Source organism: Microchirus variegatus, assembly GCF_963457635.1.
Source record: "Microchirus variegatus genome assembly, chromosome: 10".
Taxonomy (NCBI): domain Eukaryota; kingdom Metazoa; phylum Chordata; class Actinopteri; order Pleuronectiformes; family Soleidae; genus Microchirus; species Microchirus variegatus.
The window spans coordinates 10532585-10596950 of record NC_139811.1 but is presented as its reverse complement, the minus strand read 5'-3'; the positions used below and the strand labels follow the sequence as shown (position 1 = coordinate 10596950).

The following is a 64366-nucleotide window of genomic DNA, read 5'->3' as shown; positions in this document are numbered from 1 at the left end:
GAGGGAGACCACAGGAAGTGGTGGCAACATGTCGAGGTAATCAAATCAAACACTTGTATTTTCTGTCTGATTGAAATGAAACGTATTATACTTATACTTATATACTGTAAATATACAGAGTACTTTCCTGTTAAACTCATGCCAGTGATTTACATTGAATGTACATTGATTTAACCTCCAGCTGAGTGAGTGTGTGAGTGAAACTACTCAAAAGCAGTGTCAAGTTAACCAGGTCCTGACTCATTTACTTTCAAACCAGTTTTCACAGTTTAACACTTTGCCTAAATTCTTCTAGCGCTATAATAAATTAATAAATGACAAATCAAACCACACTTTTAACTCCTGGAGGTCATTTCACTGTACAGTTCCCCTGCATCGGCCTTGGTAGTTGTCGTCTAGTTTATTAGACACGGTAAATCTGCATGTGCTCATCACAGAAAGAGATTAATGAGACTCCTGTTGATGATGATGTGTTCAATATTGGACAAACTTGACAGCCAGCGCAGAATGAATCTCTATTATTATGCACACCTTGACAGGCTGTTCTCAGGCTTTTATTTTTTATATATACACACACACACACACACACACATACAGAAGCCATCTATGTGCACAGCCTGTAAGGCCATGCTTGGCTTCATGTGCCTCTGTGATGAAAATAATAATAATAATAACCAGGCTTCTCATAATGACACCATCAATTTCACAGAGCGCATGCAGTCAGCTGGAGGGGGACAGAAAGAAAGAGGGAGTAAAAAGAAAATACACACAGTTTCTAACCTTAAAGCCAAGACTCTTCCCCTCTCTCTCTGAATGCAGAACAAACCATTTCCATTGAGGAAAATCTGAGTAAATCGTCAATTTCAATCATTAAAATAACACATTAAATTCTACTGGTGGAGGCAGCAGTGGATTAACAGGTCCTGTGTGTGGCACACACAGCTCAAAAGTGACAGTAACCACGAGATAAACTGGCAAATGCACTCTTTAGATTTAATATACTAAAGCTTGCATGGATTTTATTAGGTGAGCCTTGTTGTTCTTTGTGTCTCAGTGTTCAGTGAGATCTTTTTGGTTTTTGGCTGAGCTCACAGTAACTCTTACTGCACTACTACAGCTCAACGTGTCAGAGTGTGGAGGAATCCAAAAGCTTTATGGGCCTGATGTGCCTAGTTACAGTTGCTAAGCTAGAAATGGAGATGTGCTGTCCAGGAGTGGCAAACAGTTAGTTATCAGCCGTCGCCATGTTGATTGGGGCGTAACATAACATGGATTTGGATGAAGGAAAGAAGAGGCTGAAGAGAGTGGAGGGAGTGAGAGATGGAAAAAAAAAAGAATCTCTTATTTATTCCATTCAGCAGATCTTAAACGAGGGGAGCATGACTGAGGAGCTTATTGGCTTTATTTCACACTATATTTTTCTCTCCTTTCACCTCACTGTCATGCTGCCCTACACACATTTTCCAAGCATATCAGACACACTTTCACACCATGTGGCTTCACAATTAAGCTAAATTGTGTGTGTGTGTGTGTCCCCACACTCACCCTGTACATCCCCCCTCTCTCTCTCTCTCTCGTCATCAATCAATCCGTCTGTCAGTCAACTGTTGTCCAACACACACACACACACACATATACCCATTTCCATTCGACAAGCGTATCAGACACATCTTCACACCATCGGACGTGTGCCTTCACAATTAAGATACATCCGTGTACTTCCTCTCTCTCTCTCTCTCTCTCTTCATCAATCAGTAGATCTCTGTCGGTAATTTGTTGTCTAACACATGCACACATACATACATACATACATACATACATGCATGCATGCATGCACATTAGAGACACTTTTTAACGTGATCACTGACTCAATGTCTCCGTAACGCACATTAAAGCCCTACAACCACATGTGTCAAACTCAAGGCCCGGGGACCAGATGTGGCCCGCTACTTCATTTTATGTGGCCCGCGAGTGATTAATTAAAAAAAAAGGTCCATGCTGCTTTAAGGCGTGCGTTGACCATGAACTACATTTCCCACAATGCATGGCTATTGCGTTACCCGCAAAGTGACGGCATTGGATCGCAGCGTAACATTGTATATGCATCATGCGACGAGTGAAACTGAGATTGAGACGACCATCATGGACCGGGTTACATCTATAATGCATCATATTTGTAACTTGAATAAGTCATAATGACACTTCACTCGTGTTTTTACAGTGCAAACATGGTCAGTCACAATCGCATGGTTTGGAATAAACACATAATTAAGACCAGCGTAACTAGCATGAGCAAAGATATACATACCTCCATCGAGAATATATATAAAAATGGCCGTAACATACATAAATTGGGGCGTAATTAGGGCGTAACTTTGCCGTACAGTGACCAAACTGATCGAAACTTCGTGTGTGAAACCAGGGACCCTCCCCGAACACGTTTGCAAGCAGGAAGTCGGCCAACCGAAACAGGAAGTGCACTGTAACTAACAAATTTCATTGACCAATTTGCACAAAATGTGAGATACGACACCGGGCCAGAACACATCAGCACACAGTCAAGAGCTTACTGCACAACGCTGACGCAGCTTTAATTTACAGTTGGTACTGTCCAATAGTTGCCTCGTTGCAGGTGGCATTTTGTTCATTCATTCTTTTTTTCAAAACGTCAATATGGCATAATCTCTTATTGGGTGGTGTCACATCTGTTTGCCACTGAGGCTGAAAGAGCGCCAACCTTCAAGATGATTAGAAGACATCAAATTCTCAATTTGGGAAATGAATCATGGCCAGAAATGATCTGGTGTCTACACACACACACACACACACACACACACACACACACACACACACACATTCTCATAGTGTACGACAGTGTCTGAGTAATAAATCACAGTTTTGACATATTAGCATCTCGCCAGAATCATGCCACATCACCATATGTCCTCTCTCTCTGCCCTGGAGTCACTCCCATCTGGTGAAACACACAAATACACACACACACACAATCAAACAAACACATTCATATACACATACAGGCATAGATCTACATCCGAAGACGGTGTTGACACTCTAAAAAGCATAAAAAAGGCCCATAACAAACACAAACACAGAGTGATGAATGTGTAAGTTAACGCATACACAGACACACAAACATGCTGCTGTCACTCAGATTGCACCTCCTCCTCCTCATCATCATCATCATCATCATAGTTCTTCCTCCAAACATTTTTAGTTTTCACTTAACAATTTCAGTGTGGCTTTTTGGTTTCCTTCTTCCTCCTTGTCTTCCCTCCTCCTCCTCCTCTTCCTCTCCAGTCTCTGAGCACTGGCCAGAGGCATGAGAAGGTTCCAGCTCACTGAGCAGAAACCCTGCAGTCTTCCTCCTCTTCCTCCTCCTCCTCACTTCAAGAACAACCCCCACACTTTCTTCTCCTCATCCTCATTTTGCGCTGCCCAAGTATGAGAGAAGTAAGAGAGGAGAGGAAGACGTGTTTTCTTTGTCTGAGTTTATGATCTCAGGTCTTCTCTAATACAGCGTATTGTAAATGATGGTCCAGTTAAAGGAAAAGCTGAATATTTCTGCTGGTCCTTTCACTCCTCAGTGAGTTCCAGCTCCACCTTCTCATCCAAATATGGTGTCTTCTTCAACATGGTGCTCAAGTATGGCTGAAGTAGCAATGGCAAAGTGAAATTGAGCTTAGATGTAACTTCATAATATTAGTAAACAAGTCTTCTTCAATGGAGTATGATGTTCCCATTTATGAGAAATAGGCAGTTAAGCACAGCACATACGGGTGGACACCTGTGTGATTGACAGCTTGTGTTGTCCATCAGGTGCCTACACGTCATGTATAGATGACATCTGTGCATTTCTGGTTTCAAAAACATGACTTGACACCACTTCAAAATGCAAATCTCGAGGCTTCATATCAGTGGAAGTGGAAGAATTTCTCCGTTTACACATATCTGCAACACTTAGTCCATGAACCAGTGGGTGACATCACCCTGGGTTATGTGTTTAACCTGAACCTGACTCACAGTTCCAGCTGCAGCAGCACGATCACTGGAGAAATAGCTGATTGTTTGAGTTTCATCCACAGGTTATTAAAAAAATACTCATGTTTTAGGATCGTGGCTCTCTGTCCTGAGCTGTTCTCATGAGATGAGGGAGGAGACAGATGCATCAGTTTCATAAGCGAGCGACGACCCCGAGGCAATCTCTCCACGTCCGGGAACTGATGACTCTCATCTGCTGATGTTGACATTAGGTTTATTGTCCGTCTCTCTTTCAGACTCTTTCATTTTATGATATTTCAGGGTGGTCCGGCATTAGAAAGTTTTCGTCTGTACTCGTGTGCAGAGTATGTGTAAGCAGAACTCCTTCTCTGTTTCCACGTTGGCCTTTAAATAGTCGAAACTTCCCGTCGTGCAACAGATTCAGTTGTGAGGGTAAACGGAGCCAAACAGAGATGCAGAAGTGTTCTCTCTCAAACCACTTTATTTATATTACGCTGAGAGATTGTTATTCTCCGCGTGTGTGGGTTTTCTCGGGGTTCTCCAGTTTCCTCCCACAGTCCAAAAACATGCAGTATGGGGATTAGGTAAATATAGTAGGTAGGTGTGAGTGTGAGAGTGGATGGTTGTTTGTCTCCGTGTCCCTGAGTTTGGCACAGCGCCTCCAGTGATCCTCATGCGGAGGATAAAGCGGTAGAAGGTGGATGAATGGATGAAAGATTATTATGGAATTATTGATTGATAATGTACCTTTTAATTTACATCATAGGTTACATCTTCACTCTCTGTATTGATGTGTAAAATGAAAATGCCTCCACACTATTGATTGCCTGACATTTAAAATAGCGTTATGTCACGTCCTCCATGCTTAGTTCAGCTAATGTTACTCGAGTTAGTTTGATGAGTGAACTGCATTGTGGGTCCAGTATATTCTCCTCTTTCCTTCGTGTTACATGCGGTAGAAGTGGAGAATGTTCAAGTTTCCCATCGTCTGCCAATCAAATCACATTATGCAAAGTTTGCAACACAGGCTGCGGCCAATCGAGTCACGTTTAACGATTAACTATAGTATAAAAGCATGAATGAATTAATTGATAAATGGATGGATTAATGTAGAGACTTGAGTGTTGATGTTTTTAGCACAAATGTGCAACATTACAGCCCAAACAGACAGAGCATCCATCCATTTTCATACTATATGTATTCACAGACTACTTTAGCCAGCACAAATGATGTGATATAGCAAAGTTTTCTTGGCATCCATGGCAACATGCATCACTGCTTTCTCCTCCCTCCACTCTTCCTCCGTCTGTCCTTCCCTCATCTGTTGCCTCCTCCCTCCGACTTTACTCCTCACTCTTCCCTTCTTCCTTTCTTCGTCCCGGGCTGTCACTCCTCCTCCTCCTCCCTCCTGTCACCGTGCAGCTTCCCTCCCCTCCTGCCCGTCTCCCACCAGAGGTGAAAAGCTGTACTTCTCTTCCTGAAGTCATTTCTATGTTAATGAGTTTCCAAGGGCCTCGGACAGAAACTCTCACACACACACACACACACACACACACACACACACACACACACACACACACACACACACACACACACACACACACACACACACACACAGATGCATACACACTGTGGCAGAGCAAGTGAGAAGGATGATAGGACCTGTCACCTGCTCTCTCTCTCTCTCTCTCTCTCTCTCTCTCTCTGCTGAGACTTCTTTAATTCCTATACGCTCTCACCTGTTTATTTCACAGTCGGTGCAACAAACCACTAATTCCATAAACTAAGCAGCCACACACTCGGTCTGCAATTTAATCATCAGGCATTCTGATCAATAATCCTGAAATACTGCAGTTTACGCTAAACACTGTCATTTATTTATCTGCCTGTCTGTCATCTTGACAAACATGGGCACGACTGAAGACACAGAGGGAGGCAAATGTTTCATGTGCACACACATAGATTAACACATTCCAATAATGATATTAGACTTGGGCGCAATTGTTCATCTAATCAAATGTATTGGACTCGTGGAGGAAATCAGGATTAAAAACAAAAATGATCTCAGATCAGCTGCCTGTGGCACACACAAACACACTCACACACATAATGCTCATATGTGCCCGTATTTGCTCACAAGAGAGTCACGTGAGCGCAGACCCTAAACGCATACAAACACTCCCTCACACACACACACACACACACGCACGCACGCGCGCGCTCGTTCCCCGGTGTGTGAAGTGAACTGTGAAGCTCAGACCGCCTTGTGTGGAAGCCTCGCTGGAGTGGAATCATTAAAAACGGTCCGTGGCTCTTTAAGTGGCGTCTCTGCTTCTCTCGCGGGCGCGATTCTTCATGCATCGCTTGCCAATCTCTCTCTCTCTCTCTCTCTCCCTCTCCATCCTCCCCTCCTTTCTCTTTCCTTCACTCTCTCTCTCTCTCTCTCTCTCTCTCTCTCTCTCTCTCTCTTAACTAATCAGTGCGGTGCAGGGGCCACTGTAGTCGAGGAAAGAGGGGAGAGACTAATACACCATGATTATATAATACATTACACAATAATACAGTTAACTTCTATATAGTGTCAATGTAATCATAGATTTGGAGTCACTAAAGGGGGCCTCAGCCTCATTCAGCACCATGGACAGCTCCCAGTGAGGCGCAGCATCACACGCGGGTTGTTGTTGTTGTTTTTGTTGTGAACAAATGTGTTAAAAACAAGATAAAACAACACAACTACAGTGTTGCTCTTGTGGTAAAAACAAAAAAACATAAACGTGTACTAAAAGTCTCTGATCCTCTCGTGCGTTTTATACACCGACAGCGCTGCGGTGAAAAGGCGGGACCGCGGAGGATCATTCGCTCCTGAGCGACTCGGTCAGCGCGCGAGCCCCAATCCGAGCCGAGCGGTGCGGCCTCAGGCGGAGTTTGAGGAGCCGCGCGGTTCGTTTTTGGTTTATGTTGGTTGGACCCGGCGGAGGAGGAGGAAGAAGAGGAGGAGGAGGAGAAGGAGGAGGAGGCGGAGGAGGCGACGACGGCTGTCATTTTTTTTTCCTCATTCGCAGCAACGAGCACGTTTCTCGGGAGCAAAAAAAAAAACCCAGGCGGGTGTAACAGTCCTGCAGGCTCCATCAGCGGGCGGGTCATCGACCGGTTTGTCCCGGTTGTGGTTAAACTTCTGCGGTGAGAGAGAGAGAAAGACACACACACACACACACACACACACACACACACACACACACACACACACACACACACACACAGAGAGAGAGAGAGGTGGATGTTTTGGATGACAACAGCAATGAATCCTGTCTTCATTTTTCCGCGCATCCTTGAAGCCTTATAGCTCCACTGCAGATAACAACCAGATTATTCTAATTATTAATATTATTCGTGTCTGTTTGGACGAGTTTCTGCTCCCACTCTGGACATCACCACCATCATCATCATCATCATCCTCGAGGAGGAGGAGGAGGAGGAGGAAACATGTCAGTGAGTCCACAGCTGGACTGGATTTTAACACACGACGGATCAAGAGCAGCGGTCACTCTCTCCTCATAGCCGACGCATGGTCTTTATCCATTCATTCATTCATTCATTCATCCCACTAGTCATTCAGTAATTCAACAGGAACCGAACAGGGGAGAAAACAAAAGGCTTAAATCCAGTTTTCTGCTGCTACAGAAAGAGAGAGAGAGGAGATAAAGAGACAGAGGGAGGACCAGATCCAAACACAGCGGTGAGTTAAAGGCGAGTCTCCTTCACAAATCATGTTTTATTAGACACATTTAACACTGTGAGGTTTTTAACCCTTTGCTGTTGTTGTTGTTTTAAAGATGGAGTCCCTCCACGCAGACAGCTGTTAATGGTAAACAGATTAGTTAAAGGGCTGTTTTGGACGAGGAGAAGTTGAGAAGGGGAAGGAAAGGAAAGGAAAGGAAAGGAAGGAAGGGAAGGACGCAGCTGGCCCTGCGTAACCCGGGGACATACTGATGGAGAGACGGAATGTGGTGTCCACTCTGACTCACTGAGGACAGTGTCGGGTAAACGACACCCGTTCCCAAAAAAAAACCCCAGTGTGTGTGTGTGTGTGTGCACGAGGGTGGTGGTGGTGAAAACCGGTTTTTGATGCGCGAGAAAGTGACGTGCCGCCGCCCCCCCACCTTCCCGCCCTTTGCCACGAGCCTCGTGTCAACTCAACGAACAAGGCAGCCAAGTACTTCATCTGTGGCTGCTCATAAATCCCTCCATCTTTGACGGGGTTTTTTTTTCATATGTTTTTAATAATAGACCCCTAAATATTTGTGGAGTGCTCATCTCATGGAGCTCACCCCCTGACTCTCCAAATCTCGTGGGATTTAAAGGAAATTAACGACCGAATCTAAAGAAGAGAAGGAGGTGTAAGAAGAAGAAGAAGAAGAAGAAAAAAACAGAGGAAGAAGAGACTGACAAACAGGAGCCGCCTTTATGAAGATGCTGATGTGTGACCGCGGCGTCCAGATGCTCGTGACGACGGTGGGCGCGTTCGCCGCCTTCAGCCTTATGACCATCGCCGTGGGTACCGACTACTGGCTGTACTCGCGCGGGGTCTGTCGCGTGAAGAGCAGCGGCGACAACGACACGAGCCGCAAGAACGAGGAGGTGATGACGCACTCCGGCCTCTGGCGAACCTGCTGTCTGGAAGGTACGTGATCAGTCTGACCGACCCTCTCTCTCTCTGTGTGTGCGTGTGCGTGTGCGTGTGTCTTTAAAACAGCTGTCTGTCCGTGTTGATGCATGCATGCGTGTGCACGCGGGCACCATCATGACTTTCTCAGTGTGTGTGTGAGTGTGTGTGTGTGTGTGGCTGGCTGCCGGTTTTTCTATGTCTTTTGCCAATATGATCACATGCGTCTCTGTCACTGCCTACACACACACACACACACACACACACACACACACACACACACACACTTGTCCCTCTATAGTTCTGAGGACATAATGCATCCCCTAACCCCAAATGCCTAACCCTAACTTAAAACCATGTCTTCTTAACTAGGGTTGTGCAGTCCATCCGTCCATCTTGAATCTGCTTTATCCTCCATATGAGGGTCACTGGTGCAAATCCCACAGCTGACATAGGGCGAAAGGTTGGGGTACAACCTGGACAGGTCGCCAGTCCATCACAGGGCCACAACCATCCACTCACACATACGACATACACATCCAATTTGCCTATAATCCCCAAATGTGCATGTTTTTGGACTGTGGGAGCAAACCCACGCACACACCATGATGGAGAGATCATGCAAACTCCATGCAGAAAAGGCCCTTGCTGCAAAGGCAAGAGTGCTAACCACTACTCGACCCATATTATGCATTACCACATGACAAAATTAAATACCATGGCTCAGGTATGCGGCATGTATTAAAACAATCATGTGTTACAGCCTTTGTGATCTACTGATTGTATTACATCTAATTGAAATTGGTTGGTTGTATCTTGAGTATCTAAGACCGGAGGAGCTTTGCTAGGCTCTGAATATGTGTGTGTGTGTGTGTGTGTGTGTGTGTGTGTGTGTGTGTGTGTGTGTGTGTGTGTGTGTGTGTGTGTGTGTGTGTGTGTGTGTGTGTGTGTGTGTGTGTGTGTGTGTGTGTGTGTGCGTGACAGCATCTCATAATCCCCATAACTCAGTTCTTAAGAAGCGGCCCTTGCTTGAATTCACTCTTCCTCGGCTCCGGAATAGAATCAAATAGTTTCCCTGCTCTCGTTCGGCTGTCGTGATATTGCCGCATGGCTGAAGGTACAAATAAAACACTAACAGGCACAAACGCAGGCAGCTGGCAGTGTTATTAGTCTGCCAGGTGCACCACTAACAAGTACCTGGATGTGGCACACGAAGCACTGTTAGGAATTTGGGTTGTGGGTGTTTGGGGGAGTGGGGGGAGGGGGTTTGAAGCCGCCTTGCCGTCTCGTTGTTAGGGAGCCAGTAAAGACAACCCAGTGTGAAGCAACCTGGGCGGTGCTGTGATCAGACACTCATTTGACAACCAGGGACGTGTGAAGAGAACTGTCAATTTATGCAAGTGACTGCTGCACAGTTGCCACTGACAATATGGTGTGTTGGATGTGTTAGAAAGAAACTGTAATTTGTTTGTAACTTTTAACGAATACTAATAAAGTTGAGTTCACACAAGCCTGATCAAACCTATCAGCAGTGTCATTGGGCTCAACGCGGTCGTTTAGCAGTTGTTTTACGGGATAAATGCTTCTTACCCTCGCCCCACTCCTGCACTCTACACTCTACACACAAGTGCTCCCTAAAGCTGGGGCCACACAACAAGATTATTTGTCTGTGATCCCTTGTCAGACGTAGATGTAACATTATGTTCCATTGTTTCTGTTGAAAAGGACCAAACAGAGGCAGAATGATATCAACAAAAAAGACATACTGCACCTTTAAAGATATAATACGTAACTTTCTGCATTCAATCATCAAGGCTATAATTTTGAGTAGTGTATTTACACTTGCCTAAATGTTTCCAGCTTCCTTTAAATCCATAGAAACGTGTAACAGACTGTTTATTTTGATCAGCATTAGTGTTTTAATAATGTCATCTGTGATGAATGATCACGGTCAATGCTTCAAGCTTGTTATATCAGTATTGTATACAATATATAGACACTATCCCTAGTTTGTTGGCAGCTATTTGTGTGTTTATCTTAAATCATAATTCTTGTTGTCGTCTCTGTGGGATCTTATTTTTAAAATGTGTTTTTTTTCTTTTTATACCAGTGGGAGTTTCAACACAAAGGGGAAACCCGCAGAAGTTTGTTGATATTTGGTTTTCTTTGCACTGCGAGTGTTACAAATCGCTCGGAAGCTGGATCCCATATTAGAAGCCGCTGACACTGTAAACAACCAAAATCTGTTTACAGCGACACAACTACCATCTGTCTATCGAGCTAAAGCTGCAGATTCAGTCGGGTTTTTTTAGAGCAAAAAATGTTTGGTTGACATATGTGTGTAATTGTTGGCTGCAGCCAGTGAAGCAACACAGCTAGAGAGCTCATAACAAGCTATTTACTGACCGCGGCAGCTGGACTCATGCAGTGACCACATGCAGCACCTGTTGAGTGTTTAGCCGCTCTGATCCAAACCCAGGTGTATTTCTGGCATGCATGGTTAACTGATCTTACACTCTTAGAAATAAAAGTGCTAAGTAGAACCATATAAGGCTCTTTGGCTTGTCCTCATGGGAGAACCCTTTTTGGCTCCAGGTAGAACCTTTTTATAAAGGTTACACCTGGAACCCTTTTGGATGGTTCCACCAAGAACCCTTGAAAATCCCTTTCTTTTTTCAGAAGTAAATCGTGGTAGAACCTCAGCCCTTTTAGAAGGACCCTTTTGCAACCCTTATTTCTAAGAGTGTGTGAGACAGATTTCGAGGTAGCAGTTTTTCACCTGCTAATGTTGTTGTGCTAAACAAGGCCAAGTACACTGGTAAGCAACTACTGTCCACCCATACAAGACAACAAAGAAGCATAAACTCCACAAAGTTTTTGTTCATTTTCCATAAATTATGGACTCTGTTTTATTGGAAAAGCATTTCTGTAAAGATGAAAGAGATGCTAATGAAGCACGGATGTATATACACTGCAGCCATGGGAGAATATTTCACTGCATAGCTCAACAACACCACCTGATATTCTTATAAAACTGAGGTTTAAATGTACCATATGTAAGAATGTGGCCAAAAACAGTTACTACATTCAAATTCAAAATACAGAGATCTTTTAGGTTTCGTTTTCAGATGTAACTGGCAACCGGTGGTTGCTCGGCAGCTGAGACTCTACTGACTGCAATGATTGGTAGACGGCGGTAGGTGCAGCACATGCCAAAACATGATTTCAAAACATAAACATGATTTGCAGTCTGCAAAATATATTTTTCAATGCAAATATTTTGTCTGTACTGTTGTTGTTGGTGAGTTCAGTTTGTTATATGAACATTATTCCTGAGTCTCTGTGACATATTAGGAGGATTTTATGGCCAGTTGCTTTAGATTTATTACATAATGCACCTTTAAACACATTCACATTGATTTATTCTCATAAATGAATGTAGGTGATATCAGGGTAATCTTGAACTGATTATTAGAGTACTCGATTACTAAATGAATTGTCAGCTGAATTAATAGAAGCTAGTTCAGCTTCTTAAACGTGAATATTTTCTGGTTTCTTTGCTCCATATAACAAAGAAATCATTCAAACAGAATCCTTTTGGTTTGTGGACAAAGGAAGACATTTGAGAACATCATAATTTCCAGGTTTGAGAAACACTGGTCAACATTTTTCACATTTTCTGACCAAGCAAGTATTCGATTCATCGAGAAAATAAGCGACAGATGAATCCATTATGAAAGGAATCGGTGGTTGCAGCCCTTCAAAATAAGGCTTCACAGCTTGACAGTCGGCAATCCCAAACAGCCGAAGATTTTCTACTCGAGAATTCGATTTAATGCTGACTTCCTGTTACTCAAAGTACACGCGGCCTTTTCAACTTATATACAAATACAGACCGACGTGGATACGAGGCATCAGTGTGGTCAGCGTGCTTCACGTCACGCAAGACTGAAAAGTCTCCACATATGAGAGCGAGTGGACCTCTACACGTCTTTAGTGTGCATGTATGTTTGTGTCTGATGCAGCCACACATAACCATCTCACTCTGAAGGGCATCAGAGGCTATTACAGGGACAGATGGTGCATCAGGTATAAGGCTGCGTTTAAACACACATTTACACATTATACACACACGCGCGCACACATAACTGAATGAATAAATTGATAAATTTGAGGATATTCCCAAGCCACCACATAAGAACAGCTGTGGGAGCCGTACACCGAGTTAACACAATGTCAGCACAATGTCAATGGACAGACACACACACACACACATATGTGACACAAAAACATAACCTCACTTTGTCTCTCACACACACACACACACACACACACACACACACAACAACAACTCAGCTGGAGGGAGTACGTTACCATTTATGTCTTTGCTCATTCCGCCCATGTTATCCCCACTTCACTCATTCCCAGTCCCTGCTTGTCACAGTTTCATAATTCATAAACGCCTTATAAACTGACGGCAAATGGATGTCTCCGACTGGCGCACATGTGACTCGCGCTCTGTTCAACATCAGAGACGGAGTGAAGGAGAGATAGAATGAGAAAAGGAAAGTGTGTGGAGGGAGGGAGGGAGGGAGGGGGGTTAGAGAAACATCATGTATGCAGCGTTCGTACAGTAGATTCAGCGCAGTCATGCATACTGTACTGTGCTGCGTGCACAACATGCAGCACGTCCTCCAGTGGTGCAGTTTATGTCATGAAAATATGGGGAGAGCCTTGAAAATCATCCTAACTTTTAAACGTAAAACTGTACAGCTCCACATGACTGTGTCAGGCAAGTCAGAAGAAGCACACGGCGTGAGTAAAGCAAGACAACATCACACAGTTTTTTATCACAACCACAATTTTGGCTTGTCACAAATTCTGTTTTTTTCTCTCTGTATCTGTGCATGTGAGTGGTGAAAAACTAGGTCAGCGACTGCAGTGTTTTGGTCATTACTCAGAAGTCCACAGGGGGCGATAGAGGTTCCGCACAAGAGTTTTATTCCATTATTTAACATAATACAGTTGATGTCAGCAGTAGGCAGTTGCACTTTCACCTCTCACCTCCCACAGGTGAAACATCTCCAGCTTTATTCACGAATGATTCAGTATCTTAAAGTGTACCAAAAACACAAATTAACAGTACTAACTGCAGTGTTCTTTCCCTGCACATAGAATAGCTCTAACTAACCTAAGATTTATATAAAGATCCAGTGCAGACTCACCAACAATTACTTGGTCTTTCCTTACGAAAGATTAAAGTCTTCGTTGCCCTAGGTATACTCCAGAATATAAAACAAAATAGTGAATTTTAGCACAACGGTATTCTTTTTGAATGGATTATTAACTAAATGAATTTATTATTCTAGAAAATCTTTAAACATTGCTATGGCTCATAAAGCCAGATACCTGCAACTGTGATCTCAACTCTATCGCTGAAACACTCAGCTGTAGCTGACACATGTTTTGTTGCATCATTGTCCAACTCTTTTAGACTGTTGTGTGTGTGTATTTCTTACAGCATAGGATGTTTTGTTGGTACTTCAACACAAGGACAAGGACTTGTATGCGGAGTGCAGAAGGTGTGGTGGAACAGTCAGTATGAAATCTCACGCTCTTTGATTAGTCAAAGTCTGCCATCACTCTCTGAAATACACTGTGTACCATCTGATCGGTGAAAACCGTATGTCATACATACTGCAGATGCAGCTGTGAGTGTGTAAACAGAGCCCAGCAGAAAAACCCTAGCCAAACATGGCTACAGTTCCTCAGAAGGAATCATAGACTGTACATTTAAGGTGCATTATGTAATAAATCTAAAGCAACTGGCCATAAAATCCTCCTAATATGTCACAGAGACTCAGGAATAATGTTCATATAACAAACTGAACTCACCAACAACAACAGTACAGACAAAATATTTGCATTAAAAAAAATCATTTGCATACTGCAAATCATGTTTATGTTTTGAAATCATGTTTTGGCATGTGGCGCCACCTACCGCCATCTACCAATCATTGCAGTCAGTAGAGTCTCAGCTGCCGAGCAACCACGGGTTGCCAGTTACGTCAGAAAACGTAACCTAAGAGACCTCTGTATTTTGAATCTGAATATAGTAACCATTTTTGGCCTTTTGTGGTTCAACAGGACGTCCAGCGTTGTATGAGAGTAGACTGTGTGTGTTGAAGAAACACCGTGAGCAAGGGAGTAATGCTTTTCTGTTGCCCTATCAGCAGACGCCGATACCCCCAAGGAATGGGTACAGAAAAATGGAGTGATTAGGGGCGGTACTATTTTGGTACTATTAGTAATACGCCAAAAAATAAGAAGGAACCTCAACATTAAATATTCTATTGAAACTTCTTATAAGGCATATTACTAATCACTGTGATCAAATCAAGGTGATGGATGTAGATACAAATACCATGTTATTTCCATGTGTAATTATGGTCTATGTGTGTAGTGTAATAGGGTTTTTTTTTGTACCATGGCGTTAGCGTGAGCCTCTGCTTACTGACACTTTGTGTGTGGTCAGGCTGAAATTTGTTGCCTGCAGTGAGTGTTTGTGTCTCTGCAGGTGTACTGGAGGGTTAAGTGCCCCTTTGTGATAAATGAGCACGAGAAATCCAGGAAATGAGGAGAGAAGCATGGGAAGGGAGGGAGTCGGCGAGAGGATGGAAACGGAGCATGAATGAGGAGGCACCAGAAAGAAGGTGCATGAATGGAACAGTGGTGGAGAGCGAACGGCAGCGGGTGGAAAGTGATGGATGAGCTGCGTTTGTCCTCGGTTTTTAGGCTGAATCTCTAGGGAGTGAGGAACCATGCCGGGGATCTAAATGATCACCTGGTAATAGAGAGAAGAGCATTTTAAACACAGATGGGGACCAAAATGTTCCCCAGGTGGCTGCAGAGGGAAAGAAAGAATGAATAAATGCGCAGCTTGGGCTAGGGAATGAAGGACAGCTTGAAAAATGAGGTCACTGCATAGAGAGATAGGCATTAATTAAAGATGTGGGGTGTTTGACCGTGTCAGGGATAAAAAAAAAAAAAAAACAATCTGCTGACAGATCAGCACTGAGGTAAAGATAGAGCGGGTTAGAGAGAGAGTGGAGGAGTAACTCACTCGGTACGTTAACATGCACAGTTTAATCAAGCTAAAGCCTTAGTCGGACTAAGACAGGCGAGTCCAAGTTTACCTATAAATTAGTGCATATTTAATCTGTTTCCAGTTGACCTTTTTACGCAAACGGCGAGATGGGCGGTGAGATGGATCGTGCTGTGGTTCTGTAGGTTTCATAGCTGCTGTACATGATAGTCATGAAAAGTCCAATAGTGGGTCTTCTCCATAGCTATTGGCAACAGTACTGCAGTACTTATACATCGTCTCCTTCTACTTCCGGCTCAAAGACTGGGGAGAAAATGTTGGTGCATCACTCAAGTCCGACTAAGCTTATACATGCAAGAGTAATTAGACTAAGAATCGCAGTATCCAGGCATGTTAGTCCGACTAAGACTATCTTGATTCAGACTAATGTGTTAACATGACATTAAGAAAACTGAATTTTTGCCTTAGCCTGACTAAAATCAGACTTTTAAGGGATGATATGTGAAGGTTTGACTAAAGGAAGAGAGACATTAATGAGTTGGGTTATTCTTAAATTTTTGTACTGAATCTATTGTACAGCTTTTTCTGCGTTTAAGGCATTAATGACCAGCTGGCGTAGCTTAGCACAAAGACTGTTAGGAAAGAGCAAGCTTGACTCTAGTCTAGTCCATCGTCAAGCACCATGCTTGATAATTAAGACATGTCGTCTTGTTTGTTAAATCTGATCAAAATCCAAAGTGTAAAAACAACAAATGAACACAGATAGTCTGGCGAACATCCTCCAGTAAAACTAAGGCGTGCTGCTAAGTGCGTTCCTCAGTTCCGACGATGTTTTTCATGTTCTTCAGAGGGAAGAGTCGTGATAGTTCTGTGTAGGAGGTTATGGTTGAAGACAAGGAAGGAAGTAAGAAGGAAAAAAAAATCATCCTTTATAGTCACCGTGTGTGGGGTGTGAACGGTTCCCCGCTAACAAGGAGACACAGACGAGGGAGGATAATGTGCAAGGGATGAATGGAAACTTGAGAAGGAGGTAACGGGAAAAGACGGAAAGACTAAGCATTAGCGAAGGATGAACCGTGTTTTACTGGGGCCTGTGCTGGGACGACAGTGATGAAAGAGGAAGAGGTGTGCACAGGTCGGAGCAGAATCTGAAATCCAGGCTTCAGTAGGAGGGAGGGTGTGCAGTACATCATAGACGGAACTGAGGAACACTCAGCCAAGTTAAAATTGAATAGAAGGAGCGTAGGAGATGAAATGTAACTAGATAAAACAAAAGGGAAAGAATGTTTGACCTGATCTTAAGGCCACATTAAACTTCTCCAACTGTGTAACCATGGAGACCCCTCGAGCCTTCATAGTTCTCTCGTGGTGCCGGATACGCACTGCAGTTTCGCTCCCGATCAGTAGGGGTCGCTACTCAAGGTTGTTGTGCTTCTGGCTACAGTGAGCAATGGCGTCCGAGAGAGAAAGACTGTTGTTGTTGTTGCAGCGGAATAACATTGAAACAGTGGCCATTTCTCACCTGAAGTAAATATTTTTCTGTGTCCCGGAACGCAGTTTGAAGATAATTTGAGGCGAGAAATTGGCCATTTAGAGTCTAAACATGTGGTTTGTGTATTAAGATATGACGTATTTATAGTTTGGTAGCGACGTTATTGGCGGTGATCAGCTCCGCCTCTGTGGACGCTCGGTGCACACTGTGGCCGGCACAGAGCAGCGTTATCTCGGCCTGTCCTGAGGACCAATCGTCTTGCCGTCTCCATTGTCCCTTGACGGTGTGACGGACACTTAAAAAATATTTCATGCACCCGGAGACGACAGAGAGGCTCTCTGACGACGTAGAGGGGTCTCCGTAACCGACGTAGGGCACTTCACGCAGGAGTATAAATTGGGCTTAAGAGGGGTGTGATTTGAGTGGAGATAGGCAATCTTTTGCTTGTGGAAATTGGGAAATCAAAGTGTGGGGTTAAAAAGCTCTACTGTTTCAGTATTAAGTATAGAAGGAGAATGTTCTGGAGGTATGGTCTTGTTTTTGTTGTTGCAAGCCCTAAATGCAAGCCCCAGGACAAATGCAATGAAGAATATTAAAGTCCAAACTTAACAAGAATTGTGACGGGAAGTTTAAACAAGGAAATGCAAACGTTTAAATTTAATAAACAAGGCAGGAGCAGACAAATTAGTACGAGGAATCAAAACTGGAGGTAGCACACAGGATTGAATGACATGACCAAAAACATGAATTACGATGCAACATTTTCTAATCAGTCAATATCAATAATTATGACTATACATCTGTAAATGTATAAATTGTGGTTTTGAAATTCTTTATGGACAGAAAATTGTAAACAATAGCAATAATGTATTAACAGTATATCAATATATATTGAACCTTTGTTGTATTAATATTGAGGATCTAATAACGAGAGGAATTGTGTAAGTGGGGAAAACAGGACAAACACAGGAAGTAAAACCAGAAATTACAAAATAAAACAGGAAATCGCAATGCAAGTAAAACCTTTTAAGTAAAATGTGAAAAACTGAACAAGCAGAGTCATTTGAAAAATAAAAATCAGTAAACAAAATTCTCTTTGATTTCTAATTTCAGGACACTCTGGGATGGTTTCCCACATTTAATCTGGTATCCAGACACGTAAAGGCTGATGTGGACATGGTTTTGTCCACTTACTTTGGGCCATGTCGTGTCTACAACTATGCATAGCGTGGAAAAAGGAAAGGAAGGCTGATGAGAGGATTTAAAACAGGAACAGACAGATGTTTTGGAGGAAGCTGGAAAGAATAAAACATGGGTGGTTTTTAAGGAAGAACAGACTGAGAAAGGGGAGAGAGAAAGAGAAAGAAGGACAGTTGTTCAACCAAGCAAAACCTGTCTGGTTTTCTTTCATCAGCCATCACCGTGGAAACCAGCCTCTCTCTCGTTCTCTCTTTCCCTTTTTTCCCTTCTCTCTTTCGTCTTCTCTTTCCATCGCCTGGAACGAGGTAATAAGAGAGAGAGGGAGAGGGAGTGGAGGCACAGTCACCCTCACTGAGCTGTCAGAGGCGCTCTGAGGAAACAAGCAGTCCAATTTGCTCTGCTTTTCAACTTCCTCTCTGATCCCATGCTCACTCCCCCTTTTTCGGTTTTCTAGTTGACGAAACCCCTCTATATTCTGAGTGCATGTGCATGTGTTTGTGTGGAGACACACCTCGCTCATACACACACACACACACACACACACACACACACAGACACACACACCATCTGATTGCGCCCGGGCTCACCTGGGAACGAGGCTGCAGGCTTCACCACAAACACTGCAGCAGTGGTCGTTTGTTGCAAAGCCTGAAATTACCTCTGTGTTTGTCTAAATTTAACAACACAAAACAATCAGAGTGATCCTTTCTCCATGTGTCTGTCCTTGCTTTGAGGTTTTCCATATAGTTTTAGGATGAACTGGAGCACACGGGGTGGGAATCACGGTACCAATAATAATCACGATACATCGATTCTTTGATCGTTGATATATTGCGAGACGATCACGTAGCGATACCTCACGATATCTGTCTTAACTGAAGACAACAATATGCATACAAAGTGCATAAATTCTATGTATTGCATCTCACCTCATTTTATTTATTAAAGGGGACATATGATACCCTATTTCTCCAAGTTAACCTAGTTCCCTGGTGTCCTAATGAACATGTCTGTGACATTCTTTGGTCAAATTACCATAAGGATGAAGCACCACAGCAGTTCAATCACCCTGCCAAAACAGCCCTGTTCAGAACGCTCTGTTTAGTAGTATCTCTTTTAAAAAAAAAAAAAAAAAAAAACTTAAGGGACAGGTAATGACATCAGCCACTGAGGCTACAGGGAGCTAACAGCAGTTAGCATTTGGAAAAGTGATCATTTTCAGTCATATATAACATGTATCCACTGGACAGATAAATCCTCTGAGAACTCTGTGCTGCATTGTGTAGCCAAGAATAGAACTTTGTGTGGACTTTGCGGACTTCCGGTTTTCGGATGCCGTTGCCCTAGCCAGCATTCTCGAGACAACAGTTCCATGAATTTAGCGCATTGTGACGCCCCAATGAGCGCGGAAGTGAGTGAGTCATATTTTTCACACTTTGCCGACTGATAGGGCCTCCAGAGTCCCAAATAAATAAGGATTTAAATGATTAAAAAGTTGATTTTGCATAATATGTCCCCTTTAAAATATCAACATTTGTATCAATTATTGTACTAGAAAGGATGATGATATATCACCAATTCCATATTTTGACCCACACCTTCTTCAGTTGGATCCTTTTACAGCACACTCTTGTGTGGTGGTTTGGTAGTTTGTAATAGTTTGTATCCAGAATTTAGAACAAGGTTAAATTATTCTGGTTAACATGCAAAGGACACTATTTATTTATATGTTTTGTATTATTCCCATTTGTATCAACCACACGTTATGTGACCTCTCGATCCCCAGTCTGCCCAAAAAAATGTCTCCATGTTTACTCTGCTGTAGAGTGTGTGTGCGTGCGTGTGTGTACAAGGACAAACGGCCAGTATCTGATGACCACCTCATTACATAAATAGGGCCATGTTCAAAAACATGTTTGTGTTTGTGTTTGTGTACTTTATAACCTTGATTTGGGCACTATTTTTGTCTAGTCAAATATTTTCATCTTTTAGTTTGCATAGCGTAGCATTAACCTGTGATTTACCAGTTGAACTCAAAAGAGAAAGTGTGTGTGTATGAAGTAATGTAATTCTCTATATTTGTGCGTGACAGTGCCAGTTAATATATTATTATGATTATTATTTTCTGAGCTCACAACAACAGGTTTTTGTTGTGTGCCCATACACGGTGTGTACACAAGTGACAGTTGCAGCAACGTACTCTGCTCAGCGGGAGAAATAATAAATAAACCCCCTGACACATGAGATAAAACATACAGGCACACACACACACACACACACAGACATTCGTGCACTAGACGTGCACCATCACCACTGGCCGTGTCCCATAATGCCTTTCTGCAGCTGTGGTTGCAGCTACCCTCGGGCCACACTGACCTTTGTTAGTCAAATGTGTGTTCATAGACGGTCATGTTGTGTGTGTGCACAAATATTTGCTATGGTTCTGCTTCCTTGTGTGTGTGTGTGTGTGTACCTGGTATTCCTTATGTTGTGGGGACCTGAATCTGTTTACACAGTCACTTTATAGGGACTTGTCTTTCTTATGGGGACAAAAATCAATGTAAATGACTCTATTTTAAGGCAAAAACATGTTTTAAAGTTAGACAGGTTAGGTTTAGGTTATGGTTATGATCAGTGTTAGGATTATGTCATCTGAAGTCGTGTGTATTCTTTAATTTGAAGGTAATTAGACTGACTCTGTGATTTATGCCACAAATGTCTCTCAATCAAAACGATAACAAAAAGACACGTGGGGATGGGAAGCAGCGTGGGATCATGGGAAAGTTGTTTTGCCACGAAATCTTCAGCACCTTTTTTATAGCGGAGACAGGTGAAGCAGACGGCGTCATTAAAAGGCGACTAAAATAAAATGGCTCGTTACCTTGAATAGAAATACAGCTTTTCATGGATTTAAAGAGTCCTGGAAGCATTTTTGGCTCGTGTAGGTGATCTGCTCGAGAGAATTTCTAACATTAATTGTGTCGTTTTTAGACATTTTGATGCAGAAACTTTACATATTATATCTATAATGATATTTTTAAACTGTGTCTGATCAGGCAGGGCAGTATTGGGACTATAAGGATAATATCCTCCCAGCAAATGATGTTATTTTATTATAATTTTGCATTGAATTTAGCTAAACCGCGTGATTTTCATCGGTCGTTTTGCACATCTACTGTTTCTGTTGCATCTTAATGACGGATATCAATGAAGAAACCGTTTGGAGAGATTTGGGTGAATAATTGCCAAATGCAATTGATTATTAGAGCAATGAAATATGAGAAACAGGAGAGAGAGAGAGTGCAAATCTCTGCCAGAGCCACTCTGTTTCCCACAGTGTCAACACGCACTCCCATAACTCACAAGGTTAACAATCTTTTATTTCATTTTCTTTTAATCCCAAATCCATACCCAGGTCTGGATTACCACTAAAAATCTAATTACCTCTTTCTCGTGCTACACCTTAACCTACATCCACGGGAAAATGTAATTAAAATATGTCCTTTTAATTTTCTGAGTCACAGTCGGACAAAGCAACAGGGAAAAAACGTGGCCAAAAGTGCCGTCTTCCTGGTGGAGGGAGTAAACCTGAGTGATGTTAACATGTGGTCTTGTTAGGGAGGGATCTGTTTACTTAAGGAATGAGACAGGTTTTCTTTCATGGGATGTGTAGGCAATTATTTTAATTATGTAGTATTCTAAGCCCATGTGTAAAGCACTTTGAAGGCTTTCATTTTACCATTCACTCAAGTGCATTTTATTGACATTTTAATGTCGGTGCCTCACGCTCCACTGACTTGTTTTTTCTCTTTTTCCATCTCTCTTGTTTTTTTTTTGTTTTTTTTTTTAAAATGGCAATTGCTGCGTCACCACGTTATTCCCGCTGGAATGTTCACCGTCATTTAGAATCAGATGGAGAAATGTTGTCAGGGCTAAAGTTTAAAGTTTAGTCTGGGCTTGTGGAAAACTATATAGTTGTTTGAGTGCATGCTGTGTTATACTTCATCGTCCACATGTCTGAAGCATACGTGAACACAAAAATGTCTGCAAAAAAACTGAAAAAAAGACTGACAATCTTATATTTTTCTCCTTGTTTTGTTTATAAATCTTTAGAAAATCCTAATTAAGAAAAAATAATCCTCTATAATTCCTTTTCCACCTGCTACAAAAACATGTATTTATGTATTTATTCCAGCTGTCACATGAGCATGGATGACTTATAAGGGCAGACAAAGTAACAAAGGACATTGAAAAACAACTAACTCTGTTTTTTTTTTGTTTTTTTTTTAAATTAGAATACACAAGATATGGAGTTTGCCATGACACTGACTCAGCATAACTTCCACATGGTCGCCACTCTAGGGCACATGACAAATGGGGGTTGTTGTTGTTGTTGTTGTAGAGGACGAGCCGACTGTCAGTCCTTTTGTTAAAAATACCAACATTTTAAAAACACACGGGTCTTGTTTTTGTTCCTCTGCGTGACACGTTTTTGTTAAATTGGAAATATGATCCGTCCAATCGTTCATGTCGCTCGTGTGAGAAGCATTCGGTAAAGGATAAAGCCTCAGTAAAAATGTTCTCATGCAGTTTAGAATAGAGTAGAATTGTGCGAGACAATGACATTTGTGATGATGGGCCTTTGGTGGATCTTCAAATTAGCAGTCAGTGCGTCATTGTTATGTATTTATTCAATTTAATGTTATTTATTTTAAGCAATGTTGTGTATCATTTGTTAATATTAATCTGCTGTATTTTATCAGACTGTAACACTTTATATTAGAGAACATATTCACCATTAACTAGGTGCTTACTAACATGCATATAAGTCACATACTATCCCTTTATTAGTTATTATTAAGCACGTATTAACACCTTATGTAAAAAAAACCTTAATAATAGAGGTAGAATAATATTATGTAGAATACGGTGTTAATAAGCGCTTAATAATTACTAATAAAGGCCTAGTATGCAACTTATATATGTTCGCTAAAATTGCCAACAATAGATTTTGTATTTCTATACAAGTTAAAGCGGACCTAGACCGAAGTTCCAATTAACGCTGTTTTTAGTGTGTATCTGCATCATTACCTTGTTTACGAAGCCATGAAATTTCGAAACAAACATTTCAGCCACTGCTGAGAACGCTGTGTTTTATTGTAATCTCGGGCTCAGCGAGATCTCTGAAAAAAGCTGGTCCGGTCCAGCATTTCTCCTGAACATCCGATCGTCCTGCTCCGGGCACTAGTCCGGGCACATCCGGTTGCGTACATTGAACCGCAGAAGAAGAATAACGTCCGTTGTGGAGGTGTTTCACTAGTGACAGTGTCTTCTGACTCTGGGTCTGACTCCGGGTCAAAGTCATTAAAGGGACTGCGGCGGGGAGTCGTGAAGAAGCTATTTTTAAACACTGTTAAAACAATGTTTTGATAATGAGTAGCAGTGCATCCACCGTTCCAGAGGGGGGAGCTGCGCTTCTGAAAGCGGGGATGCTGATTATGTCACTTCCGGGTATTGGCCTATCACAAGACACTCTGTCTTCTGGGGGTGAGAGTTCAGTCTGAAATATCGCGGCTGAGGACAGCGTCAGTAAGGAGAGATTTCTATCGGCTTGTTTACAGCAACTAGGAGGTTTTTGACCATAAAAATAAGTTAATGTATGTAAGTAGACCTCCATAACTAACATATATGTGCAACAGGACCACTCTATGTGAGCTTTAATGGTTCTGATGGCTAAGAGGGGGATAATTTGTGCATTAGTTTGTTTTTACAGGTTATGATGCTTCTCTTCTGCTTTCCTGAGATCAGCAGAGTGAAAAGAACAGTCGGGGGGGAAAAAAACATTCACAGCCAGGATAGGAAGGGTCTTTTTTTATTATTGTTCTGCCTCTGGCGAAGCACCACGAGCGTTCCAACGTCGTTTTACAAAAGGAGAAGGAGAAGCCGACGATCCTCTCGGCTGTACTCGTGACCTTCTGTCGAGTTCCTGTATCCGTTGCCGAGCGGCTGACGTGTCACACTGCGACGGTTGTGCGGCCAGGAACGCTCCTGATTGTGGAGCGGTGAAAGCCTGGAGCCGCTGCATCTGTGCACGCCACCATCATCATCATCATCATCATCGTCATCATCATCATCATCATCACTGCCAGCTCCTGTGTTAAACCATCCACAGTCGTCATTAAATCCGGAGATCAGTGGAGCGAGCCCAAAACCTCTGCACTCGGAGGTACCAGGCAGGTTTATGTGAAGGTAATGATCAGTCCCCCCCCCCCCCCCCCCCACTCTTCACTCTCTGCAGTGTGAGAGGCACAGAAAATAAACTCCTCGCGTCGATCCTCCTCATCAGCTCTCGCTCGCCGACTGAGGGTCACACATGTCGATGACATTGCTGGGAGAACGTGTCTGCTGTGCCGTTTGGCCCAGGGGTTAGAAATCCACGGTGTAGTGCGGCATAAAGGATCAACGATCGTGTGAAGTGTTGTGTGTCTATTTTTACACCGTTGCCGTCTTTATTTTCAAGACGCTAACGGTGCGATGTGCGCATTCTCATGTACGTAAGAGTTGTGGTGAATAGATACAGCAGCAAATGCTGTGATGGTTAGCTTGAGACGTAAACATCACCTAAGGTTGGAGATGTACAATATTATTGGCACGATATCGGCTTTAAAATGTATCCTCGGATATCGGCAAACATACCAAGATGTTAACCCTTTAACATCTAAGTGCTTTGGCCCATTTTTCCAGAATAACTTTCGATATCTGGCAGTTATTTACAATTTACTGCGTGTTAAAATGGTGTATTGACAATTTAAGTTCTATTTAAAAACAAAACAGACACTGTAGTAGTACTCGAAGACCATCTCAATGTGCACAAACGGACCAAAAAATGGAAACCATCTACAGGTGTTGTACATGTACAACTCTCTGCCAACAGAGTGAGTGAAATTACCGTAATAACCACACGTCGGCTTTGACGTGCAACGTGCTGTCTGCGATATGCGCTCTGTGTCAAAGGGTTACAGTAAAAATTGGTTACTGTACACTGGTATATAACGTTTTGCAGTATGCGCACCGTCAAGACCTCGACTGCACTTTTCCAAACCGAGCTTAACTCGTTGAATGCCCTTGCTGTTAAAGGTCATTATTCAAAAAAACAACAACAACAACAGTGTATTGCTATATCTATTAGACTGTGACCTCTGCACCATGATGCGTATCATATCATGAGGTTGTAGGAAATGCACAGCCCAGTACACAGGCTGTGTGTGTGTGTGTCCACTTTAAACTGTGTTTATTCAGTTGTGATTGAGGCCACCAGGAGAGGAATAAAAGCAGCCATATATCTCGCCGCCGCTATTCTCTGTGTCATTGCGTGAGGCTGTTTGGTGTACTATAAATCAGATAGGTTCGATACAAATCCGTCCATTTAAAAGGCAGGATGGATAATAAATTTCCCCGGCTGGCAAACACAAGGTAGAGCTCTGACTGCTGATGCTTTACATCTTTATGCATCCAAGAGGAACAGCTCTCGGTTACTTTCGGTGACTCTACGACAAATGTTATCCTTCAAGGACACAGTGTGTGCATGTGTTTTTCTGCCTCTTTCTCTTTCTCTTGTATGTGTACATATATATACATATGTGTGTGTATATGTATATGTATGTATATATATATATATATATATATATATATATATATATATATATATATATATATATATATATATATATATATGTGTGTATATATGATTGCGTGTTTATATATGTATATATATATACATGTGTGTGTATATGTATATATATATATATGTGTGTATATATGTTTGCGTTTTTATATATATGTATATATATGTGTGTGTATATGTATGCATATGTGTATGTATGTATATGTGTATATATGTGTGTATATGTATGCATATGTATGTATATGTGTATATATGTATGTATGTATGTATGCGTGTACATGTACATGTGTATGTATACAGTACATGTACATATATATGTATAATATATATATATATATTATAAATATATGTATATATACATATATACCATAGAGATGATGTATCTAGAGTTCGATATTTGAGAGTATGCGTGTATGTATATATGTATGTAAATGTGTGTATATGTGTGTATACATGTGTGTACATGTACATGTGTATGTATACAGTACTACATGTACATATATATATATATACATATAAATGTTCATGTACTGTATACATACATATATATTATCACCATAGAGATGATGTATGTAGAGTTAGAGATTTGAGAGTGTGCGCAGGGTTTCCGCTCCTCCTCGTATACTTGTGTGTATTTGTCGATTTGAAAGTGTTTCCTCGTGTAGATGTTACAAAAAACAATACTGTAACTTCAATCAAGATCTCAAAGACCGTGCCGCACGAGCGCTTTTCCTTTGTCAATCTGCTGCGTCTCAGTCGGAGAGAGGTTACTTTACAATCCCCCGACTGCGTGAGCTGTAGCCGGATCAATGCATGAATGATTTTCTGAGTGTGGATACTGGAACAGAACCTCTTCATATGCAAATAAGCAATTAGGTGGAGTCGTTCATTTGTTCATCACCGGTCTCTATCCGTCCATTTCTCTCTAATCCCCCCCCCCACGCCCCGCGCCCCACGTCCATGCCATTTTACCTCCAAACCTCTATCAACCAGCATTTCTTCCCCGGAACAACACCCCCTCATTCCCCCTGTGATGTTGACCAAGTGCGAATGGGACTGAATGATGGGTGGGAATGAAGCTACATGCAGTGTACACACACACACACACACACACAGACACACTGTAACACACATGCATGGCGAGTTCTCATACAAAGGAGGATGAGTCACTCTGCCTGACACACTGCGCGCTCGTCGGAGACTGCATCCGAGTCAATACTACACAAACACACACACAAACACACACATACACACAAACACACACACAAAGCGACTGACGTCCTCTGATATAAACAATATAGATACAGAGGGCTGAAGGCTTTTACTTACATTCATGATTGATAGTGTCCATGTATCAGTTTAATGAGCTCGGTGTATACTTGTTGATGTCTGTATTTTAGTAGCTGTGTGATTTTTGTATTCAAGAGTGTGTGTGTGTGCTGTGTGTGTGAGTGTGTATGTGCTGGGTGTGATAAGGCTTTTCATTAGTGTTTCTCGCACATAGCCCGAAGGCTACAGCCCTGCATCATCTGTCACCCCTCCACGCCGCCCCCCCACCCTCTGTGGGTTTGTTTCTCTGTGTGTGTGTGTGTGTGTGTGTGTGTGTGTGTTTGTGCTGTTTTCTCTGCCTCTAATGTAAATTCATGTCTGCGCCGAATGTCATCCTCTCTCCCAATGTGATGCGATGCGGTAATCCTCAAAGAAGTTTCCCTTTGACGTTCGCGACCCGGCGATCGTCAAAGCGCTTGTGATTGATTGTCAAATCAAAGATGTCAACCGACGAATTAATCAAACCCAAACTATTATTGTTGCTAACGAACGAGCTCACGCAACAAGCGGCTGCTGCTGCTGCTGCTGCTGCTTTTATAACAAGAGAAAGTGCTTCCAAATTGCATCTTATCTTCATTTTTGTGCCCAACAATAACACATTTAATTCGAACCTCTGTGTTAAAGACACAACCTGATAACACAGGAACTCTTAGTGCCTGATATAATTGCCTGTGTGACAATAAGAGTCTGAACTGAAGTGGTTTTCTGGATTCTTCCGATTCTCTGCAGGAACTTTCAGAGGCGTGTGTAAGAAGATCGACCACTTCCCGGAGGATGCCGACTACGAAGCGGATGCTGCCGAATATCTGCTGCGTAAGTTTTGATGCCTTCCACACGCTTATACTTCACGTCACATTCCAGTAGTTGCATTTATTTTCTCGCCCAGGAAATTGGCTTCATTTTTAGCATACTTGTTGTTCTTTGACAGCTGAGTTGTACGTGTGTATGTGTGTGTGAAGTTTCCATGGTTATCGCACGCCACCAACTGGACCGGGAAGTGTTGTGCTGCAGGGAGCGTGTGAAGTGGTCGCGTATAATAATAAAGTGTGTGACTTCTGCACATACGTGGATGCAGAGAGTGTGTGACTCTGGCCTAAAGGGGAGAGTAAATTAGAAACATGTCCAAGTGTCGGGGGGGAAAACGAGAGAAAGGTGCTATGATGGGACAAATTAGGGCTGAAAAATGTTGAAAACATGTCAAATTGGGATTATTTTTGACTGAAATTACGATTGTGATCGGATTTTTACATAATAATTCTCACTTTCATTCTCATTTCAACATATTTAAAACAATTGATGTGTGATATTTGTGCAGACCTGTGCCAAACAAAGATTCTGGAGAATATGATGTGTGTTGATCAGGACAATGATTTAACTAAAATGGTAATTTGACACACATTTTGGCCCACTTTTTGATCAATTGTTCAGCCCAAGACAAAATCAGATCAGGTCAGAAACTTTATTAACGGGAGATTGCACAACGAAATTAAACAAACATTTACAAAAGATTGAAAGTAATATAACTCAAATACAATAAATATGTAAAAAAAAAAAAAAATCCTAAACTCACTGAGGAAGACAGTCGTATTTCTAGATACATAAAAAAACAATAGGGCAGAAGTAAGAAGGGTTAAACTGCAAAAATAAAGGGGTTTCCTGTGTAAATAAAGAATGACAGCATGAGAAAACGGTAAAAGAAAAAGAGGTTTAGCTTGTGCCTCTATTTTTCATTGCTCCACTGAACACAGAACAACATCCCCACAGGCAGCCAATGAGATCGCCCGACCTCAGAGCTGCTCGGCCAATTGCGGCAGGAACCCAGTGACCAGCATTACACACAGCCCAGGGGTTTGGGCCATAGGGGCGGAGCCTGTACTCTCGACAACCGCATCATGTCACTGGTCACAGCAACTGTCACTCATAATGCAAAGATTTGCAATTATAAGCTCATTATACATTATATATATATATATATATATATATATATATATGTAAATAAAAGTAAACATCCCCCAGTTATGCCGTGACATCACGCACACGCACATATGTCGTGCTGGCAAAGATTTCACTCCAACCGCAGACTCACTGAGTTGCTGTTATACTTATTATTTTTGCCTCAATATGTGTCAGTGCTGCTCTCCATCTGTCCTGGTATTTGTCCATATTCTTGCTCTACATCTCTCTCTCTCTCTCTCCCTCTCCCTCACTTCCACAAAGCCTCTGAATGCTTTAACATGTTCTGGATTCAGACTCAGTCAAGCATGCAGCAGCACACTGGCTCGTGTGTGTGTGCGTGTGTGTGACACATTTTTCACAGTTTTATCTCTGTCCTCCAGCAGCACTGTAACAAATATAACATGTAAGACTGATTCATATTTATATTTACATGGATTCTAGAATATTAAGAGTCCATTTTGAGTGTTTTATGACAGTTTAAACATTCTTTCTTAAAATGCAGAACCTTATTACACAGCAAACCAAACTGAAGCTTTTTTTACTCAAAACTAGGGGTGTGCCCAAAAAATCCATTCGCATAAGAATCGCGATTCTCATTTACTACGATTCAGAATTGATATAAAATGTCCCGGAATCTATTTTTTTTTTTTATAAAGAGTCATTTTTATTGTTTTTTGTTGCTTATGCAATATGTGATATTGCTTTTAATGCAACAGTTCCTACAATTCTATCTAAGTATGGATAAATGTTTAAAACTTAATAAATCTGTCAAAGACACTTTAATGTCTCCATTTGTCATTCAGTCTTGCAAAGCAGACTGGAGTAAATCATCCTTTGCACACCTGAAGCAGAAATCATTATGAATCAAATATTTTGAATCGAAAATCGATTTTGAATCAAATCGTAGCCCCAAAAATCGGAACTCGTGACATGGTTAAAGATTACCACCCCTACTCAAAACATATTATAAACCTCATTTTTTGCTTTTAGGGCTGGCCCATCCACCAATTAATCCATTATCTACCTTCCAGGCTTTATCCTCCACCGGAGGGTCACAGGGGGTGCTGTGCCTATCTCAGCTGACATAGGGCGATAGACGGGGTACATCCTGGACAGTTCGCCAGTCCCTCGCAGGGCCACATATAGAGACAAACTAACCATTCAAATATACAATTATATATCATTAGATATGTCACAAAATCAAATCAAAATCAATATTTCTGTCAAGCTTAAAGGTGCATTATATAATCTAAAGCAACTGGCCATAAAATCCTCCTAATATGTCACAGAGACTCAGGAATAATGTTCATATAACAAACTGAACTCACCAACAACAACAGTACAGACAAAATATTTGCATTAAAAAAAATATTTTGCAGACTGCAAATCATCTTTATGTTTTGAAATCATGTTTTGGCATGTGGCGCCACCTACCGCCGTCTACCAATCATTGCAGTCAGTAGAGTCTCAGCTGCTGAGCAACCACGGGTTGCCAGTTACGTCTGAGCTACAATGGCGGAGAAAACGAAGCCTAAAAAACCTCTGTGTTCTGAATTTGAGTGTAGAAACCTTTTTTTGGCCACATTCTTACATATGGCGCCTTTAACAGTAGGGCAATAACACAGGTTGTTTCTCTTGATTATATCTCTTGATTATATCTAATACAGTACAGCTAGAGGCAATATTGTACATTTTCACACAGAATATGCAGATGTTTGCCCCAAAACATAAATCAGGCGTTAAACAATGTGTCATTTTGTGTTATTTTTGTGTTTTATGTGTGCGTGCACAGGTGCTGTGCGAGCCTCCAGTATCTTCCCCATCATGAGCGTGGGTCTGCTGTTCCTGGGCGGGCTCTGCGTGGCCGCCAGTGAGTTTTACCGGAGCCGACACAACGTCATCCTCAGCGCGGGGATCTTCTTCGTCTCTGCGGGTCAGTGTTGTCTCGTTGTGTTTCGTCTTGCTTGTGTAAAAAAAAAAAATGTGGGTGTCTTTCAAAGAAATCGGAGGAGACCTTCAGAGTTTAATAGATTGATGAAAGAGGAAATAAAGGATTCGATCAATAACAAATTGTTAAAAAAAAAAGGGTGTAAAAGAAATTAATAGTTTTAAGATTATAATAAAATGGTTAAAATAAGAAGAATTGGGGGAAAAAAGTAGAATAGAAGAGTGGTGTAATATAATACAGTTTGAAATCTGCACTGTGAGTGTGTGAGTGTGTGTGGAGCGGCGCTCAAATATTTGCTGAAGGACGTCGTGAAGCATCACAAACGCACAGAGGAGCCGCAGCGTGGAAACTGAACACAGCGACTGATTAATCAATCAGCCAGAGCACTGTGATTCCCTGTCGGCGCGTGCAAACACACACACACACACATACACATACCACACACACACACATAATGCATCACACGGACGCTGACACTTACAGTCTCTCATACACACACACACACACTCACACACTTATGCTCTATAGCCCCTGATACACAAAAGGCTTTAATTGCTGTTCAGTGGGATGTGTAGGGTCCCATTAGGATTTGTCGTAAATTTATGAAGCCAAATTGGTAATTATTTACCACAATAGTGTGGAGCTGATTCTGGTTAATTACAGCTGGCTAATTGTCCCCATTCTGTGCGTTCCACCACACTGCATGAACACTGTATTGTGGACTAATGATATGGAATAAGAGAGCCCAGCTGTGTGCAAAGGCTCTCTCCAGTGTTTCCATCAAACTCCACTCCCACTCTCTGTGTTTCTTTATTTCATTCACGCGTCTTGCCGTCACTCCTCTGCTCTGATAATCTGATAACCTTTCCCTGCGTTTCATTCACGTTCCCTGTCATTATTCTGACACTCTGCAGTCGCTTTTCTGACATGCACTGACGGGCAGACATGTTCCTGAAATTGTGTGTGTGTGAGAAATATTCTCCTTCCGGCTTCCTATATTCAAAGATTTTATCTCTTAATGTCTGAGTGAGCCCCTGTAAGATCACGTTTACCAAGTATTTCTACTTATTTTTATTTTTTAAAAAAAATTTTTTAAATATGGCAAAACTATTGTGACTCAAATCACAATCCAAGTCGTGGTCACAAAATTAGTCGTGGTCATTTTGAATCCGTAAAAGAATCACAATGGCAGAGAAAACAGTCCTAATAGACCTCTGTATTTTGAATTTGAGTGTAGTAACTGTTTTTGGCCACATTCTCGCTAACGTTTACTATGCACAGGGCCGGCCCAAGGCATAAGCCAACTAAGCCGCTGCTTAGGGCCCCGTGACCACAAGAGGGCCCCCAAGAGCAATTAACAAAAAAAATAAAAGTTTGGATTGCTGTAGTTTATTTAGAATTTTTCTCCCCATTTTTACCAAAGCTTTTTCACAGTTTTTACATAGTTGTCAGATGTGATTATTGAACTTTATATTTTATTTATAAACCATTTTAATTACCTTGATTTACATTATTATTTAAGTATTTGTTTGATATTTATGTGTTTATTTTATTTAATGCTGTGTTTTTTACATATAAAAGTCAAATCTTTGTATTACAGGAGTGTATTTTGAACCCTAGCTTTAGTATAGTAGATGTGTGAATGATCAATAATCATTATTATTGGCAGTAACAGAGGGCCCCGAAATCTAATTTTGCTTAGGGCCCCATGGAGGCTTGGGCCGGCCCTGACTATGCAAAGTCAATGAGGAAGCTGAGATCCTTTCTGGTCTGTGAAGGCCACCGTAGTTTGTTTGCTAGTGCTAGCACTTGAGAAAGGAGTCAGTTTGTTACTGTGATCTCACCATTAGACTAATGTCACTAATTCTTTTACGCCAAACCATTCATTTTCTCCATCGTCCTCCCTCGGCCCAAACACTTGGTTAGGTTGAGTATTTGATTGAGCTGTTGTTTGTCTCTGTGCGTCAGCCTCGTGATAAACTGTGCAGCTCGTAGCCGGCCTCTCTTAGAATATCAAATGGAGGATTGGCGACTCGGAGGATAAGTGCTATAGATAATGGATGGATGTTAAAATGTAGCTCGGAGCAGCGGCGTGCCTAAAAGCTTCACATATATAATACTAATAAGCTTTTTTGAATTTGTGTGCACTTCTTAAAAAGTGCTTCACATAATTATAAAAGCAACAATAAAACATTAAATAAAATAAATTCACAGAGTGGAAAGCTTTCTAAGTCACTCTCGCACTTAATTCTCGCCAATCTCCAGAGGTGCAGCTTGTGAACAGGCAAGGCAGGCAACTGCTTGGGGCCCCGAGCCGATAGGGGCCCCCCGACACTTGGAGCCTGAGGGCTGTTTTTACTGAAATGTGCAGTGACCAGCCGTCTCCCCGTCCCCCTTAAACAACCATGGGCGATTTGCAATGACATCTCAGTAGGAAGCCTACCTAAAGGGGCCCCACCTCACATTAACCTGTGTGTTAGCACAGGTTAGCGTGCTAACACAGTTATGGCTCTGCAAGTTGGAAAATTGAGAGGATTATTTGCATATCAATCATATTATTTGCATTAAATATGTGTAATGCATATCTTTTTTACTCAGTTTATATATGTTTTTTTTTCAGTTATTTACAGTATTTTATTGTTCGATATATTTATATTGTTTCATAATGTGGGTTCTTTACAGTGTAATGTATTTATTTTACTAAGTTTATATAGTTTTTAAAAAGCTATTTACAGTATTTTATTGTTCTTTACATTTATATTTTCACATAATTTTGAATTTCAAGGTTTTTCCATGTTATTTCATTCATTTTTCATTGGTGTCAGATTATTTATAACATAATTGTGATGAACACTGGTTGGAAGGGCCCCCTGGGAATTTTTGCTTAGGGCCCCTACAGACTCTAGAATCGCCTCTGCCAATCTCCGCATTGTTTTATGCTTCTTTTTCTTTTCTTCCAGGCTTGAGTAACATCATTGGAATTATTGTTTACATCTCGGCTAACTCGGGCGACCCGGGTCAGAGCGACAGCAAGAAGTCGTACTCCTACGGCTGGTCTTTCTACTTCGGCGCCCTCTCCTTCATCATGGCAGAGATGGTGGGCGTGCTCGCCGTGCACATGTTCATCGAGAAACACCGCAAGCAGCGAGCCAAGTCCCGCACGGAGCTCATCAAGAAGTCCGCTTTCAGCCGCATCCCCTCCTACCGCTACCGCTTCCGGCGCCGCTCCAGCGTGCGCTCCTCCGAGGCCCCCAGCCGCGACGCCTCACCCCTGGGGAAGGGCGGCTACACGGGGCCCGCCGCCTCTGAGATGCCCATGTACACGCTGAACCCACGCGAGCCGGGAAACGCCGGCACCAAACCCGGCAGCGGCATGGGCGGGCTGCTCAACTCGGAGAGGGAGTTCCTCCAGAGCAGCACGCTCACTAAAGACTACAGCAAGGACCCCAACCGCAGGACCACACCCGTCTGAGTGGTGCTGGCTGCAGATTATCACCCAGAGTTATCAAAGTATGGTGATGACGAAAAATATAAGGGGGAAAGTCGCAAGCATAAGCAGGGGCCACGCAGGGTTACGGGGTGGGGAAGGGGTTTGATAAACTTCGACTGTGAACTGTGAACTTTTAGCCTTTGAACTGTGAATTCTGAGCCCTGTGAGAGATTCAGTGAGTGTAGCAGGAGGATTTTTTTTCCAAGGAGAAGTTGTTCCCAACTCCACTTTACCACATATCACTGTAGTTGTAACCCGTAACTCCTTACATGTGAAGGCACATTCAGTTTATGTTCATAAATTGACTTCTCTGGCTTTATCAAAAAAGGGACTCAAAGATTGAAGAGTATATTGTAAGGGTTTTTTTTTTGGTTTTTTTTGCGGTGTAGAGCAACTTCTCCTAAAAATGAAAATAATGTGAATTAAAGGATAAGAGGGAGGAGGTGAGAGACCGTGTGTGATCTTGCTGCTTTCTGACCTCCTTCCTCCTCACCTTTTAAACAGGCTTAAAGCACTGAGCTGCCTCTCTGATTATGGCACCATTAAAACAAAGAGGAACTTAACACCTCGGGAGAGGGATTAATTCATTTTCAGTTCAGCGAGGAATTTGAAAATACGAACTCAAAAGATTCCGTTTGTCCATTTTTGTTGCGGCACATTTGCGACACGACGTCTTGCTGTCTATACATATTGTAAATATACCTTTTTACATGTTTCTTTCGGACTGAACTGAAAGTGAATTGAGCTCGTTCCTGATCTCTCTCTCTCTCTGATCCCAGGTCAGCTGTTAAAACCTGATTTTTATTTTCAGAAAAGGGAAAACAAAACATACGCTGATCGGCTGACGTTGGGGCAGAAAAGACGTGACTAATGACACTAATGACTCTCCTACATGGTAATGTTAGAACATTGGTGCTTCCTTTTCCTCCTGTGTTCAGCCACACCTTAATCTTTAAAGAAACGATCAAACGTTTGTCCGTCCGTCCGTCCGCCTTCACCTACCACGTCTCACCTTACGCATTTTTTTCTACGTAGCTCCATGATTCACGTCACTGCCACCCCGCCGCACACCCCCCCCCTCCCCCTCTCACCCCCCTCTGAAGGACACGAGATTTAGGTCCTGTCTTCCGTCGGTGTGACTCGTAGACGTAGTTTTTCTCCAGCTTGTTGATCGAGGGGACTGTGGAGAGGAGACCGTTGAGCTGTGAATATGCTGTAAGGCAGAGCCAAAAAAAAAGAAAAGAAAAAGACATTTGACAAACAAGAGATGGACTTTTTTTTTTTGTTTGCCCGCTACCTCTTAGTGAATATCTATCAGATTAATTTAATATAAACTTGTCTTTAATTGCCAGATCAATATTGTTAAAACTCCAACTGCCGGAATAAAACACTTGAGAAAATCCTCGCCTCTTTTCTCCAGTGGCAGATCGGTTCGAAAAAAACGAAATAGTACGAGGCGCATCAGCTTACGGAAGAGATAGATGGGGAACCGCGTTATGAAGGGGATTTGATGCCAGTTCATTCAGCCGTCACTCACAGGCTCTCCTCCTTTATCTTCCTCGCGTGTGCACATGCATATACTGCACAAAAGGACACACACACACACACATAAGCCTCATTTTCACATTTCAAACATCCGTGCAACTGAAACAGATCCTATATTTTGCCATTTTATCTCTCTGGAGCATAAACGCACCGCATGGATGGGATCATGAAAGGCATCAAATGATCAAACTACTGCATTTTAACACACACACACACACACACACACAGGGCAGAGGTGAGCTGATGTTTTAGCACACATGCGTAAATCTGATATAGCCCTTGTGATCCAAATCCTGCTCGAAAACAAAGAGTCTATGTGTTAATTTAGTGGATAAAACTAAAGTGAGAGGTTACCAATGTATTTTTTTTTTTTAAAGCACCCAAAAGTGCTCGTAAATGGCGGCGACGTAGCGGAACTCTTGTGAGATTTTGTGTTTGAGAACATGAACATAATATATGTAAAAAAAAAATATATATATATATATATAACGACACACAAATCGAAAATGACGCATTTTCAATCTTTTTATATCGCGTTGTGTTTATACTATAAACTGTATATGTAGCATCGTATCATTTGCACTATAATTTGTCACTCCTTCACTGGTTAATCTATCACTACCTCTCTCTCATCTCCAAAACGATTCATACGCACAGTATAGAACGCAGCCCCTATACAAACGGATCTGTGCGATTGTATAGTGTTGTCCGTCACAGGTGATTGAATTCATCTTTGAATGATCCTGATCGCCACCGAGACTAAGAAAGGAGGAGGCCAAATAGCCATAAAAACGAGAAATTAGACGGAAAAAAGGCTGCAGGAGGAGAGCACAGTCGGCTGGTGTTAATGTTGAGAGCGTTTCTCTCTCTAACCTCTGTTTGCAGCTCAAAGAGGAGAAGGGATGGGGGGGGGACAAAAAAAAGCTTTTATATTTCCTTTGTTACCTCCTTAAAGCCTCCATTGCACTGTATTTTGTACAAAATTAAACGCGAGACTACACCAAGCTGATGCCATCGCGCCACAGCCCTCGACAGTTGTTAGACTGGGCCTCTGTCACGCTGTTTAATTTATGACGCTTTACGCTGCTTTAGTTCCCGTCTTTTTACGCCTCAAAAAAAAAAGGCTGAGAGGGACAAAGCTGCATCACGATGGACCTGTCCTCCACATGTAAATATTAATTTTGCAGGCTAACTACAGCATCAGCAGTTGTCATGGGCTGTGAAAGGGGGAAAAAAAAAATATATATATGCTTTTCTCCAAGCAAGGGCTTTTAATTTTTAAAGGACAGGCACGCGCTCTCACACACACACACACACACACACACACACACACACACACACACACACAAGGGCTTACGCTCAGCTCTGCAGACATGACATTTTAAGGGTGTTATGTCCGAGTGTGGGAAGGGACGGGCAAAGTACATTTGCACAGGAACAAATGTTTTTTTTTTCAAACAGCTGAATAGTTAACTAACGATAGAACATGCTTCACGCATAAGGGAAGCTGGGTAGAAATAAAGCGACAACTGTACTCCTCTGCTTTTCATGCCGTGTTAGCGACAGGTTAGCCTTCTTTCTTTTTTTTTCTCCACTTTGTTTTGAACTCAAAGTTAGAACATAGACTGTGTGTGAAAATGGACGTAGTCTATCGGTCACAAAATGAACTCCCATGTCGCCACCTATTGGACGACACCAGCTGTCAATCACACTGGTTTCCGCTCCTATTTGCCGAACTTAAAGGTGCCATATGTAAGAATGTGGCCAAAAATGGTTACTACATTCAAATTCAAAATACCGAGGTCTTTTAGGTTTAGTTTTCTGACATAACTGGCAACCCGTGGTTGCTCGGCTGCTGAGACTCTACTGATTGCAATGATTGGTAGACGGCAGTAGGTGGCACCACATGCCAAAACATGATTTCAAAACATAAACATGATTTGCAGTCTGCAAAATATTTTTTTTATGCAAATGTTTTGGCTGTACTGTTGTTGTTGGTGAGTTCAGTTTGTTATATGAACATTATTCCTGAGTCTCTTTGACATATTAGGAGAATTTTATGGCCAGTTTAGATTTATAACATTATGCACCTTTAATATAATTCACAAAATTGACATCATGCTCGATTGAAAAAAAAAAAAAAAAAAATGGAAACTAACTATTAACTCCTCAGGAAAGTGTTTGCTAAAATCAAATGAGATATAGGACAATTTTCCCATAGACTTCCATTCAAGTGTGGTTCTTCCAGCTGAGTCGCCCCCTGGTGGCTAACTGCTACTTCCGTCCTACTTCCTCGGCTTTACTTTTCTAATTGGACGACTGGGTCCTTTTTTATATATACAGTCTATGGATTAACTTTCAGAATAATTAGAGATTGTTATTGCCTTAAGCGGAATAACAATACAATTTTTAATCGATGGTTATTTTTTTAACTCAAGGATCAAACGTATATATATATATATATGTATGAGTAAAAACGTATTAATAACCATGGTTTATGCCAAATATTATGAAAGTGTGTGCTGTGTGTTGTGGCCTCCAGGTTAGCTGTAGATCATAGGTTCGGAGCATAGGATTCGCCGCGGTTCGCTGACTCAGCAGTCGTTATGTCACGTACCTCAGCACATCTAGGATCCCGAGGGTCTGTCAGGGGTCAAAGTTCAGAACTGCCATCCATGAGCCATGTCAGCATTGACCTCTCCAATCATGCATGCCATATCCATCCGCCCTCCAGTGCTTTTTCCCCATCCGCCGCTATCTCCAATCAAAGTCTCAAACGGCACCCGATAATCTCGACCCCTGCGCGATTGGGAAACCCGACTGCTACTGTTCAAGTCGCCTTACAAGAGTGCGTGGGCCGTGACGTGAGCCCGTGTGTGTGTTCAACTCCCATGATGTTTACTCCCATAGAGCAGAAGGTGCTTTTTGAGACTACAGAACCGCCATCCATCTCTTATTACTACCATACGTACAGCTTTGATAATCTGATATCAAAAACAAATAATTGTACTATTAGTAAAAAAAAAATAAAAAAAAAAAAAAATAAATTCTATTCTAAAGGTGCCACTGTGCAGAGGATGATAAACTCTGTCACATATTATAGTAATTACTGTATTAACTGGGGCGGGTGGGGGTGTGTGGGGTTGACTGAAGGGAGCAGAGTTGGGAAACAGGGATGGTAATCTTTGTAATATTATATTATTCTAGTTTTCATTTTCTATTTCGATGTGGTTTTTGAGATTGTGTTGTTTTCGATGACATATGACGCCACTGAAGGGACGAGAACAGTGCGGTGGGAGTGCTCGGACGATCTCTTACGGACATTGACCTCACCTCACTGGTGTCGCACACAATACACACAAACGCTATATACACGCCATCCAAAATAATGTTACTATACTACTGAGAACCATGTTCATCAACCCATGACTTCAACACAAGGTGCTGATGGCTCTGTGTGACAAGACACTTGAACCAGTATAGAATTAGCCTTAAAAAAATGTAACTAATAATTAGAAAATGTAGACAAAAAAAAAATTGAATATTAAACAGAGCATATATGTGACATTTATACTATATTTATGGTTTTGTAGATACAAAAAAAACTTGATTGTGTTGTCTGTCTTCTTACTTTCACCTGCCACACTCGTGCCCATCGAACTCAGACAACGTCATCGTTTAAAGAAGGAAAGAAAGAAACACATTTGCAAATTAAAGATATATTATGTAACTTTTCTGCATTAAAACGACAAGAAATGGATGTGGTTAATGTTATATTTATTTATTTATTTTCTGAGTCATGTACTCACAGTACATTTTTAATACGAAAATCTTTCCAACACTATAGAAATCTGGATTTGTAATCCCGGTAACGGACGGATCATACAACCACTCTATAAAACGTGTCAAACTCAAGGCCCGGGGGCCAGATGTGGCCCGCCATGTCATTATATGTGGCCCGCGAGTGATTCATTGGTCTTAAAAATCTGTGTTAAAATAGGTCAATGCTGCTTTAAGGCGTGCGTTGACCCTAGACTACATTTCCCATAAGGCATGGCAATTGCGTTACCCACAAAGTGACAGCATCCCGTATCATTGTATACGTATCACGCGACGAGTGAAGATTGAGATTGAGACTGTGATCGCAGCAGAATGTGTACACAAGTAAGTTATTTAGCAATATGTTACGGAGTAGTTACCTTTAGTTAACATTATATTTGGTTACATTTATTCTGTATGACAGTTACATCTGGCCCTTTGAGGGTAACAATTATGCTGATGTGGCCCTCAGTGAAAAAGAGTTTGACGACCCTGCTATAAAACATCAAAGTGAGGAAGTAATATATGCCGCTGCTGCTTTGCTTCTGTTGTCTTTTGTTTTTTTTTTTTTCATTTTATTTTGTGTATTAAGCCCCTTTTCCACCAACATTTCCAGGAACTTATTTACCTGGTAAATCATTCCCAGTAATGTGTGGCTATTTGCGATTAGTCCCGCTGAACCTCCCCCTTCATCGTCCGTCCATTTGTCGTATGTCCTTTTCTTTTGCTCCATATTTTTTTTTTAAATGACGATTAAAGTCTTGTTTAAAGGTGGGTTGTGAGCCTCGCTGGCTTAAACAGCTGCAAAATGTGTTTGGAGTCGAGGGAAGGTTTTTTTCAAAAACCTGGGTAAATGAGAAAAGTTCCTGTGGCAGAAAAAGGGGCCTTTGTTATGAATAGGATCACAATTCCCATGATCCTATGCTACTTCCCAAAGTCATCAATCTATGTCTTTTATAGAGGCACAATTTATATTTAGTGCATTTATATAATGCAGTGATGGCATCAGCCCAAAACTATCTGGAAAAAATACCCATAAGAAAAATAATAATAATAGCTCAATAGCCTGACATTACTTTAGAGGATATTGTGTATTGGTTGATATTGGTCCTCATAAGTATAGAAACATGATACACAGGCATACACACATGATCACACACACACACACACAGACACACACAGCTCCAGTGTTCCCCTGTGTGAAATGGAAGTCTAGGGAAAAAGAACACTGTGTCATGTTTTGGGGGAAAAAAAATGTGTGTTAATTTTTTTGATGGAGAAAACAAAGAAAAAAAAGAACCTCCGACAAACTGATGCTGATGTTTGACTTCAAGCACACTGAGCCTGCTTAATCCAACACCAGGAGAGCAACGCCAGGCGAAAAAATGGATCGAGAAATGTGAATTTAACGGAACAGTTGTGTGACAAATACATGCTAGAAATACTCTTATACACTTTGCACTTGCTACCGACATAAAAACACACACACACGACACATACAAGGTTACTGTGTGAGGAGGGATTGTGGGTGGAGTCATGTTTGTGTATGTGTGTGTGTGTGTGTGTGTGTGCAGTTAGTCTCTCCTCACCCATGCACCCAGTGCCTGCCTGTCCTGCCTTCAGATACAGATCAGCCATGGGGCTTCTGGCGTTAACCTCCTCTGCATTCCCTCCACCTTTAAACGGTTGAGCTGGGATCAGTTTTAGAGCTAAAGGCCCTGACCATTCCTCAGCAGATGCAGCCATACAAGCTACAAGGACTGTTTTGGATTCTGAGTGTTTGGGTATCGTCTTTTTTTGTTTTTGTTTTTGTTTGTTTTGACACACTGGCTGTTAAGATCTGACTTGTTTGCTGACCTCGTATGAGAGGCTGATTTCGGATTAGCAGATGGGGGCGTCGCGGATAGATGATAATCTATCGCGTCTCTAATGACAGCTGGTCTTGAATCGGTGCAGTCTGCTGTAGCCTGGTGTTCCTCATTTCATCAAACTGAACCACACACACACACACACACACACACACACACACACACACACAAAAAAAACTATAAAATAGATGTAAAAAATAAGAAAACAGAATGCCATTTCCAAGAGGTCGTCCCACTTGTACTGCCAGCAAGAATTAAACTATAAAGCGATATTCTCAACAGACTCCCTAAGACATATTCTAGCCATGAAGCCTGTTAAGCCTTTTTTTTCCCAGACCCATCTGCTCTTCTCTGACTATTCTGTGCAGTCTGTGCCAAACTTTAACCCCTTAGCTTAGAGATAATTTCCTACCTGTACTGTATTTTAGATATATCGCTTTGACAGAGAGTGATTAAAGTGATTAAAATCAGCTTTCTGTGATTTCCCGAGGTCGACTGAGGACGGAAGGCCCCAAAAACTGCAGGGTGTTTCACCCCCTCTTGTATAAATTGTATTCAACAGGGTGTATTTAAGCACTTTCTCCGAGTCGGTCTCAGAGAAGAATAAAGGATAATGTTTGCGTTGATGTTCCCTAGAAAATTTACAATGCAAATATGATACACTTCCGCTGGATTATGACTCAGCTCCTTTGAGCGCCCGTTTGTGCGTCATAAGAGACTCGTGTCCCAAAGAGGCCCAAACACTCTCTCTACTCAAGTGCTCTGTTGTCGAATCAGTAGCAACCGGACCAGGGTAGAGTGTATGTGATTTGTGAGAATGGCCGTTGAAATCACGTCATTGCTTCCCGAAGGAGGAGATTTTGAAGTCAAAGTACTCAGCAGAAATTGTAAATGACGACAATAGCTGTTGCATTTATCGTTTCCAGGAATTTAGCAAATTATGTCATGTCAGAGGTGGAAAAAGAATTAAAATATTGTACTCAAGTAAAGGTACCAATACTTTGATGGAATATTACTCAAGTAGAAGTAAAAAGTAGTTCATTTGAAATGTACTTTAAAGGTGCCATATGTAAGAATGTGGCCAAAAACGGTTACTACATTCAAATTCAAAATACAGAGGTCTTTTAGGTTTCCTTGTTTTTGACGTGGTTGCTCAGCAGCTGAGGCTCTACTGACTGCAATGATTAGTTGACAGCGGTAGGTGGCGCCACATGCCAAAACATGATTTCTAGATAAACTAAGTACAATGCTTGAGTCAATACGTACTCAAGTAAAATACAAAATCCTGATTTTAAATTGTTCTTAAAATACACAAAAAAGTATTCAATACGGTAACTTGAGTAAATGTATTTCGTTACTTTCCACCTCTGATGTCATATCACAGATTATCAGACCATTCTCTATATGCTGGAGACAAACAGAGACATGAGTAGATAGAATATATTATATATAAAGAGTTAAACTGGTAATTGGACTTGATTTTGAACTGACCTGAGGACAGTTGGGGAAACAAACTCAGGAGAAGACACATATGAGACAAAGCTCTGTCTTAGCTGGTTTTTTCGTTCATGTTTTCTTTTATTTGTTGAATCTAATGCTCACAAAATAATTTTCTGTTTATTTATATATAGATATATATGTGTGTGTGTGTGTGTGTGTGTGGCGATGGCCTTGCAAACGGCGTAGTGTGTTTTCTTTTCTCGGCGAGTGTGCATCGTGCAGGCGTTTGTAGCGATTTTGCTTTGAGGCTGTTCAGACAGAGACGGGGCAACAAACCATCCGTCGATCGGTTGACGATGACTGGCGACGAGCGGCGTCACTTCCCAGCGAGGCTGAGAGTGAGAAACTGAAAAAAAATGAGTCATGAGTCAAAAATGTGCAGCTGCTGGAACCTGAAGTAGCATTCATGAACGAATCCCCCCCCCAAACTGTGTAACTGTGAATCACCTGAGAGCATTTTGATCGGTGATTATTCAAAGGTGGGAGATGATTTCTTCTTTTGTGGGCAGCTTTCTTTTTTTTTTTTTTTTTTTATTCTGCTCCATTCCTCTGAGCCCTGATCACGAGATACTTAGTCCTCTACAAACACACACACACACACACACACACACACATGCATGCAGAAACATGCTGGCACTCACATTTGACTTCCTTTACACAGGCACACTGACTGTATAACTCCCACACATGCAGTGTACACACACACACACACACACACACACACACACACACATATAGCTGCCAGCCAGTTTCACTGTATACTTTATAATGTAAACCTCCAACTAACAGCGGTCTGACGTGGACACAGGCTGTGAATAAAAAGCACACTTTTACTTACATGATATAAATATGATTACCTATATCTAGAGAGAAAGAATATTATATACGGGATAATAATTAGAAAATAAAGAGTCACTTTTCAAAGTGCCTGGTGAGTTCATTGTGTACGTGAATGTGTGTGATGCACTGTATGTCTCTGTAACTTGTCTAATCAGAAAGCTAATGACACACACACACACACACACACCTATATAAACCTGGACACAGGTGTGTATCAGCTGTTCTGAATCAGCCTCCTGGGAGATAACGTCACTTTCCCACCACCACCGTGCATGCAGACAGACATCTGAACTGGGCAGAGAGGAACGTAAGCAAGCGTGAGGTCAAATGACAGTTAGGAAACATGTAAATGTGTGTGTGTGCGTGAGTGTAATTTCTGTTTCAGTATGAGTTTGTGCAGGATTAGCAAGTGGTTTTGAGGATTAATGCTGTGCTTCCTAATCTGGTATGGCCAGCAAAGTGTAATAAGAAGACGACTCAAACCTAATCATTCAGGTAGAAAATAATAATAATAATAATAATTAAAGAAAGTAATTAGACATAAACACAAACATGTATTTATTTTACAAACTTTTCGGCAAAATTTGACGTGAACAGTCAAGCATTCGGCATTAAGTTGTTTGTATTAGCGTCGACTGCTGCTCCCACTGTGGTGTAATGCGTTTTGTTTTAAAGAGTCACAGGGAGATATCGCTTTGGTTTTTTTGTCAAACAATTTAACTACATTTATTTCCTGCCATGAGACGCGTTTCCTGCACCGAGATCCGTCCGTGACGTTTTAAAAAACCAGCTTCTACTCAACATCAGGAGGATTCACTTTGGCCCAAGTTCATCCAGCAACAACGGCAGCACCTCGGTCCCTCATCTGTGATCGGACCTCTGCTGTGAGTTCAGAATTCTCCTCGAATCCACCTCAAGACTCTGGTCTACAGGTTTGCACGGTGAAGTGAAGGAAGCTGCTTTTTCCTATACCTTAAAGCTATGATGAAAGATGCCGAGTTTGGAATCACTTCTCAAAAAGTCTGACAAATGGATCTCTTCATCCATCCATCCATCTTCTTCCAGTGTCCTCCACATGAAGGTCGGTCGCTGGTGCCAATCACAGCTGACACAAGTAGTTGTTTAGCTGTGTTTTAGACATGCACTTAAAGGTGCATTATGTAATAAATCTAAAGCAACTGGCCATAAAATCCTCCTAATATGTCACAGAGACTCAGGAATAATGTTCATATAACAAACTGAATCAACCAACAACAACAGTACAGCCAAAATATTTGCATTAAAAAAAAAAAATTTGCAGACTGCAAATCATGTTTATGTTTTGAAATCATGTTTTGGCATGTGGCGCCACCTACCGCCGTCTACCAATCATTGCAGTCAGTAGAGTCTCAGCTGCGGAGCTACCACAGGTTTCCAGTTACGTCAGAAAAGACCTCGGTATTTTGAATTTGAATGTAGTAACCGTTTTTGGCCACATTCTTACCTATACCACCTTTAAGGATCTGCAGCTTTTTTTTAAATTTTGATCCCTAATTCATCTAAAGAGGTAATTGAATGGCACTCTCATCTTAAACCTGTGTTTTGATATTTAAATTTGTCTGAATTAAATGAGAATGAATGCTGACCCTGTGATGAACTGCTTACCTGTCCAGGATGTGCCCCACCTTTCACCCAGCCCCCTCCCCTGACAAAGCACTTAACAATGAATAAATATGAAATATGGCAGTTACGTTTAAATGTCGCCTACATCCTCTAATATTCCATAGGAGATTATAATTTCAACAGCTGAGCAGAAGAGCGTGTAATGGGAGGTAAAGGAATGATTCAGTGCCGAGCTCAGAATCACCTGATGAATATTCATAACTCTGACGTCACCGATGGCGCTTCACGTCGTCGTCACAGAGATTAGAGTGGATGACTGGATTACGGGAGAGTCTCTGCAACACTCCGGGATTGGCTGCCACTCTCATTTTATTCCTCCCTAACTGCTTCTAAACGTGCCGTTCATCTCCTCGGCTGCACAGAGACGTTACGTGAATGAACGTCTGTATACTGTCCACGTTTCTTTTTTAATTTCCTCTCCCACATTTTTGCACGACTATCATCGTGCTCTTTCATCCCCCTCTGCCACGTTTTCCAGTTTCGAGACCCCAGCCTCCTGTCGAGCAGTATGCTACTGTCGTAATTGCTTTCTGCAGCTCTATTGGCCCAATAACAGAAAAGTGTCCTTGATGCTAACAGCCCATGAAAGACAGAGAGGCTTTCTCTGCAGGAATTCCACATCAGATTATTCTGTAGTGCTGTAGCAGACGATGATATCACTGGGCTCTAAAAATAAAGCAGAACTTTGACAGACGATTCACTTTGGAGCAAAAACAAACAAACTAACGTTGACGTCCATTCAGAGTCTGCAAGCGTGTCACGCTCAGTTCTCCTAAATCACACGATTTTAGTGGCACATTTAAGGCGCAGAGAATCAGATCAGTGGCAACGTGGCTGACAGTTCTAAGGACAAGAGATACTTCAGTTCCATTAGAGAAAGGCAAACAAAGTGAAGAACACTGTGAACCACTGTCAGTGTGTGTTTGTGTTATTTTATTGGTATCTTTGTGAGGACCAAAATACTTACCTACACTCTTAGAAATAAAAGTGCTAAGTAGAACCATATAAGGTTCTTCTGCTTGTACTCATAGGCGAACCCTTTTTGGCTCCAAGTTCCACCAAGAACCCTTTTAAAACCCTTTATTCAGTAAAGGGGTTTTAAAGAATCCTCTTGATCAAAATGGTTCTTACGGGAACCATAAGTGTTACCAAGAACCCTTGAAAACCCCTGGTTTTTCAGAAGCAAATGGTTCCAAGTAGAACCTCAGCCCTTGTAGAAGAACACTTTTGGAACCCTTATTTCTAAGAGTGTAAGTAACTGAGGGCATTTTAGCTGGTCCTCATGTTCTGTCACTCCTTAGACCTGGTTTTAGGGTTAGGGTTAGAATTGGGTTTAGGTTAGGTGTGTGTGTGTGTGTGTGTGTGCGTGTGTGCGTGCGTGCGTGCGTGCGTGCGTGCGTGCGTGCGTGCGTGCGTGTGTGTGTGACCATCTGCAGTGTGAAAAAAAAGAAGCCTCGGAGCTGTGAATGCTGCTCAAGCAGGGAGACAAGAAGGAGAAAAGAAGAGAGAGTGAACGATGTAGTGAGGAGGAAAAAAGAAGGATGGGGAGGGGGGGAAAGAGGGGATGATTATGGAAATGAAATATCAGAATTTAAAAAAAAAAGAGAAGCCAAAGATGCCAGAAAACCAGAGAGGGTGGGGAAGGAGAGACGAAGAATGGAAGTGAAGTGACTCAGTCGTCCGTTGATGAGTCTGCATTCCCTCAGTTTTGTTCTTCCACTCATCGTCAAATGCAATGTGGGTTTATAAGAGGAAGCAACTTGAGGACATCTCCGTGGCCTCTGGATGTATGTTACTGTCGTATTTCATGAATTCATTCAACATATTGTAAAAGCTGTGTGAAAAAAAGGGTGCGTGGGAAGATGAAAAGGTTGAATTTCCACACAATGGCACCACCGAGGTCGATTATGCACTTGTGCAAATGACTTATGGGTAGTGTATTCAATTCCTGCAAGTGAACCCTCCTTAAAGCAGACCTAGAAGTGCATTAACACTGTTTTTTAGTGTGTATCTGCGTCATTACCTCGTTTACGAAGCCCTGAAGTTTCGAAACAGACAGTTCAGCCATTGCTGAGAACGCTGTGTTCAGCAAAATCTCTGAAAAAACCCGCTCCGGTTACGTAAACAGCATTTCTCCTCCTCAACAGCAGATCCTCCTGCTCCGGGCACTAGTCCGGGTACATCCGGTTGCGTACATTGAACCGCAGAAGAAGAATAGCGTCCGTTGTGGAGGTGTTTCACGAGCGACAGTGTCTTCTGACTCCGGGTCTGATTCCCGATCAAAGTCATTAAAGGGACTGCGGCGGGGAGTCGTGAGGAAGCTATTTTTAAACACTGATAAAACAATGTTTTGATAATGAGGAGCAGTGCATCCACCGTTCCAGAGGGGGGAGCTGCGCTTCTGAGAGCGGATTTGTGTCGTCTAATCATCCTTTCTTGCGTTTACTTTGTCACCCGACAACCCTTTGTCTTCCTTCCAACCCCAACCATAATTGGGTGAATTTCCTAAAACAACTGATGTTGTCTCACTGGGTGTTTAACAAGGTGTAACCTTGCCCTAACCACGTAAACAACTAACAAACAAACTAATGTGTTACTTTCTTAGTGGATCATTTGTGGATAGGACAACAGTAATTTTTTCAAATTCCCTATTACTGTCAGCATTACCATTAGACGACACTAATTCTTACGCACTGGACCTTTAAGACAGAATACTGCTGTGTGTTTGACAAGGCAACGATAAATCAAAATGGCCCGCGCATATCTCCACTTTCAGTCAGTCGTCGTGCCGCCAATTCAGCTCAATAAGTCCCATTGTTAACAGGGCTTGAAACGACCCAGACTGCGGTTGTTTGGGACCCTGGAAAAGAGGCCACATCACACTCATTCACACTCACTCATACACTCCACTGCATGTCTGTGGAGTGTGGGAGGAAAACTCATCCTTTAATTTCCTCCGCCACAAACGACCATAACATTATTCATGATTTAAATGCATCACATGCCAGGGTTTGAGAATATGATTGTTTCCCCAGCAGGGCTTTGATTGGTGAGTCACTAAACGTGTCCGGCGTCGTATCCCCGATAAGGACAACATCGCTTTAAAAGCAGCTGTTTTTTTCCCTTTCATCCTCACTGCCGCTCTCTCCTCCTGCATCCCTCCATCCTCCCACTGCTTTCACAATGATGTGCTAAGCCAGGGAAGATAGGCCGGGGCAGGAAGGGAAGAAAGAGAGAGAGCAGGAGACTGACGAGAGAGAAAGACTGAGCGCAAAACACATCCTCAAACACTTCTCTCTCATCTCTCTATTCTGTTTATCTGAATCCAACCAATCAGCTTGCAGTTCTCTGTGAACCACTGTCTTCACTGTGATGTCATGCCTGCATGTGTACGTGTGTGTGTGCGTATGTGTACGTGTGTGTGTGTGTGTGCATGTGTGTGTGTGTGTGTGTGTGTGTGTGTGTGTGTGTGTGTGTAGGCATTAACTGGTTAAGGTTAGGGATAATGCTTTGTTTGTGCTGTCAAAATGAATGGAATTAAATGCAGTGTCCTAAGATGAATAGCCGCACAAACCTGTGTGTGTGTGTGTGTGTGTGTGTGTGTGTGTGTGTGTGTGTGTGTGTGTGTGTGTGTGTGTGTGTGTGTGTGTGTGTGTGTGTGTGTGTGTGTGTGTGTGTGTGTGTGTGTGTGTGTGTGTGTGTGTGTGTGTGTGTGTGCGTGCGTGTGTGCGTGTGCCCCATCTCGCCCCCGCCATCCTGAGGTGATGATGTCAGCGAAGAGCCCTGCTTCCTAAGCTCTTCTCCTGCTCTATAGTCTTGTGTCCTCACACCTTGTCTCCTTGCATCCTCCCCTCCTCACCATCTCTAGCCCCGATGCTGATGTTCATATACTCACTCTGGTACCGATATCACAACCCTGAGTATTTACCGATACTGGTATCAGTCCAATTTTACATCTTTTACTTTACTGCTAATCTATTGTGCTGATGCATTACCCACCAAACCATAACCAGCCATTTCAGAAACAATAATGTCCAACTGTGTTGTTGTTGCCTTTTATTTACATTTTTACAGTCTTACTAAAGCATTTATATGCAATTTAACGACTTTTCCCCTTTTTCCAATGATTCTTACCAACCTGGAACCTGGAAGTTTGAAATGAATTAGTTTGTGGTGAAAATATCCGATTGCTTCCTCAATTTTCTATTTTATGTGCAATATATATTAGGATGATTCTTAAAGTTGATGTAGACTTAATTGCTTATATAAGAAAATAGTATTTCATGCAACTGAATATTATATGAATTTATGTTGACATACTGAAAGCAGCCCCCTTATTCTGTTTGACAGAACCAGGTTAGATGCTTTTATTGAGACTGACTGCAGCCTAATAAGTGGTGCTGTGTCTCTCTCTAGTGGATAATTTAGGCTATGCACTAACAGCACTTCAGTCACATATTAAGTTGTTAAAACTTTATAAATTGCATGCATTCTGCTGCTTAGAAAACGTTTTTTATTATTATTATTATTTTAATTAAAATCAATGCAAGCCTATGGTATGTTTCTGCTGTGGCCCTGCGCCTCACTGAGGGCCTGGCCACCATTTTGGAGCAACTTCATTGAGAAGACGAAGCTAAATAAATAAAAGTCAACGTGTCACATCTCCAGCCAAGGAAGTGGATAAACAGAAATGATAATTTAATCTGCACCTGGTGTAAATCTGGTTTCTTTGGAGCCAGAGCAGGGACTTTTCAGTCCCCTGAGACCAAACAGGTGCGGTGGCAAGATGTTGCCTTCACGTGTCAGGCAAAATAATTGGACTTTATCATTCTCATTAAAAATGTACATATAATATAGTTATGCTTTTAACGGGTGGTCAGACAAAATCAGATAGAATTTTGTTTCTCTTTCTTTTTGTGTGTCAAGTCATGCTTGTGCTTGCTCGTGGCACCTGCTCTGTACTACTATTACCCAACTGTTTTTTATTATTTTTGTCGATTTATGCTTAATTGATTGACAGTTTTATTGTTGAATGGAAATATGAAAACATTATGTCAGGGGTGTCAAACATACGGCCCGTGTGCCAGAACTGGCCCGCCAGAGGGTCTGCTCCGGCCCACAGGATTCATTTGTTGTTGAAAAACTATACGAAACTACCTCTGTGATGTGTAAATGGTAAATTTAGGGATAATATTATTGAAATTGCAGTTATTTTTCCTCATTTTTTCTCATATTTTGTAAAAATAAAGATACTTCATTAAATGTGCCATATGTAAGAATGTGGCCAAAAACGGTTACTACATTAAAATTCAAAATACTGAGGTCTTTTAGGTTTTGTTTTCTGATGTAACTGGCAACCCGTGGTTGCTCGGCAGCTGAGACTCTACTGACTGCAATGATTGGTAGATGGCGGTAGGTGGCGCCACATGCCAAAACATGATTTCAAAACATAAAAATGATTTGCAGTCTGCAAAAGAGCGGGGGGGGATTCAGAGTTCTTGTTTTTATGGGTTATTATGCTATTATTTTACTGGTCCGGCCCACTTGAGTTCCAGTTGCGCTGCATGTGGCCAACAAAAATGAGTTTGACACCTTATTATTATGTGTAATATTTATAAATGTACTGTCACTTTATTTAGTGACAATTCTGTGTATAATATGGCATATTTTGTAGTTTAATATTTTTACAACTGTTCATAATTAATTTTTTAATTAATGTCCGCTCCACCAGTCCAATGGTGTGGACATATTATTTGATATGATATCAAATAAATCATTTCCAAATCGAACGGAGTCAGTGAATGCTGCAGTCCAACAACCCGGACGCTTGAAGGGCGGAGTAAACGGGCGTCACGTGAACGCAGCATCAGATGGTGCGTTCACTGTGCTGACGAACCGTAGCGTGTGGTGGAGAAACAGCTGGTCGTTCCTGTTACAGCAGCAGCAGCGGAGTCAGCAGCGGTAGTGGACTGAAAGTATCGTTATTATTATCAGGGGAAAAAAAAGTTCCCGTCAGACTGGAAACTGAGTGACTGCGCTTTGACTTAAGTGTGCGCTGCTGCCTCAGCACACGCCGGGACATGTCACGCTGTCTGCGACACTTTCTCAGGCACTTTTTGTACAGTCGGTAACGCACGAGCGCAGTGACGCTACTGCTGCTGCTAACTAGCTTTAGCTCAACTTTCTTCTTCTCCCAAAGCACCTGCCACGAAGAGAGGAGGGGGAAAAAAAAACACTGTCAGCTGCTGCTTTCCTGACAGTGTAGTTCAGTTCTTCTTCCGCTCAGTCTCACCATGACTCATGTTCACTACAAATTCTCCTCCAAACTCGGCTACGACACGGCGGTGTTTGACGGCCCGCACATCACGCTGGGGGAGCTGAAGCGGCAGATCATGGGCAGAGAGAAGCTCCGAGCCGGGGACTGTGACCTGCAGATCACGAACGCACAGACCAAGGAAGGTAACCGTCAAACACACACGGTGTAATAATGTGTTTGTGCTGCTGACAGATAAAGGCCACGCTGACAATTTGAACTTTGGAGGAAAACACATGGTCCAAAATCTGACAGCTGTTCTATTTGACTGCGTCACTTCTTTTTGAGCTGGTCCAGAAAAGTCAAGCCAGGACAAAAAAAAAATGGGGTTTAAAGTCAATGGACCACATTCCTGCTGCGTTCACGCCCCGTTTAGGGAGTTAGTTAAACTGTCTAATGGTGCTGGATTAGCTCTGACTCTCTGTCTGTGTCATACTAGTTAAAAAAAAGTCCCACAGTAGAGACGTGGGATAAAAATAGCAAAGGTAGAGAGTGGGAGCAGAGCCATGACCATAAGATTAAAGTCCACACACACACACACACACACATTACGTGTTAATACTAATACTAAAAATACAAATTTATCATTACCTTGGGCCAGTTGTGAAAAGGGAATCTGATCAGATTTTGGTTGTCGGATTGGATCAAATCTGGAAAATGGGTTGTTCAAAAGGGAAAGAAGGTTTGGTTTCCTAGTTTGGATATGGATCAATCCTTCAGTTTGTGTTGTTCAAAACTTTTCAGTAGGATTTAGATAACTTTGATCCAAAATTTGGAAGAAAATCTAGTAAAACTTTAAAATTGGTTAAATAATACATTTGTATCATTCAGTGTTTATACTTTTATTTATATTTTGCACTTGACTTGTTGAACCGTTACAGTGATAAAGTCGACATAGGCTAACAATTAAGCCTTTCAGTAAATTAAAAATAAAAATGATCTTGTCCCCATGAAATAAACCCCCAAACAGATTTCAATAACAAAATAATATATTACAATTTCCATATCTGTCACTGTCATTCATCACAGTACGTAGGTTTCTTCCATTCTTTTCATCAGATAAAGGTGATGTGTCATGCTGCCCGTGGCTTCCCCCCCCTTTGTTAGACCACACTGTAGGTTCCAGAGCGTGTCATTATCTCCTCCAGTATGGTCTGGTTCACAGTTGAGTAGATTGGTGACTCATCGAGAGCGTAAGCATTGACAAAGATCACCTGACTATAAAAAATAAAGCTTCATCTGAGACACATAAATCCCTACATTCAGAATATTTTTTGCATTATTAAAAATAAACATGAGTAGTTGGATGAATTTATAAAATTTTGAATATTTACATTGTGCACTTTAAGATCAATTAATCTACAGCAAAACCACAACGCCAGTGTTAGCCAGTGCCTTTTTTTTATATAGTCAATGATTAAGTAGTGAAACAAATTGGTCAATTAATGAAAAAGTATTAAAAATTGATTTAACTGAAGACTTGTGATAAAACAAAATGATTTCTTTATCACCCAAACTAAAATAATTTAATCTCCCACTCAGAATACACAGAAGACGAAGGTCCGATCCCCAAAGGCTCCTCTGTCATCGTGCGCAGAATCCCCACCCGTGGAGGCAAATCCAGCTCAAACAGCAAAACCACCAAGATGTGAGTGTTTTCTGGGATTTAGCCCGTATTGACTCTGGATTGCTGCACCGCTATTAGTGCTGCTGTTGCTGCCATTGCAAAGTCTAGACTTTGTTGCAGTAGCACTCATGGACGGACGATGACTCAGACGGTTGACAGTTTACAGTCTGCCCAAGATGGTGGATCCTTTTCTTTTTGTATTTAAGAGTAAAAACTTGTCACAAATATTGCGATGTGAAAATACCACCACTATCAGTTTCTGTAATAGATGGAAACATGAGCTCGTACTGGATCCAGGTCAATTGGCTGTAAAGGGAAATATGTGCAGACTGCCTGACAATAAACTTGTCTGAGTCACTTAAGACGCCTTTAATATTTAATGGCTATTGAATCGTATCAAAAAGAAGTTTGTATATATCTTAGTGCTGGGCGCTAGGTTAGTGCACAACGCGTTTCCATGACGACTGAGCGGAAAAAGACGCACGCGACGTCATTTTTAAGTGCCTCGACACCGTTTACCAGTTAGCTCCGTTAGCTGCATTAGCTCCTTTAGCACCGGTTAGCGCGCCTACAGTGGAACTGGAGCGGTCTGTTTATATAAACGAAAAGAGCAGCGCTACAAATAACCAGTGTACTGCCTATGTGTGCCTCTGTTTTTAAAGTTTAGCGTGACTTTAGAGACTCATTTTAACAAGCCGGAGTCACGTAAACATGATGTCACGTGCCTCTTTTTCAGTCAGTCGTCATGGAAACGCGTCATTCATTGTGTGTTACCGTTGACGCCGTTAACGCGCTCAACACTAATATATCTACAAAACGTGTTTTATCCACGTCAGATTTACATCATATTTGTATTTTATTTTCTGCATTTTTTCAAGTATTAAACTCAGTACAGTGATTGTTTTTTTCTTCCCACAGTATTGATTTGATTCACTCGATGCTTTTCTTTTGTTTCAGCGAGCGTTCACATCCCCAGTCGCACCACTCGTTTGACGTCGCCAAAGCAGTACGTAACCAAAGCAAATCTCACTGCACTTCATTATTAGCGCAATCAGCAGCACACACATTATTGTTAACGTGACAGAAAGACTCTGTGTGAATATTTGGTCATGTGTAAACTTTGCACATTTCATCTTGTTTTAAATATAGCCGAAAATGTGACCTTTATCGTTGGCCTTTAAAATACTACATATTATAGTTTAAGTTCCTCCTGCAAAAGAGAAGTTCTCAGTATTTGATTTTTAGCAATCTGCTGCTACGCTAAATCAGATTTAATTAATTTAATGAATTTAATGTAATGTATGCTTCAAGGGAAAAGAAACTATAGGTTTTACGTTGTCTTTAATAAAGTGCTCTCAGCTGTTAATTTAACAAGCCGACGTGTCATCAGTTAAAGTTGGAGAGCGTTCAGTACGGTGTGTGTATGAGGGTGGTGGAAGCTGCTTGGGTGGGTCAAACGTTATCTCTTATTCACAGCTGATAAAAATAACAAACTGTGGGGTTTTTTTATGCGATTGTGGCTCTATTAAACCCTGAAGTAACATTGAAGTCAAATGAAGTTAAATTGAGTGTACTGCAGTCTGTCAAGTACCAGAGGTCACAAAACAGAGTTTTTCTGTACCTTACACAGCAGTTGGTCTTTATTAGATTTAAAATAAAAACAATCTAGTATAAACGGTATAAAAAATATTGAAAAACAAACAGATTTAATGCCCGGTATGAAGGTGTCCGAGCCTGTAAATTATTATTACTATTATTAGTTTAGGGGGATGATTACACATGGTTAAGTATTAGCCAGAAGGCTAGTTTTCATCTGTAGTCCCCTGGCCATGATGTGAAAAAGGCAATAAAATTACAATTTAAAAGAGAAAAAAAAAAGCACACAAATGAACTCAAACACATCTTGCTGCAGTCTGAATTTGTGTTAACTGACCTGTCTTCCTTTCTTTTTAGACAACACAAACATTTTTTTTCTGTGTGTGTGTGTGATTTTGTTTTTTTTAAACCAATAAAGTTGTTTGTATGAAGCTGCCTTATGAGTCTATATTTTACCTCGCGCCCTGGAGACTTACTAAGTCTCTGTCGTCTTTTCAAAAACTTGGTTGCACAGGAAAAACAAGCAAAGAGATATAATTGCATTTGGACCCTGGAATCACATTGGACAATGGTCAGGTTTAAAGGGTATTGATTTTCAAAAAGTTTAAAGCAGAAAACGGGGTCCTACATTTTCCATAATGCAACTTTAAATGCACAACAAGTGCTTTTAGAAAGTGTCTGTATTGAAAAAGCTTGAATATGAGTGGTAATATGAATTAATTGTATGTGTTTGTATCTAGTAAAATAATGATTTCTTTCAGGAAGTATGTGCAAATGATGAGAATGTCATTAGCCTTCCTAATATTTGGTCATCGACATGAATGTATGTTTTGGACAATGTAATATTTTAGTCTAAACTTACTCACAAAATGAGCGCTCAACAGGTTAAACGCTCTGAGGAAATTATATTGTAATGTTTCAGTAGCGAGTTTAAATGGATGAAAAGAAGGTTGTCTCGAGGTGTTGAGGCACAAATACTGGAATGACTACAGTATGAGGAGCTTTGTCTAATAAGTATGAGGAAAAAAACTGCAAAATGATGCTACGAACTGTCAGTTTAAAAAGAATGCAATGGGAATTCGAAATAAAGCGATTGCCTTCCTTTGTCGAAACGGTTCATGGTGTAAAAGTGTTCATGCTTCCTTTGCTCTAAAGAGTTCTGTGTTCTGTTTAATTCTAACAGATGGACAATCACACTTCTCCCAGTACCTTGCACTTTTTTTCCAAGGTATACTCTCTCTCTCTCTCTCGTCTGCTCTTTTTCTGATTTTACTTATCCATCGTGGAACATGTGAGACATTTGACCTCCTGTTTGACCTGCCATCTTTTACTCGTCCACATGTTCACATGTAGATGGCAAATCTGGCTGATGCAGATGCGTCAGAGGAGGATAAGATCAAAGTTATGCTAAATCAGTCCATCTACGATCCCACAAAGTGAGTCACGCTCTTTAACGCTTCCCTACTGTGCTTCTTCGTCGTCTTTCTGTGGGATTTCATTACTTTGTTCCATCTTAACCCCTTTCTCCATTTCCCTCGTCTTTTTAAATGCATGTGTCTCAGTCTCATCCGTCGTGTTCTGTCTTCATCCGTCTATTCATTCTCATTCTCTTTCCATCTCCAGCTACAACAAGAAGTTTGGGTCTGCTCTTCCTGCAAACTACACTTGTTACCGCTGTGGGAATACTGGGCACCACATCAGAAATTGTCCCAGCAGTGGGGTAAGAGCAGATCCTGTGGGTATCGCCTCATATAACTGAGGCAGTGGGATTAGTGCCTTTATTTTTTTATTTTTTTATTGTTTTTAGTTATCTGTGTCTTAATGTGTGTTGACGGCCGCCGTGCTAAATGTAGACGTGTGCATGCTTGACGGCAGGATAAAAATGTTGAGGCGCCGCTGAAGATCAAGAAGAGCACAGGCATCCCTCGCTCTTTCATGGTGGAGGTGGACGATCCCAACACCAAAGGAGCCATGCTGACCAACTGTGGACGATATGCCGTTCCTGCCATAGACGCGTGAGTTGGCACAAGTGTGTGTGTGTGCGTGTGTGTGTGTACATTTATATTTATCTTTGTATTATCGGGTATAAACACTGACCCTGTCAGGACCTGTAGTCCTCATGGAGGCCAAAACCTGGTCGTGATGAGGCAGAATATCATTTCTGAGGAGCTAGTTAAGGGTTAGCATTTAGGTGTGCTGGTTAGGGTTACGGTAAGTTTTTGCAATGCAGTATGTGTATGAGTATTCTCACTAAGAATGCTGCACAAGAGAGGGCGTGTGTGTGTGTGAGTGTTAGTTCAAGGGATAGTTCAACATATTAGGAAACACTGTTGGGATAATACACCTTTATTAAGTTCCTCAAAGGAGAAATTTGTCTTAGAAACTACAATTAACGTTCAATAACACACACGTACACACCCATGTTTGTATACATCATGGCTTTAATGAGGGCTAAAATTCCACCAGGCCTTCACAGACCTACACTACCGTTCAAAAGTGAGGGGTCACTTAGAAAAGCACTTTTTTTTCAATGAATATATCAGAAATACACTCTATACATTGTTAATGTGGTAAACGACTATTCTAGCTGCAAACGTCTGTTTTTTAATGGTATATGTACATAGGTGTATAGAGGCCCATTTACCAGCAACCATCTCTCCAGTGTTCTAATGGTCCATTGTGTTTACTAACAGTTTTGCTGGTCCTTTAACTATATTTTCTGTTCATTTTGCAACTCTTTTGATGAATCAAAGTGTGACTTTTAATGGAAAACACAAACAAAATTGTATAGGTGACCGCAAAACTTTTGAACGGTAGTGTATATAAAAATCAAATGCGACTCCCCTGTTGTGTTTCTATAGAGAGGCGTATGCCGTCGGCAAGAAAGAGAGGCCTCCGTTTGTTCCTCAGGAAAAACCCAAATCTGAACCCGAGGAGGATCCGGTACCTGATGAACTGCTCTGTCTGATCTGTCATGAGCTGCTGAGCGACGCCGTGGTCATACCCTGCTGTGGAAACAGCTACTGTGACGACTGTGAGCGACCGCTACAACGTTAATGCATTAGAATGTTAAGAATGTCTTAATATGTAAATCATAAAATCGTCTTTCTCTCTTGTTTTAGGCATTCGCAGCACCTTGCTGGATTCAGAGGAACACGTCTGCCCCACTTGTGGCCAACAAAATGTCTCCCCTGATACCCTGATAGCCAACAAATTCCTCCGTCAGGTGAATATATGGATGAATAGTGATGTTAGAAATGGATTTGTGTATTGTGGATTTTCTTCGCTTATTATCCCTTACTTTTGTCCACATAGGCCGTGAACAATTACATGAAAGAGCTAGGCCACACCAAAAGTAAGACGGGAGCATGCGATTCCTCCCAGTCCCAGAATCCAACTCCAGGTCCAAGCCCTGTCCCCACACCACCACCACCACCACCACCACAACCACCGGCAGCAGCACCTCTCACTGTGCAGAGCCAACCTCAGAAACAGCACCAGTCATCATGCAGCCAGCAAGTAAGCCTCTTAATGATGTGTTTCATGTGGGAGGCAAAGCTGAAAATAGTACTTTATCTCCATGACTCTCGAGTCAAAGAGCAAATGCAAAAATGACTGTTTCGACAGTGATGTGGAGACCATTGAAATGATTGTTAGGAATTCTACAACAATTACTATTAATTCTTGTTCTGATTATTATGTCACAGTCTGTTCCCTGCTGCCCTGTCCTCTCTCCTGACTCTCACATACACCGTCTACAGGCTGCAGACGTACATCCATTGTTGGAAAACCCTCCTGCAGCTGCAGCAGGCTCCACCTCTGATGACAACATGTTCACCACTTCCCTCCAGACCCTCCAGCAGAGCTGCCTGGACACACCTGACAAGTATGTAAACGGAAGAATCACACTGGTGATATACGTTATAACACCGTTTTAGGTGTGCGGTTAGACGTGTTGTGTAAACTGTGTTGTAGGTTTTACGATGTTCCTCATGTGTGATGCCTCTGCTGCGTCATTTGGATGTTGATTTAGTGTACACCAAAATCCAAATATTCAAAAAGTTCAGGCAAACCCACATCCTCAGAAACTACACTGTATGCACAATATATGTATTGTAAGGTCAACTATTTTGCTGACCAGGTACATGAGAGAGGTAAAACATCTGATCCAGTGCAACCAACACTGTTGCTGTTGTTTCTTCAGGGAGGCTGAAGAAGAGACACGGGACGATTCGGCTGCTGCTGCTGCTGCTGAAGATGATGATGCTCCTTCTCCTGTTTCTGCTGCTCCTGCTGCTGTTGTTGCCCCTCCTCCTGCAGTGGTTTCACCCGATGCCCCCACTGCTCCTCCATCACAGCTGATACCAGTGGTGAGGACAAACACAGACCTCGGTATTAACATCCATCCTGAGTGATTATTATACTGTCTGAGCATGCAAGTCCCTACTGCATATGTCCTCAAACTGGATCACAGAAACCATTATTTGAAGTTGGCCACATTCCTGAGCTGCATGTGTGGACCTAATCCATTTTCAGTATGGATTAGAGATGCCTCCTCGGCTGGTGTCATCTGATCCAAGGCAGTCTCTTTCGTTTATTTGCAAACAATAATCAGCATTAATATATTTTTGTATACTCAACCACTACCACAATATTAAAACGTTTGTCTTGTGGTTAAAGCCTATTAAGTGTTACAGCAGTATGAGTCTGGCTTTCATTTACTCAAGCTCCTGATGTCTCTCTCTCCTGCACACACAAGCACTTTCATATCAGACACAGCTGTACAGTCACACATTCAAAAAGAGTGCACAGTGTGTGAAACAAAGGAGCGTGGATGCCTGTGGTCATAGGAGACGCATCCAGGACACATTTTAATCCCAGGTGTGTACAGTCCTATTTAAGGCTGTCTGCATGCAATCAGATCACCCAGGATAGATGTTAATATCAGGTCTGGAGAGCTTACCAAACACGACAGGAAGGTTCTTGGAATGAAGCATAAATGCAGTGTGTGAAATCTGTGGTGTTTGTGCTTGTTCAGGTTATTGAGACAACAGTGGCAGAGCAGCCCCAGTCGGATCGACAGCAGTCATCCTCAGGTAGGTGATGAAGAAGCTTTGTGTCTTTGAGTTATGGTTTATATCATAATAATAATAAAGGATAACATAAAACCATTTCTCTCTGAATGAAAAGGTGCAGCACCAGGGACATCATCCTGCTGGAAAAGGTCAGTAAATTGTGTGGTGTTTTTAGACACTCGTCTGTATTCATCTGTGTACACTGTTTTCAAGTTGTCCTCTCTCTCTCTCTCTCTCTCTCTCTATGTCTGTCCCTCAGCTCCTCCTCCTCCTCCTCAGGTTGTCCCACTGGAGGCTGGACTGAATCCCAGCAGCTCCCTCCCTCCCCCTCCTTGACATATTCAGCGACTGCTCCGCCTCTCTTTCCCTCCCCACTTTATCATCCATATCTCTCGGCTCACCACGCTCACAGCAGTTACCCTCCAGGGTACCCGCCTGCCCCGCCCATCTGGACTCTCCCCTGCCCTCAGGGTGCCCCCATCCCGTCCCTCTGCTCCTCTACCCCCACCCCTGCCATCCCTACCCTCATCCCCAAGGAGTGGTACAGGTATCAGAGAAAGAAGGAAAGGTAAACACAGTATGTTTCTGTGTATTAATTTGATGTGACAGAAGACATTTGAAAGTGTAAAGACCGCATTGAAACCTGCAGGTCGTGTCATTTGCAATAAAACTGTCAGAAAAATGCGCGATTAGACTATTTAGTTTATTATGTTTTACTGTCTGTGTGGTGTATTGCATTAGCTGTGATTTGTTTAGACTGTATCATCAATTTTAATTGTTTTTATAAGCAGTTCCTATAAGTTTCTCTATGTTGCAGGGTGACCTTAAAAAACACAGCTTGTACCCGTATTAAATCAAGGATAAAGATAAAAACGAGTATGTTTAGTAGTAAGTTTTAATGTTGTGGCTGACTAGTGCGTATTCTCGTCAAACCATGAAGCAATGGAAAATAACTGAAAGTATAAAACCACAGTAATGACAGAGTCTGGTCACAGTTGTACACCTATGCTAGCTTTAATATTGTATATCATTAAATAAGTATATTATTTTGAGGGTAAATGCAAATTAGCAGCATAATCTTAACATGATGGACTCTTAATGTATATAGTACATCAGCTCAGTAACGTCCCTGTTTGTCACTCAGGTCTCCTGACCGAGGATCCACCTACAGACGATCTTCCTCTCGCTCTTACGCAACGTCGTCCAAGTCCAAGTCCAAGTCGTCTCGCTCCTACTCTCGCTCTTCAAGCCGATCGAGGTCTCGTTCGAGATCCAAATCCCAGGGCAAATCAAGGTATCTTGTTAAAAAATTGTGGTAAACGACTATTCTAGCTGCAAAACGTTAGACGTTTTTTAATGGAATATGTACATAGGTGTATAGAGTGTTGCAGTGTTCTAATGGCACATTTTGTTTGCTAATCGCATTAGAAGGCTATTGGATGATTAGAAAACCCTTTTGCAATGATGTTAGCACAGCTGAAAAACTGTTTTGCTGGTTCTTTGACGAAAGCATAGTTTGAAGGGCAAAATGATTATTATTTCTAATCTCGTCAATGTCTTCTATTCATTTTGCAACTCTTAAAAGTGTGATATTTAATAGAAAACACCAAAAAATTGTATAGGTAACCCCAAACTTTTGAATGGCAGTGTAACAGCTGGTTTTAACAGTGTACATTATTTTTTCTTTGAGGCCCCGCTCACCTTACTCCCGTCACCGAGCTCTCCACACCCGCTCTCACTCTTCCTATAACTACGGCTACAAACGCTCCCCGACGCCGTCGTCCTCCTCTTCACCTCAGGTGGGTCACCACTCTCGTGCCAAGTCGCCATCGGATCACCGGAAAAACCGCCACCATGGCCACCATCATCATCACCACCATCACACCAGGAAGTCGGCTTCGAGCGGCTCCGGCTCGGCCAGGCGCGGCGAACGCTCCACGAGGGACGAGGGACGACACGGCGGATGCTCAACGAGTTCACAGGTCACTCAGTCCGGGAGTGCGGATCTGGACAGAGAGCGCCACCTACAGTGGAACAAACAGTACAACGAGTGGTGTGAGAAATATTTCAGCAGTTACATCAACCACTTCCACCAGCTGCCTCTTTCTTTCCTCAATCTGCCTCCTCCTCCTCAGTTTGAGGGAAGCAAATATTACTCGCACGCCAACTCTGGCTCTCGTAGCCGACTGTCCGACCATTCTCCTCCGTCTCGGTCGTCCACCGACAGCCGCTCCCCTCCATCCCATTCGTCAAGCAGCAGCCGCTCCACGCCGTCTCGGTCGTCGAGCGACAGTTGCTCCTCTCCGTCGTCCAACGGCAGCCGCTCGCCTCCACCTCAGATGTCGGGCAACGGTCCCGTGACACAATCTGACGACTGGACTGAGAGGAGGGAGCATCGGCAACACAAGAACGGCCACTCGCCGGGTAAAAATGGCAGCGAGGTAGAGGAGGAACCGCAAGACGGCAAGCAGGAGATGACTGGAAATCTGGAGGATCACAGCTCCGTAAACTCTGAGCAAAGTGCGATTAAGAAACGTGAGAAAGGAAGAGGAGAGGAGTTGTCATCACCTCGTGCTTTAAACTTGACGGATGACAACCGAAAAGATGAGAGACGGCACGTCACTGGACCACGGGATGAAGCCACCTTTCGACCACACAAATCTTTGGATGAAGACTGTGAAAGAAGAAGCAAAGAAAAACGTGATTTGGAAGAGAAAAAGAGGAGCATTCGAGGCACAGATTCTAAATCGAGGCATAACGTAGAGAAACAACACAAAACAAAGTCCAGTGAAAGAGGAGATGATACAGAATATAGAAACACTGGAAGCAGTAAAGCTCCTGACTCGGGCCCAGTGGGGGATAGAAAAACAAAAGGAGAGAGCCTGGAGAAAAGGGAGACCGGTGAAAGTAAATCGCCAAACCCATTTGAAAAAAAGAGCCAAAAAAGGGAGGAGAAGAAGCCGAGTAAAACATCGCCTCTCTGGGAGGGAAGGATAACGGTGAAACCACCAAAGAAAATAAGCATCAACATCAACCTGGATGGAAAATGGAAAACTGAAGACCAGCAGAATATCGCAGGGAAACCAAAGGGAGAAATCGAGGAAGAAAGACATTTAAACATCGAGGAAACTGTTTTGTCCGAAGATAAAATAAAACCAGAAGGTGGAGATTCAAAGGACTTGAGGCCAAGATACGACAAGAGAGTGATGTGGACTAACACTGGAAGAGAGGAAGGAAACATGGTGGAAAATATAGAGGATGGAGAAGACGGGGACTTTGACTTATGGCATTTTGAAGAAGAGCTCGCAAGAGATGACGGGAGGACTGCAAAAGAAGAGGAAGTAGGGGCAGTAAGGGGAGGAAATGAAAGACAAAAGATTGGAGGAATAGTCCAACATTCAGAGGCGTGGACAGAGAGAGCACATACAGGAAACCTGGCGGGGAAATGGAAGGCTGTGGAGGTGATGACGGAGGGAAGGAAGAGGAGGATGAAGGAAGAAGACAATGCGACAAGGTTTAAGACGCAGAGGAGCAACAACGAGAGGCCGAGCTCCAACGTCGAGAGTGACAGGTCAGAGAGAAATGTTATATAATGCACAACATTCTCAGAGTTTTACTGCGAGTTGGGTCGTGG

The 64366-nt window shown here is 42.1% G+C and overlaps 2 protein-coding genes across 3 annotated transcripts in view; both read left to right on the top strand.

Moving 5' to 3' along the window:
* Positions 1–8484: 8484 nt before the first annotated feature.
* Positions 8485–34869, top strand: cacng3b (calcium channel, voltage-dependent, gamma subunit 3b; the record flags this gene model as incomplete). The annotated part of the gene is made up of 4 exons (XM_083896866.1): positions 8485–8701; positions 28223–28306; positions 31242–31382; positions 34358–34869. 4 exons carry the CDS (start codon positions 8485–8487, stop codon positions 34867–34869), a joined length of 954 nt encoding a protein of 317 aa, XP_083752992.1.
* A 17177-nt stretch (positions 34870–52046) lies between these two features.
* The window catches only part of LOC310933272 (uncharacterized protein), a 14560-nt gene continuing 2240 nt past the window's right edge, over positions 52047–64366 (top strand). For both annotated transcript variants that reach the window (XM_083896715.1, XM_083896714.1), the window contains exons 1-17: positions 52047–52580; positions 53977–54082; positions 55019–55067; positions 56841–56885; positions 57011–57093; positions 57281–57377; positions 57533–57672; positions 58519–58691; positions 58780–58883; positions 58973–59176; positions 59419–59543; positions 59862–60027; positions 60696–60753; positions 60848–60881; positions 60992–61300; positions 61877–62026; positions 62423–64303. In XM_083896715.1, the coding sequence (XP_083752841.1) occupies positions 52415–52580; positions 53977–54082; positions 55019–55067; positions 56841–56885; positions 57011–57093; positions 57281–57377; positions 57533–57672; positions 58519–58691; positions 58780–58883; positions 58973–59176; positions 59419–59543; positions 59862–60027; positions 60696–60753; positions 60848–60881; positions 60992–61300; positions 61877–62026; positions 62423–64303 (3890 nt within the window). In that variant the 5' untranslated portion in view covers positions 52047–52414. The remainder of the gene's footprint in view (positions 52581–53976; positions 54083–55018; positions 55068–56840; positions 56886–57010; positions 57094–57280; positions 57378–57532; positions 57673–58518; positions 58692–58779; positions 58884–58972; positions 59177–59418; positions 59544–59861; positions 60028–60695; positions 60754–60847; positions 60882–60991; positions 61301–61876; positions 62027–62422; positions 64304–64366) is intronic.